Source organism: Trichoplax adhaerens, genomic scaffold, assembly GCF_000150275.1.
Source record: "Trichoplax adhaerens TRIADscaffold_33 genomic scaffold, whole genome shotgun sequence".
Lineage (NCBI taxonomy): Eukaryota > Metazoa > Placozoa > Uniplacotomia > Trichoplacea > Trichoplacidae > Trichoplax > Trichoplax adhaerens.
This window is the reverse complement of record NW_002060973.1, coordinates 250,913-323,001: the sequence shown is the minus strand read 5'-3', so window position 1 is coordinate 323,001 and position 72,089 is coordinate 250,913. Positions and strand designations below refer to the sequence as shown.

Sequence of the window (72,089 nt, the reverse complement as noted above, 5' to 3'; positions counted from 1 at the left end):
ATTTCAGACTACTGTATCAATCTTTTAAAATAAGAAAATAAGCATAATTAGAAATCACTTTTCGTAAAAAATTGAAAATTGAAATCAATCTTATTCCATTCTATCACGTGCTATTCTCGAAAATTGGTCAAATAATTAATTCTTATTAATATATAACGCTGTGTCCAAAGTGTACAAGATCTGATTCTTTGTTATACATTGATTGATTTTAATATATTCTTTTATTTTATGATGAAATTAAAATCAGATTGTCAGCATGGATCTGGATAAGAATTGGTATAAAGCAGGATTAAATGGACTGTATGGCTTTATTCCTAAAAATTATATTAAACTGAGACCCCATCCGTAAGTATAAATTGGTAGACACTTATTAGTCCTTAATTAAAGAAAGTAGAGATATCATGGAGAAATCGATGTATAAAGTAATGTAAGACAATAAATGAATCATCAAGAGCGTTATTGATAGTAGCAATCAGCGGTAGATAATGTCTACATATTTGTAGTGCTACTGTATGCGCTGCCATGCCTGTTTTTCCATGGCAATAGATAATATTTCTACAGTTAATAATAATAATGTCATCGATGACCTTCGTATTTGAAGTTAAGGATTGCAATATCACCAAGATACGATTGGTCTTTGAAAAACTGCACAATTCCAAAGTAACTGAATGTAACCTAGAATAGTTGAAATCAATCATTGGCTAAGTCCACTGCCATTTTAAATGTTGCATATTTCTACAGTTAATAATAATAATGTCATCGATGACCTTCGTATTTGAAGGTAAGGATTGCAATATCGCCAAGATACGATTGGTCTTACATAGACTGTACAATTAATTCTACAGTAAGTTGATGTAACATAGAATAATTGAAATGAATCATTGGTTAAGTTCACTGTCATTTTAAATGTAACATACTATACGTATAGCATGTCTGACTGCGTTGTTAGTAAGCAATAAAGCATTCGAGAGTTGGCATTTATTTCGTAGGTTAGTTTTTGCAATATCATTTACGACAGGATAGCCCTATTTGCTCAAATTCAATATACAGTGAACGTTGTATATACTTTTTGAGAGTCATTCTGATGGCTATGACATTCATTCCAAACGTCATATCGGTTGATGATCGACATGCCGTTATTGAACTTTAAAGTATACAACTGTAGAAAGAAAGAGTTCATGTTTTATGTACTGTACTATATGGACTGTCTTGCAAAAAGAGTTATTCTGATGGACAAACAAAAGTAGAAAATAATATGGAGACCTTGGTAGTGGTACACGTCGATATCAACGTACCAATATTATTAGACGGAAATTTACCTTTTACGCATACTTTAATACATTGGCATCACTGTATCAAATCGTTCTCATTGTCGTAGTAATGAGTAATATAAGCTATGCATTAATATCTCTTTCTCTTTCTTGCCTATCATACTCTTAGTTGGTATCACGGAAAAATAACTCGTGCCGCAGCTATACGATTGTTAAATGACCGTAACGATGGTTGTTTCCTAGTTCGGGAAAGTGAAAGCTCGCCAGGTTATTTATGAATCATGTGTAGTAGCAATTTATATTTTTCATGTATTGTGATTAGAATGAGCCAGCATGATAAGTTCATTGTGTCTTGTTATAGCTTATTAATTATTAACCTCACTAACCACAGGAGTAATAATAGAGTCATGATAAATAGGCTAAATAGATGCTATTGCATAAAAATATAGATTATACATTTTTTTGTTGTAACTATATTGCTACTATATCAAACTTTTGACACTCTATTATTTTTCTCACCAATTGTAATTGCCATTGCCAATGTGAATACTTTTAGGTGATTTTTCCCTATCTGTGAAGTAAGTATCATTTGCTTGGATTACCTATATAATCATATTATAGTATTATCGTAAAGTTAAAAGGCAACTTGCGTATTCGCTGCCTGAATGAGCCTTTCCTTGATTTAACATTGAATTTCATGTTGATAGATACAGTGAAGATGTTCAGCATTTTAAAGTCTTACGTGACGGCAGTGGAAAGTATTTCTTGTGGGTAGTAAAGTTTGATTCCTTGAATGAACTCGTTCGATATCATACGACATCTTCCATTAGTCGATCACAATCAATATTCCTTAAAGATCCACTTTCTGTATCGGATACCGGAATAGCGCAGGTAATGCTTCATAACGATATCAACAGCCATTTTCAGTAATTGAACATTTTGATAATAAGTGATGTTACTCATAATAGGTTAAAGCCTTATATGACTTTGAACCGCTAGAAAGTGGTGAGTTACCTTTTAATCGAGGTGATATCATAACTGTACTATCGAAAGATGATGAACATTGGTGGAAAGGAAAATGTAATGGGCAAGTGGGAACCTTTCCATCCAATTATATAACCACTATTTAATCCTTTTGCATTATACTGAAATGATGGTAAAGATGGGAATGGGTATCCTTTGGCGATATTTGCGTCACAATATCTGCAGTGCATGTTAATAGAATTCCAATGACGGTATTCAAGCCTTGTAAAGTATCCTTGTAGGTACAACCGATAATATTTATCTTTTACAATTTAAGATTGGGCTTCCATCTACATCAAGTCCATATTAATTTTAAATGTTGTTTTATAGACTCATTGAATAACATTTGTTACATTTAAAATTGATGCCAGTTTTGAGTCATTACTTAATTGTATTGCTAATGATCATTTTCAATTGTATCTTTAAATCGTATCAATTGATCATGATATCGATGATCTAATATAAAATTATGTACGTACTGTGCGTACGCGCATGAGAGATGGACATGGCAGGTAATTTTGATAATGATTGCATGAAAGTGTTGGCGTTGTTGTAGCGTCTCTGTTATAATGTTTTGGTGTCATCATTGCAGTAAAATTCTATTGATAGCCATTGATGATTTGATATAATTAATGGAAACTTCTCAGTGTATTGTACATTCAGTATGAACTCGGATAAGGCCGGCAGTATCGCTTTACAAATTTCTTGTCTTTAGTAACGTAAGAAAAATTGCTGTAATATTGTCGAACTAGAAAGATTCGATGCTCCATAGTGCTTTGGTATTTGTATTATATAACATAAATGTGATGCTACAACGAATATTTCCAATCGTTTTGTTGCAATAGTCTATATGCTAGAACATTATTCTATTCGTATGCATTGATATAATTGATTATCCAGTGTTTAAGCTTCGTTATACTACGTCTTATTCACAGTGTTCAAATGATAATGATTTGTACTTTATCTCCATGGCTAATGAACGCATGCTATCTAATTTTAGCCTCTTAGACTAGACTACAGTATGGATCATGGGGTAGCTATCTAAAAACTGTATAAGACTCGCTAAAATACAGAGCAACAATTCAGTCTCTATACTGCTCTTTCCCCAGACAGACATTTTTCTTTAATTGAATTTGCTTCAAAAATGAAGTGTGTTATGTGCATTTACATTAGTGGATAGTACATCATACATGTCGTTGTAGCTAGCTACTCTTTAGAACACTTAACCCGTATCTCAGTAAACTGATAATTTGGAAATAAAGAAATTTTGATATCCTCTTGTAACTTGACGCTAGGGAAGAGACGTTTTCTATTTTACAGCCTGCTGTACGCCAATATCATAGCTGATCCAGTATGTTGAAGAGTGTACAGGTACTCGTACAGAATGTATTTGTGATTAAGTGCCTAGTGACAGATAATTTTCTCTAGTTTATACATGCTGATGTCCTACACTAGGTATTGTACTCGTATAACGTAAAAACCTGCCCCCTTCTATGTACTTATCCATGGAGTAGTTTTCATGGATTGACTCTGTGATAACATTTGTTATTACCGGTTATAAAAGTGAGCATGGCCATCGGTTGGTCTACTCCTATTGCAATTGTACAGTAGTATCAATGCCTGATGATGTCGATCTGCTTTAGAATTGATCAAGCTTTAAAGGTTCCCTATTCAATTTCTGAAAGTGTCCCAATATGAGAATGAAATTGGATCATCGATCGATATTTTTTGTCTACTCCTCTTGCAATTGCAGTATACAGTATCCATGCACGATGATGTCTATCTACTTTAGAATGGAGCAAGAAAGATCCAATATTCCATTTCTGAAAGTGTTTCAGTATGAGAGTGAAATTGGATCATCGATCGATGTTTTTTTTGTCTACTCCTGTTGTAATTGTAGTATCCATGCCTGATGATGTCTATCTACTTTAGAATTAATCAAGAAAGATCCAATATTCAGTTTCTGAAAGTGTTTCGGTATGAGAATGAAATTGGATCAGAGATCGATGCTTTTAGTCTATTCCTCATGCAGTTACAGTATCAGTATACAGGGTGATGCCTATCTACTTTAGAAGTCATCAAGAAAGATTCAACATCCAATTTCTGAAAGTGTACCGGTATGAGAATGAAATTGGATGAGTGATCGATGCTTTGGCTTACTATTTTTGTAGTTATAGTATCAATACAGGCTGATTTCTATCTACTTCGCAATGGATCAAGGAAGGTCCATTCATTATCTGAAATTGTACGTACTCGTCTACGCAATACTGCATGTATATCAATGCGGACAGGATACTAGATTTTGGGCATTGCACGAGGGAATCGACGCGTCTATAGACGTACAGACTAACATGTATTCCGTTCAATGAATCATGTTTGAATGTTATTTGAAAGTAGGCCAGTGGTGCTCCCATCGAAGCTTGAATGTTGTATATGTGGTGTATTTCAATATGGACAAAATATTCGCGTATGTATAATACAGTAAAGGCGTTGAGTAATGAAACTGCGATCATTCAAAACCATCAGGATGGTGTTGCAAGAGATTGGCTCATCGAGGTCAGAGAGAAAGCCTCGACGGTATGGAGGTAAATAAGAGTATTTTTAACCTGTACGATAGAAGATGGCGATCATTCTAATCCATTAGTATGGTATTGTAGGAGATTTGCCGATGAAGGTAAGAGAGAAAGCCTGGAGGGATTCGTCTACCCGGTAGACGCGTATGCGTTGCATGCTGAAACTGCATCTCGACTGGCGTCAATTCTTGTGCATTATGCGTATGCATTCCATGCCACTGCAAGGCCGCATACAGTTAAAAAAGAGAGTATTTTTTACCTGTATGATGGAAAATGGCAATCATTCTAATCCATCATCCCTCTCTACTAGTAGCATAAGCTAATGTGCTATGTCCTGAAACTTCAACCTCGACAGGTCTCAATTGATGTGCAATATTCTATGCCACTGTAAGGCATAAAGGTAAAAGAAGTGTATTTTGACCTCGATCATGGAAATTACTCATCCTTGTAATCCATCAGCATGTTGTTGCAAGAGATAAGCCGCATGAAGGTAAGTAAGAAAGCCTGGACGAATTCGTCTACCTCAGGGTCTCTCTTCGCGTATAAGCTCATGTGTTCCATGCCACTGCAAGGCATAGAGGTAAAAAGAAGTGTATTTTGACCTCGCTAATTGATGGAAGTTGCTCATCCTTGTAACCCATCACTATGCTGTTACAAGAGATTAGCCCCATGCAGTTAAGAAAGAAAGCCTGGACGGATTTGTCTTTCCCGTAGCCCCTCTCTTCGCCTATCAGTTGATGTGTTGTGCACTGAAAGTGCAACCTCGATAGGACCTGGTGTCCATTCCTGTCCACGATTCCATGCCACTGTAAGGCATAGAGTTGAAAGAAGCTTATTTTGACCAGGATGCTGGAAGTTGCTCATCCTTGTAATCCATCAGCATGCTGTTACAAGAGATTAGCCCCATGAAGTTAAGAAGCCTGGACGGATTTGTCTGCCCCGTAGCCCCTCTCTTCGCCTATCAGCTCATGTGTTGTGTACAGAAAGTGCAACCTCAACAGGACCTGGTGTCCATTCCTGTCCACTATTCCACGCCACTGTAAGGTATAGAGTTGAAAGAAGCCTATTTTGACCTGGATGATGGCAGCTGCTCATGCTTGTAATCCATCAGCATGCTGTTACAAGAGATTAGCCCCACGAAGTTCAAAAAGAAAGCCTGAACGGATTTGTCTACCCGTAGCCCCTCTCTTCGTCCATCAGCTCATGTGTTGTGTACAGAAAGTGCAACCTCGATAGGACCTGGTGTCCATTCATGTCCACTATTCCATGCCACTGTAAGGCATAGAGTTGAAAGAAGCTTATTTTGACCAGGATGCTGGAAGTTGCTCTTGCTTGTAATCCATCAGCATGCTGTTACAAGAGATTAGCCCCACGAAGTTAAAAAAGAAAGCCTGAACGGATTTGTCTACCCCGTAGCCCCTCTCTTCGTCCATCAGCTCATGTGTTGTGTACAGAAAGTGCAACCTCGACAGGACCTGGTGTCCATTCATGTCCACTATTCCGAGTTGAAAGAAGCCTATTTTGACCTGGATGATGGCAGCTGCTCATGCTTGTAATCCATCAGCATGCTGTTACAAGAGATTAGCCCCACGAAGTTAAAAAAGAAAGCCTGAACGGATTTGTCTACCCTGTAGCCCCTCTCTTCGTCCATCAGCTCATGTGTTGTGTACAGAAAGTGCAACCTCGACAGGACCTGGTGTCCATTCATGTCCACTATTCCGAGTTGAAAGAAGCCTATTTTGACCTGGATGATGGCAGCTGCTCATCCTTGTAATCCATCAGCATGCTGATTAAAAGAGATTAGACCATCGAGGAGAGGAGAGAGAGAGAGAGAAAGAGAGCTTGGATGGATCATCGACAATGCTGGAGGTACCTCGACGACGACAACCAGTCGTGGACAGTCCATGGCGACGTGGGGTAATCACGGACGGAAAGGACATTATGGACGTGACGAAACATCGCCTAGCATTACGTTATACTGACTGTCCTATTGATCGACACGCTTCCTGTGACTGCGTTTCAAGTACACCACCATAGTGATACCACGCCTATCCCTGTCTGGTGATTGATTCATGTGCTAGCAGCATACGACTGTATATACGTTCCCCTCATCAGGCGTCAAACACACTGCAATCCGTCAACCATCAGGGTTGTCATCGCTGCCTCTTGGACCCGCACCGCTCGTCGCCACACCGGTGAGTGCTACCATACACAACAACACCCTACTGCTTGGTGGGCCAGTGGTGGTACCGTACTGGACCAAGACCAAACTGACCTGGTCAAGCACCCCCATTGGTGCCCCCACCTTTAACCCCCCCCCCCTCTCCACCGGTCATATCTTGACCCACTGGCGTCTAGGTGTCAGTACTGTTCTTCAAGGGCCGCAAATCTTGTGGCTGCTTGCTTGCCTGGTTGAGAAAAAAATTTCTTTGCTAGCGCCATCCATTAGTCGTGAAATTGCAGCCATTAGCGTTATTGATCGTTGAAAATTGGCGATTGAGGAAAGTGGAATTGAACAAGTGGATAATTAGTGCCATTTCAGTGATTGAATCCAAGTGTTGAGAGCGACGAGAGGAAAAAGCAAGTAGGCAAGATGAAAAGCTCTGCCAAGGAATTGAAGCATCTTGTTGTGGAAAAAAGAGCATTTATCGATCCTGCCGTCCAAGCGCAATGGATGGCCAAAAAGTATGTATGGATCCCTGATGATAATCATGGTTTTACGGCAGCCAGTATTAAGAGTGAACGTGGTGATGAAGCGACTGTGCAATTAAATGATGGCCGTACAACGACGATTAATCGTGAAGACATTCAAAAGATGAATCCACCCAAATTCGACAAGGTGGAAGACATGGCGGATTTAACTTATTTGAACGAAGCTTCGGTCTTGCATAATTTACGCGATCGCTATTTTTCCGGATTAATTTATGTAAGTCAAGAAGGGTGGAGTATATTTTTGTCTGCTTTTTCCTTCTCTTTTCCCCTTCCTTCCTTCTTTTTTTCCCACCCCTTTCAAGACGTTTCTTTTCTTGCTCTTGTTTTCCATAAATCGCCTTTTCCTTTCTATCCACTTTAAACGAATCCTTGCAGTGCCATCATTTTCAACATGGCTCCTTTTCACGATCGAGTCCAACATGTCGCGAAAGGATTGTCAACACGATCGTGTATTCCCTTGATAGTCTACACTTGCTTAACGCTTCTCTTCTCCTTGCCAGTCTCTCTCTCTCTTTCTACACTTTTTCAACGCACTTAGTGCTTGCCAACATCTTGTTGCCCATTCAGCGCCTTGGACTTTTCCAAGCGCTGGAATACCATTCTTTGTTTTGTCTGCCGCTTTCTTTTTCTTCATGCATTCAATCTTGGAGTAGATGATCTCTCCAATCTTGATGCTTTAGCTCCAACTTGCCATGCTTTTCCATTCTTTTCCCCTTCTATCAACGATATGGATCATTCTACGCTACGTGTGGCTGCCCAACTTTACTCCATCGCCATAGGCAGTCGATAGTCTATTAATTTTGCATCTTGACTTGCTTTGATGATGAGAAAGGATCATTCGTGCTGCCTCTCTTCGTCCTTTTCCATTATAGCTCTTACAGACAGTCATGATGAGGAAAGGAAATTGCTTAAGCTAACTGCAACAAGGAATTTCCCTTCTTCTCATCCCTACACCATCATGACTGCAACGACAACAGCGCCAGGCACGACTTGACAGTCGTACACAACTCCAAAGGATACTCTTCCCTCGGCTACTTCTCGACCATTGACTCAACAACAACGCCATCTTCTCGCTCACCTTTCATTTCTCTTATCCTCTCTTTCATTTCGTTAGCCAATAGCATTGACCATATCGCCTGATGGCGATTGTTGAAATGGCTTTGAATCATGCATGTAGAAAGCAACATGAAAATAGATGCCTGGAGTCCCTTCATCGATAGTCAAAATGGTCGCTTACCGACTGTATTTTCCCATCACTGGGAATGGCAACATTTTTCCAACCTTCATTAGGCAAACCGCCAGTAGCAGTGCAAAACCATTTCCCTTGAATTTGTCCCATTCAAGTCATGGAGCCATCATAACGATACTGCCTTGTTGTTGGCTATTCTTCGTATATGGATAGAGTCATCTTTCGACCATGTTGTTGGGCTTGTACACTGGATGATCTTGAAAGCCTCTTTTCCATGATCAAAATGCTGCTTGTTTAGACTAGCAATGTTGAAGTGTTGTGCCTTTTTCTAGCCATCATCGTTCATAATCAAGCTTAAACTTTGACTGCCCTAACTTTGATGATAGCCTATTGATTCTGTGGCAATCCTATTACAGAATTATTATCGAGATTGAATGCTATCCATCATAGGGATAAAGTAGAACTTTTCATTTCCTCCCTCCCCCATTCTCCATGACTTTTCCTCCATGTTATTTTTAAAGGGTAAAGAAAATACTGTTATTGACCTTGTTTGGATGCCACAGACAAGGCCACCTTATTTGCAATGTTGATGGATAGGTCAAGAAATTGTTTTTTTGCTTACGGATGACTTTTAGTGCTGATGCAGTTGACATGAGGGAAAGAGGGAGAGTCGACAATCGAAATGACAAACCTTGGATACCAAGGTAGATTGGTTTACTGTGAGCTATTCCAAAGCTCTCAAAGCCAATCGATTCGATATCATAGCCAGAATGATCCAGCATTCCTTTTATCTTAGACCTGTATTTTATCCATCATGGATTCGCTTGAAAAGTGGCCTTGACTTTACTCATCGCTGCCGCTTCCGCTATGGCTGTTCTTGTCACTCAATAAACTGAAAGCGACTATACAACAGGATATCCACACTTTTCTAGTTGCATTTCCCTGACAGGATTGAGATTCATTAGTTAGCGAGTATTAGCCGCACAATTCTTGTTCTCCGCGTTCGAAAATAGAATTGCAGTGTGGATCTATCCATTCCATTGGATTCTTGACCATCATCATTGCTGGTAAAATCAACTCAATGAATGTTATATTAATCAAGGAAGGAATTGAACAAGAAAGAGGTAAAATAGAGGCCTAGAAGCAAGGGGAAAGAGACTGACTGGAACAAATGTGCAGACCAATTCAACTACACTTGTGCTCAATAATTTCGTGAAAGATGGATGGCTGAGCAGCCCATTCTTGGCCGCTGATTTAGAAACAGTTTTCCCACTAATTAATTGAATACAGTAGCACCATACGTTATTGTCTGTAGTAGGTCGCCAAGTTAAAAAGTTGAATAGGAAGCCATCATGGGGCACTAGAATATAAGGGGTTGGATAAGGACCGCCATCATTGATTCACTTAGTGCTATCGTGAATACTTTGAACAGTCCCAATCGGCATCGGAAATACAGTTTGCCGCCATTGGACATGGCGACAAAATGATTGGCTTGGACACGAAGAAGATTAGCACACCAATCAATCCTTGATATCGTCAACAGCATTCGATGTTGTTGGTTTTTATGCAAAGGATGATGGAGCAAACTGATTGTCCATCGAGGCATATCATGCTGAGCAAAATAATCGTTTCAGGCACCTATTAATAGACATCAAATCGTTCCGTTCCAGCATAACCCTATCATGAAACTTGATCATGCGAGAAAATCAATTCTCGCTCGTATAGTAAGCGAGGACATCCCATTCAGTCAAATGCAATCATGAGCATGCCATGGACCTCTAGAACGACTCGTTGTAGAGATCCATGATTATGATGAGCAAAGTGATCGTTTCACGCACTCTTCGAATAGACATCAAATTGATAGGGATAGAATACCGATTGGATTGGAGCAAATGATGATGAAGGAAAGCGATTGCTGTATGGATGAAAGGAGGACATAGGAGATTCTCCTAGTCCCTACCCCTGTAGACACCGATTTGAAAAATAATCTTTTTACAGACAATTTCGTCATCACTTGACTAGGATAACGATGAGCAAAATCTACCAAGAGTGTCTACCTAGGGTAGTTTGTCATTTGTAGGATTTTAAATGATTGCCATCCTTGAGGGATGGCGATATTGTTCCAGACATAGGATTGTTGATGAGGACAAAGTGATTGCTGAAAAATGATCCATTCAAGCCATTCTTTGAACAACCTACCGCGAGCAGCAGGCTCTCTTTTTCATCGCGTTAACGTTGAATAGGATTTCGCAATCTCTTTATTGATCATCCACCAGTTACAAAATTGTTAAATGGGATAGGATCAAATAGTGTATGGCTTCAAAATGATTTGGTAGGCAATATCCTCATTGGTCATCGACATTAGTAGTGTTATCCTAGACTCATCCAGTCGATACAAAGTCATTGGATTGTTGGTTGTATCATCTCTTCTTGACCATCGATATCAGCAAAGCATGTTATCATCCTGCTCATCTAGTAGCTACAAAGTTATTGAAATGCGGTATGATCAAATGCTTCAAAATAATTTGGCAAAATCCTCATGGGCCATCGACGTTAGCGATGTTATTTCTAGTACCCAAAGTACAAACTAATTGAATTGTTGTCTCATCTCCTATTAATCATCGATATCGGCAAAGCATGTTGTCGTTCTACTCGTCAAATGGATACAAATCATTGTTAAAGCGATTGAATTGCTGTAGGATAAAATAGACGTTGAACATGATTTAGCGCCCTCTTGATTGACCATCGACATCAGTCAATGTTATCCTAATACTCATCAAGCCGAAACAAAGTAATTCAATTGTTGGAGGATAAAACATGCGTTCAATATGATTTGGCGATCTCTTAATTTGACCATCGACGTCAGCAAATATTATCCTAATGCTCATCAAACTCATCCAAAGTAATTCAATTATTATACGATAAAATATGCGTTAAGAATGAATTGGCGCTCTCTTGATTGACCATCGCCGTCACTAAGGCTATCCGACTACTCGTCAAAATGTAAAAGTAACTGAATTGAGATAGGATAAAATATGCGTTTAAAATCATTTTAGTCCACCTTCTCGATGGACCATCGACATCAGCATATTTATCCTAATACTCATCAAACTGATACAAAGTAATCTAATTGCAGTAGGATATAACATGCGTTAAGAATGATTGATACTTTTCAAATCGACACCAAGTAATTGAATTGTTGTATGATTAAACATACGTTAACAATGATTTGGTAATATCCTCATTTGCCATCGACATCAGCAATGTTATCCTAGTACTAGTACATCAACAGATACACAAAATAATTCAATTGTTGTATGAGAAAACATACGTTTCATTAGTAACACAACAAGTCCAGAGATGGTTGTGATCATTTTAGTCGTTTAAGCGATCTGATCGCTTTGCCGAGATGACAGCTAGAAAGTATAGTTGTAAGCAATGCAAAGGATCGTTTTCTTCTGTCTTGATGGGAAGAAAGGAAAATCAAGTCAAGAGATGTCGAGGATGATCACCATTAGCTCGTAAGAAACCCTCGCCAATACGATCCTGATAATCCTTTTGAGTCGTTGAAGCCAAACAGTATTGATTACTTGTTAACGTCTCCCTTTCTCCTAAGAAGAAAATTGGGGGAATCGGATTTCAGAGTGAGACATGGCCATTTCACAGACCTTGACTGTGCAGGATTAAAAACAGTCGCTAACAGCGGTCTATTTTCCTGCTTCTTTCTTCTCTATAATAGCTTGTATTATTCCACTTTAGAATGTGTTGATTCTTTTTGTTCACGCAAGGAAAATAACTTTCTCTATGATTGCTTATTGATTGCTGTTGGATTGCTCTTCTCCAATACCATGCTAATTTGTGTATTGTCTTTTTACCTTGCTATCATTAGACATATTCCGGTTTATTTTGTGTTGTGGTCAATCCGTATAAACGCTATCCCATTTATACCGATGAAGTCGTCGAATTGTATAAAAGTAAAAAACGACATGAAGTGCCGCCACATATTTATGCCATTACCGATCAAGCTTATAGGTGTATGCTTTTGGGTAAGTGTAAATTAAGGTTTTCTAGGCGATTGAAATGCAAGATGACCACTGCTACCAATAGCCATCGGTAATAGACAAGCAAGCGATCGATGTCAATATTAGTCATCCTTGATGATCATGATATCGACGCTGTTGGCAGAACTTACTGTCTGTAAACTGTGTTCACTTGTCATCCTTGATGGCTATCGATGGCATATGCCTTAATAGTAGTCGCTATAGACAGTATAGTCATTGCCTTGACTGTTGTAGGACATTGTCGTTCATGTAGAGTTAAAACTTAAGTCTATCCTTGCATCATGACGCGTACTTTCATTTATTAATGTCGGCTTTCTTTTCATTTTGTAATCAACATCAGAACGCGAAGATCAATCCATCCTATGCACGTAAGGAACATCAAATAGATTGATTTCAGAAATGGAGATCATCAACCAACTCTCAATCTCATCTAATCTTATATAAACGTCATCTTTACTTCCATTTCCTAGGGGTGAATCTGGTGCTGGAAAAACTGAAAATACCAAGAAAGTCATTCAATATTTAGCTGCAGTCGCTGGTGCTGCAAAAGGTTAGGTTCTGAAATAACAATCCTTTTGACTGCACTCGTATATTATGATGTGCAATACCGGTGTAGTTAATGTGTTGTGCAAGAACTAACTTAACTTACTATTTTTAAACGACAATATAAAAGGTGTTAATAAAAGTAGTTCAACAGGCGGAAAGCGAATGTCCATTTCAAGCTTTTCTGCTGGGCCTGTTCAGGTAATGGACGGAATAGTGTATCATCAATGCAATAGCATACTTTCCTAATGTTAATCATGCTAGTACAGTAGACCATCCTCCTAGCAAAGAAATGAAAGATGGCAATGATGGTGTAGCGTAGTCCATTTCTTATACAAATAGAATAATTCATATATTAATAATCCTATTAAACAGGGAGAATTGGAAGCTCAATTACTTGAAGCCAATCCGATCTTGGAAGCATTTGGTAATGCAAAGACCATCAGGAATGACAATTCGTCACGATTTGTAAGTAGCTCAAAAATAAAACCAGTTTATCCCTACTTGGATAGTGTGTTATTAAGCGATAGATAATGACTTTTACTGATTGATCTAATCTGTCTTTGTACATATGTAATAGGGAAAATTTATTCGGATCAATTTCGATGCTGCTGGCTTTATTGTTGGAGCTAATATTGAAACTTGTACGTCAAATCGCTTCTGTTAGGCGTAATGATGTTAATTTCGAGTTGCATAGATTATAACTATTGTACTAAAACTTGCATTAGATTTATTGGAGAAATCTCGAGCCATTCGACAAGCACCGGATGAAAGAAACTTTCATATATTTTATCAAATGCTGCTAGGAGCTACACCTGAGATGAAAGGTTAATGATACATCATTCATTTCGTCTGTGGCCTACAAATCATTGATTAAAGTAGTTTGATCGATATTTATAGATGATCTTTTATTGGAAAAAATCGACAAGTACAACTATATGAGCAATCAATTAGTGGTTGTTCCTGGAGTTGACGATGCTGAAGAGTTTCAAAACACTCTGGTGAGCTGGTGGATTTATACTTGAATCGCTATTATAATACCTCGAATTTTAATCTTGTTATTAAAATGATGACTCTTTACAGAACGCAATAGCCGTTATGGGAATTTCAAATGAAGACACTAATTGTACGAAAACTTACGTTCTTGCTTTATCAGCCATAGACTAGAGTTGTAATGATGGACTGTGCCTTTTTTTTCCCCCCATTGATATAGCTAGCCTAAAGATCCTATCATCGCTCCTCCATATGGGCAATTTGAAATTTGATGAAGATAAAAGTTCTGACCAAGCCACTCTTCCCGACAACACTGGTAGGTATCCCATACTAATTGGCAATTTACCTACTGAGTTGCGTTATAACAGGATATCCTTTGCATTCTTAAACAGTCGCACAAAAGGTTTGCTTCTTACTTGGTGTATCCGTAACGGACTTTACTCGTGCATTGTTAAAGCCCAGAGTTAAAGTTGGACGAGACTATGTTGTTAAAGCGCAAAATAAAGATCAGGTAACTTCATTTCTTACTCTGTATTAATTAACAACATAATATCAATCTTTGAGTTCATGCATTCGTAGGCTTCCTTTGCTGTTCAAGCTTTATCCAAAGCCCTATACAAGCGCCTTTTTAAATGGTTGGTGTCAAGGGTAAATCGAACTTTAGATCGTACAAAAAGGCAAGGGGCCTCCTTCATCGGAATACTAGATATTGCTGGTTTCGAAATTTTCAAGGTCAGACAGTCAATGATTGAAAATTGAAGTAGTTGAATTCTTTCTGTAATATTGTTTTTATTCATTCTTTTACAGCTTAATTCCTTTGAGCAACTTTGCATCAACTTCACAAATGAAAAATTACAACAATTGTTTAACCATACAATGTTTATCCTGGAACAGGTTAGATTGTTGTCATAAAGATAGTGTGTCGTAAATGTAAGCTAATAAAAATATTCATCTTTTTATAGGAAGAATATCGTAAAGAAAATATTGACTGGAAATTTATTGACTTTGGACTGGATCTACAACCAACGATTGACCTCATCGAAAAGGTAAATAAGTATCGTTTAATAATACTGTACAACTGTACAATTATCGATATCTGCAATAATAACTCACAATTATTGGAAATAACGTACAGCCTTTAGGTATTTTGGCCTTATTAGATGAGGAGTGTTGGTTTCCTAAAGCTACCGATAAGACATTTTCTGACAAAGTGGAGAAACAACATAAAAATCATCCTAAATATCACAAGCCCGACTTTAGAGAAAATGCCGATTTCTGCCTAATTCATTACGCTGGAAAGGTAACGTCAACTATTAAAGTCAATGCTCTACGTTATTAACTCATTCATAAAGATACTATATGAAGTAAAATGGTATAAACTTTCTTTGTTTAGGTTAGTTATTGCACCAATCAATGGCTCATGAAGAATATGGACCCCCTAAATGATAACGTTATTACATTATTACAACAATCCAGTGATGGATTCGTTGCTGGATTATGGAAAGATTCTAGTAAGTATTAGTATATACGTAAAGAGTAAATGTATGTCTTAAAAATCTCATCGTCTGTGGTATGATTACAATAGGTAATGTTGTCGGCATGAATGCAACCAATACTGATACCACCTTCGGAAGCTCTAGAACACGAAAAGGAATGTTTAGAACTGTTGGACAATTATACAAGGAGCAACTAGCAAGACTTATGACGGTGCTAAACAATACCAGTCCAAACTTTGTTAGATGCATTATTCCTAATCATGATAAAAAGGTAACTCACCAATCTCCAATCTGATGTAGTATGTAACTATGCTAGAGAGTGTTGTACATGGAGACTTATTTGAGATACGATTCGTTTCATGTCGCCTTTTGAAATAGCCGGGTAAAATTGAAGCCAATCTCGTTCTTGAACAATTACGTTGTAATGGTGTATTAGAGGGCATAAGAATTTGCCGACAAGGTTTCCCCAATAGAATTGCTTTCCAAGAATTTAAACAAAGGTTAAAATACAAATTAGATAGATGTGTATTGCAAGTATACCTTTATCTAAATCAAATTTCGACCTTTTTATTCCCTTAGATACGAAATCTTAACCCCTGGAGCTATCCCAAAAGGTTTCATGGATGCTCGCAAGGCCGTTCAGAAAATGGTATGATGTAGTATTGCAAAATACGTTATTGTCATTAAACCACTCACTACTGTACTTAAAAATATCGATTGTCGTGTCATTTATTTTTTATCATAGACTGAAGTCCTGGAGTTAGAAAGCAATTCCTACCGTATCGGTCTGTCTAAGCTATTCTTTCGTGCGGGTACGCTTGCTCGCCTAGAGGAAGAGCGTGATTTGAAATTATCTTCTATTATAACGGGATTTCAAGCATATTGCCGTGGTAACTTGGCTAGAAAGTAAGACTATTATTCATAGATAGTTAAAACCTTTATTCGTTATATTGAATATTCATTGAATTGATGATTACTTATTTGTACTTTAGAATGTACCTTAGGAGAGTACAGCAGACAAACGCTATTAGGGTCATTCAGAGAAATGTTCAAGCATATCTGAAACTCCGCGATTGGCAGTGGTGGCGATTGTATACCAAGGTAAAAATTGCATAGCTAATTATAGAAATAACGTTCTACAGCAGTAAATTACTCACAGCAATATCTTGATTATTTCCAGGTAAGACCGTTATTAAATGTTACCCGTCAAGATGACGAAAAGAGACAAGTTGAAGATGAGCTTAAACGTGTGAGAGAAAAATCTGAAAAAGCCCAACACGATCTCCAAATTCTTGAAATCGATTACAACAAGGTTAGACATAAAAACATGTAAAAGAAATTGATTGAAATAGGATTTGTTTATCATGGTACAAAATGATATGTAGGTATTGGAAGAAAAATCCATTCTGGCTGAGCAGCTACAAACAGAAACTGAACTGTGTGCAGAAGCTGAAGAAGTAAGACCGAGAAGCAAAACGCATCCTTTAAGTCAACAGTATACTGACGTGTATTAAATTTAATCTAACGCCTCTAGATGCGAATTAGATTATCAATAAAGAAAAACGAATTAGAAGAACTGTTGCATGATGCTGAGGTGAAAGCTGCTGAGGAAGAAGAAAACGTTAACGTCTTGACAAAGGAGAAAAAAAAGTTATTACAATCCATTTCAGATTTGGAGACTAGGTATTATAAGTGTTTAAGGTAGACATTAGCATTTCAACTCTATTCGACTAATGCTTATCACGTAAATCCGTTGATAGCTTAGAAGAGGAGGAAGCGCAACGTCAAAAATTACAAATGGAAAAGGCTTCCCTTGATTCTAAGATTGTTGCTTTTGAAAACGATTTAATGAAAGAAGCTGACACTAACTCTAAGGTTTCGATCATTGAGGTGATATACTCGTATTAATATGTGTTTAATAAAATGCAAATTGTTCAATTGTAGCTAAGCAAAGATAAAAAGTTCCTTGAAGATAAGGTTGCAGAGTTAACAAGTTCATTTGGAACGCTGGAGGATAAACACAAGCATCTTAACCGTCAAAAAGCGAAAGTAGATTCACAGCTTCAGGAAACTGAAGATACATTACGCAAGGAACAAGAAGTAGGATCACTAAATTGTTAGCAAATTTGTAAGAATCAAATCTCTTACTCGTTGTTCCTTCTATAGCTGCGCACAGATTTGGAGAAGATTAAGAGAAAACTTGAAGCTGATCTCAGAGATACGAATGATCAATTAAGTGATGCGACAGCTCAGGTAACAACTTTCGAATACGATCGGATTTTCACAATGAATTAAAATTAGGTTATGTCTTCATAATAGGTCACTGAATTGCAAAATACACTTGAAAGACATTCAAATGATTTAAATCAAGCAAATGCCAAGTACGTCTGTCATATTGCGTAAAAGTAGATAACACAATCGATGGAATGACCATTTCTTTTAAACAATAATCTGATAGAATTGATCAAGAAGTAAACGCTAGAAATAAAGCGGAGAAAAAGTGCCGTGACTTGGAATCACAGTTACAGGAAATAACGGAAGATTTAGATGCAGAAAGAGATACTAGAAGCAAGATCGATAAACAGAAACGGCAGTTAAATGAGGTTAGCAATGGCAACAAAAATACTTGCAAGTAAAATGCATCAGGAAATGTTCATAAGTTAAAAAGTGGCTTTTTTTTATAATAACTTCTTCATTTTATTAGGAATTGGAAAGTTTAAAGAATGAATTATTAGATTCACTTGATACCACTGCTGCACAGCAAGATCTACGCAATAAGCGCGAAGAAGAATTGAAACATTTGAAAAAAGTACTGGAAGAAGACACTATTGCTCATGCTGAAGCAGTTTCTCTTTCCAAGAAAAAGCATAATGAAACTATTGAAGAAATGAATAATCAGATTGAAACATTAAAGAAGGTGAGCACAATAATATCAGTTTGGATTGTTAAGATAGTGTTGCTTATATGCATACATTATTTTGGTATGCTTACACAGGCGAAAGCGTCACTGGAAAAATATAAATTACAAGCCGATTCTAGTTTAGCTGATGTAAAAGCAGAATGCAGTGATCTACACGCTTCTAAAACAGAATTAGAAAAAAAAAAGAAAGCGCTGGAATCTCAAGTTTCAGATTTAAATGGACGTAATACAACACTACAAAGAAAAACTGAAGATTTAGAGCAGACCAATTCTAAATTGCAGGTTAATATCGACATCAATTTATTAGAATATGGTTTTACCTCTATTGCATATCTTTCTGGTGGAAATAATTCCGTTTCTTCTTACAGTCTCAATTAGATACTACAGTCGCTCAATTAGTCCAAGCAGAGACTCAGATTAGCTCATTGGAACGAACATCCAAGTCACTAGAGTTACAAATTGCTGAGCTACAAGTAAGTGATATTGATCAGTTAGTAGCATGTTTGCGTGGATATTTTTATTAATAGACTTTATATATGTAGGAATTGTATGAAGATGAAACAAAGCAAAAGCAAAATATTAGCATGCAACACAGAGAATTGGAAAACAAATTATCTCATCATAGCGAGTTGATTGAAGAGCTTGAAAGTGACAAAGAGAACTTAGCTCGTCAAATTAATACTCAATCTACACAAGTATGTATTTCAACTGCGTGCGTTGTCAGCAAATACTAATTTTTTGTTTGTCAAATCCGAATTTCAGCTTATGTAATCATTTTTCTTACAATGTTATAGCTCGCAGATGCACGTAAGAGTCTGCAACAAAGTGAAATTGCATTAGAAGACGCAGAGAATGCTAAAAGAAAATTAGCTAAAGATCTAGATTTATGCCAGAATACACTGGATGATCTCAAAAATACAAATACAAAGTTAGAAAAGGCAAAAACCAGGTTACAGTGCGAGGTTGGTATTAATGATGCTGTATATCGCAGAATTTGTCGTTTATTAAGATAATCCTTTCTTTAATCTGGACGTCTTTTGTTAGGTGGATGATTTGAATGTCGATTTAGAAAAAGGCAAATCGACCATTTCTAATCTTGAAAAGAGACAGCGAAAGTTTGATCAGGTAAACCTACGAGTTATTTATAACTTTACAATAAGCCTCTTACTAATCTTGCCAATGATACTTAATAGCAATTAGCCGAAGAGAGAAGTAAATCTGAAATGATTGCTAACGATAGAGATACAGCGGAAAAAACTGTTCGAAGTAACGAAACTACAATTATTTCACTTAAACGTGAGTTGGAAGAATTAAGAGATCAGCATGAAGATAGCGAAAGAATTAGACGTCAACAACAAGTGAGTAATCAATTGCAAAAAAAGTTAATTTGTTACGATTATAGTCATAGTCATGTTGTTTTTCGTTTTGGTTAGGCTGAAATCAATGATCTCATGGAATCCAAAGATGACGCTGGAAAAAATGTAAGTCTATACCATAAAATGATATTTATGGAGTGAAACTTTGTAGCGTAATTTTCGTAACTTGAATAACATTACAGGTACACGAATTAGAAAAAGCCAAGCAAACTTTAGCGGCTCATGTAGAAGATTTAAAAGCTCAATTAGAAGAGCTTGAAGATGAATTACAACTGGCAGAGGACGGAAAGTTACGCTTAGAGGTATTGAAGTGATTTTCTTGAAGCAGTCATGTTCTTGTGTAAGAAATGTACTTAATGAGCTAAACTGTTATCAATTATACAGGTTAATTTACAAGCGGCCAAATCAAACCTAGATAGAGAGGTCTCACAAAGGGATGAACAAATTGAAGAAGCTCGTCGATCACTTTTAAAACAGGTATTGAAGAATGTTGTACTATTTGATCTGATAATGATCAATATTTATGGTCATGGTGTGATATATTAGGTCAGGGAATTAGAAACTGAAGTAGAAGACGAACGTAGTCAACGCTCGCAGGCGGTTAGCGCTAAGAAGAAGTTGGAAATGGATGTAAAGGAATTGGAATCACAAGTAGAATTGGCAAACAAGTCTAGAGATGATGATGTACGCCAAAACAAGAAGCTTCAGGTAATATATAAATACCATGGCAGTACTGTAATTGTTTTCGTTCGTCAGTAGCGAATTTCTAACGACTTTATTATGTTATAGGGTCAGGTGAAGGAGATGCAAAATGAGTTGGATGAATTAAGAGTATCCAGAGAGGAATTATATGATCAGTCTCGAGATTTGGATAGAAAATTTCGAACAGCTGAGGGTGACTTACGACAAGCGCAAGAAGTAAGTTTGCATCATGTATGTAATATGCATTATTGAATTATTCAAGGTGTATTACATTTATGCTCACAGGAACTTGCTAACTCTGAGAGAGCACGACGAAATGCAGAAGCCGAAAGAGATGAACTAATCGAAGATTCAGCTAGTGCCTCATCCTTGAGGTACGTTGATCTAAATCTAGAGTATGAATAGATGATTTCTCTATTACTTACCTAATCTACTTTTAACGCTCCTCCATGTAGGCAAAGTTGGACTGATGAAAAGAAACGACTAGAAAGTCGTATTAGTGAATTAGAAGACGAACTAGAGGATGAGCAGACTGAAAACTCTTCACAGCAAGATAAATATAGGAAAATGCAAATGCAGGTATAAGGGAAAATCTTAGCCAAATTAACTTTTGTTTTGGTGTTCATTTATTAATGCTGAAGGGTTTCTTTTAGATGGAGCAACTCAATTCTGATCTAGCAGTAGAAAAGTCTGTATCTCAGAAATTAGAAGCTGGCAAGACACAACTAGAACGCCAAGTTAGGAAATATCTGACTTAAAATATGCAATAGTACCGGTAGATGATGTAAACTTAAATCTGATACGATTGTTGAACTATTTTAGAATAAAGATCTACAAGCTAAAGTTTCAGAGTTGGAAACAAGTAGCAGGGCAAAGAGTAAAGCGTTAACACAAACATGGGAGAGTAGAATTAATAATTTAGAAGAACAGCTCGAATCGGAAGCGAGGTAAGGTTATCATGGCTACCATCCCTATAGTCAGATAATCATTTCTAACGGCATGATGACTACTCGTTACTTTAGAGAGAGAACGTCATTGCAAAAGAATAATCGCCGTGCTGAGAAGCGATTGAAAGAATTAACGATTCAAGTGGAAGAGGAAAGGAGGCATGCTGATGAATACAAAGAGCAGGTGAATAGGTGTTATGACTGTAGTATGCAATAGGGCATTATAGTAATCGATTTGACGTAAACTAGGCTGACAAGGCGTCATCACGCTTAAGAAATATGAAGAGACAATTGGATGAAGCGGTAGGTAGAATGACGACAATAACTTTAACTTTAATGATGGTATTGAGGTTACTAGATTTGATGGTGAAATTATTTTGCTGTAGGAGGAGGAGACCAGTCGACAAACAGCTCTGAAGCGTAAAATGCAGCGCGATTTAGATGAGCAAATGGAAGTGAGTGAAGCGCTAACGAGAGAAATTAATGCTTTGAAAACTCGTATGAGGTTAGTAAACTATTTTATCGCATTCTTTTTGCTGCGTTTTGGGTATATTATATCGTCTGATGTACATATTTATGAAATTTAGGCGAGAGAGAGGAGGTCGACGTCGTGGCCAGTTAGCAGCTGATGGCGATGATGATGATAAAGATGATTTAGATAGTAATAATTGAACACCAAAAAATCAGAAATTGGAATTTGCAGTTAAATCTTGCTTTGAAAATATATATTATTATAGAACAAGTGATGATTTACAGAGGAAGATTATAGGAAAGCCGTTCAATGTTCAGTGATAGTAAATGCATATTTTATACACTTTGCGTTAATAGATAGTTTTTTGAATGTTTGATTGCTTATCAAAATTTTTACTGTTACGAATTGCTTTGTCTACTGTACTTGCTATTACTACTTTGGTGTGAAAAACAAAAGGAGATGATTCTCTCTATGCAGTAAATGGACACATTACGCCATGGAATTGCTCTAATGATATTCTTTTTAATTTTACTACAGTACACTAGTTTATACTAACTTATCTAGTACTGTAGTCAAGGTACTATTCAATAGTTTTTGGTACTAAGTTAATTGTTTATTTAGCACAATATTAATGCACTATGCATTTCTAGTTATTGTTTCGGCAAATATTCAAATCTATGGTAATAAGCCTTTCTAAGGAGGTCGTCCTATTTTGTCACTTTTGACTAAATGATTCTTTTCAATTATATATTGTCATTTCTAATGTGAATCAAGTCAAAAGAACAATAAATTAAAGAACTATTAATAAAATCAATCTTGATTGAATAACACGCCAGACCTATACGTCGTCCTATTTGGATATTACATATTTTTAATTTTTTTAGTCGATTATATTTATTGGCAATTTTGGATGGATGATTAAGGTGGATTTCCCTTTTTACTTCGTAAGGTGCAAAGTCTTATCATGGATGAATCGGTGTTATCGTAAAATTTACTTTTGTGAACTGTATATCATGGTCTACGCCTACAGGGCTTAGACGGTGGCATCATTCTGCTACAGATGCCAAGCATAGTAAGAAACTGAAGGTTATAGCATAGTAGATTTTGTTTCTATACGAGTCAGCAATAGCTGTGATTGAAAAGTAGTCTCACTGAGTAACGTCTAGTTTTGCAAAGTCGACTCGCCTGCATTAATCATGTCCATGGATACTGCCTGTTAAATGATTAGCCAAGCAAGTACTGTACACTGTGTACAGCACATAAGAGACCCTCTCCAAGAGTACAGTAGAGTCTCTAGTTTATAGAAAGCTTCCATTGCTGCAATGTAGCCCTAATAAGTAGCATGTGAAACCATTATAAATTACGAGTCGAACCTATGATCCATACTAGTCCTCTATATGCAAAATGGCTTGTCATGGTGAAGGTTAGAGGATGAACGCTATTACACTGTCCGCGTATACAGTATACCGTATATGGAAAGAGAGTGTAGGGACAACAGTTATTTTGTAGTAAACATATACTGGTAATTAGTGTGAAAAATGATCTGCGCAGCCTAGATCGATCGATGATGAGTAGTACGAGAGAGTTAGATAACTGTTTACAGTATCTTGCTCCAATGGATCTACTAGGACTTTGCTACACATCTCAGCTATTCATGCATAAATATTCTGTCATGGCTGCATTAAATTATGAGGTGCACACTGTTCAGATGCATCTAAATTAATAGTAAGCGAAATGATATTGCATGATCTTTCAATTAGATCTCCTTTGCACTCGAAGAAAAGGATGACCATTTGAGCATAAAGCCTACAGTGTATTCCACTAGAGGGTGCTAAGCCTAAATGGATCAGTACAGTCATGGACTCTATCATTAAGCGAATCATATTAGCCATATTGAATAGGGGGTTGTGGCCATGACAACTCATTTTGCACATAGCTCCCACAGAATAAAAGGCATCCTGGTGTGTAAATGGCCTATCCTAACCCTCGTTTTGACCTATTTCCAGCTTGATGCAATGTAGCCCTAATAAAGTAGCATGTGAAACTATTCTAAATTACGAGCCGAACCTATGATCCATACTAGTCCTCTATGTGCAAAATGGCTTGTCATGGTGAAGGTTCGAGGATGAACGCTATTAGATTGTCTACGCACTGTACAGTATATACCGTATATACGAGAAGGAGAGTGTAGCCTAGATCGATCGATGATGAGTAGTACGAGAGAGTTAGATAACTGTTTACAGTATCTTGCTCCAATAGATCTACTAGGACTTTGCTACACATCTTAGCCATTCATGCATAAAATATTCTGTCATGGCTGCATTAAATTATGAGGTGCACACTGCACAGGTGTGTCTAAATTAATAGTAAGCGAAATGATATTGCGCGATCTTTCAATTAGATCTCCTTTGTACTCGAAGAAAAGGATGACCATTTGAGCATGAAGCCTTCAGTGTATTCCACTAGATTCCACTAGAGGGTGCTAAGCCTAAATGGACCAGCATGCAAGCACAGTCATGGACTCCATCATCAAGCGAATGATATTAGCCATATTGGAAAGGGGTTGTGGCCATGACAACTCATTTTGCACATAGCTCCCACAGAATAAAAGGCATCCTGGTGTGTAAATGGCCTATCCTAACCCTCGTTTTGACCCATCTCTAGCTCGATGATGCAGCTGTTGGATGACACCTATTTTGCACAACGAAATCGACGGAGAGAGCGTAAAGGTCTCTATCTGTCTGTCTGTTATCGCCTCCGGTTCCTGGGCTCTGGCCCTCCTAAACGCATGCGTCCTGCAATCCTCCACCTTGCAGCAGGCAGCGTGGATTTGCTGCTGGCATCCACCGCGCGTCCTGCCAAATCTATACTGGAGCTCAGTTGGAAGAAGGCAAATTAGCCCATTGACAGCGTTGATTTTTGCCATTGCATTGCAATTTTCCACTCCATCAGACTTCTCATTTGGTTAACATTAGCTTTAAAATCGATACAAGGAAATTTGATCATGGTGAGTCATGGATAGAGTTGATTAGATTGTGTTTAGCATGATGTAATGCTCGGTTTTAGGCTGTTGTTGTAGCATGACAGCTTGCCTGTTTGATTTTAATCTTCTTTGCATGGTGTTTGTCATTTTTTCATCATGGTCCATAGGCGGATGATAAAGTTAATCCTAAAGCTTATCCTTTAGCGGATCAGCAATTGACCATCAAGATTTTAGATCTTGTACAACAAGCTGTCAATTACAAGCAACTGAAAAAAGGAGCCAATGAAGGTAAAAATGCTTGATAGTCAACAGACACGGCGATATGATTTCATGCAGGAAATCAACTGCGACTGTTGCCATCATGTATTTCTAGGTGCCTATACCTGTAGTCCCGTCAAGAGAATGTAGTCAATATATTCAATAAAATCAATATGATCGATTGTAGATGGAGTAGAACAGCAAAGACGTACAAATAGATGCTTGCATGACTGATTAGCAGATTAGTGTAGAAGCGTTGAAACTGGTTGTTTCACTGATAAATTTCCACCTTCCATGAATCTATTAATGCATGCATGATTGTAGTCAATAGGATCATGTCAAAGTAATCGATTACGGATTAGTAGATTGGTATAGAAGTAGAGATACTTGCTGTTTCATAGATGAATGATCACACTCCGTTTATTGATAGATGCATCATGACTATAGTAAGTAGGATCATGTTAAAATCATGGATTACAGATATCTCGATTGGTGTAGAAAGCGCAGAGACTCAATGTATCATGGATCAATCCCTCAGTTAGTATACTAGGAAAAGACATTGCAAGAAATCAATTTTAGATCTCATTGAGTGTGAGAAATGACTTTCTCATCATCGCATTCAATTTACTATTGTACGACAATACTGTTGTAACATCAAGTAGTGAACGTTGCATAATCCCAATAGTCCTAGCGAGTGATGAGAGATTATCGTTTGCGTTTTCCATCCCGATCAATTTACTACTTTAAGTATGCATCATTTTAGAAAGATCAAGTTGATAGACTGTATAATCGGATAAATTGCTAGTAGTGGATTTTGAATATAAGAAAGCACGAGAAATTTGGTTCACTTAGGAGAAATCCACGCTGACGACATTTGCCATCGCATTTAATGGACTACTACAGTATGTACAGATGCATAAATGTAGTCATGGTAGTAAGTGCAAGTAGGGGACTGTACGCAGTCTAAATAGCTCGAGCAAGTTTAACAAGGTATCAGCTACTTGTTTTCTATTGAAAGAAATCAGTACTGATAGTTGCTATCGTAAATGAATTAATCACGACTTGCATGTCTGGCTTTAGTGATATCAAGTTGATGGACTATATAGAATAGGAGAAATTGCTTGTAATTGATTTTAGATAGAATCAAGGATATAAAATTGCTTCACTAGGGACAAAACACCATCGACAGTGGGCGTCGCATTCAATTTACTCGTATATGGTTAGGCAAAGTCAGGAGATTCAATATTATCTAGAGCATTATTCGATTACGACTAAAAGAGAAACTTAAGCTTGCTATGGGAAGAAAATTACCTCTAGTAGTATCGATCGAATCTATTTACTAGTGCAGGCTAATAGATACATTACTATAGCATCATGACGGCTTAGTATCTGGTACAGATTTAAGATTAAAAATGATTAATTTTACATTTCATAATGCACTGGTGTCCTTGTTAACGGTAGATTATAATTTATCTTTCTATACTAGCAACCAAAGCCTTAAATCGTGGTATCTCGGAATTTATCGTTATGGCTGCCGATACAGAGCCACTGGAGATTTTATTACATCTACCCTTGCTATGTGAAGATAAGGTTGGTTCGGTAGACAATATAATCATAAAAGGAAATATCTAAACGTAGTTAAACCTAAGCTATGCGAACCAAATTTTAAAAAAAACGGAAAAGATATTAAACTTTAGGAGGTCGAAAGTATCCTACAATGTAAATTATTTGATTATTGCAAGTTTCTTCAATAAATCATATCTTTCATTTTGCCTTTAGAATGTGCCCTACGTATTTGTTAAATCCAAACATGGTAAGTGATTATTTAGAACTTAAGCTATTCATCATCAATACAAACATCAAGTTCTTGTTGACATTCTTAACACTGTTCTATTTTGTAATAAGTAAGTAAAGTATCGAAATATAAAGTAGTCAATTTATCTCTGACAAGTACTCTGCATGGCAATTGGGAAGGCGCTACATTAATGTTTATGTACATTAGAAACCCTACTACGTGTACTGCAAACACATTTAGATTGGCTATCGACAATGCAATCTTGAATTAGATTGATAGTGTTATTATTGACCAGCTCGAATTGGAGTTACTTATATTTCTTTTACCTGTATAAATACAGACTTGTGCGAAATGGTTACATTCTCGATTTAATTTTTATAACTTGAAGCTATAATGATGTAATTTTAATATAGTCACTTTATAGCTAACCTTTCTAGCATGCAACACCAATACCTAATGTAGATATTATTGTATTCAACAAGATGTGGATAAATTCTTCCATTTTGTATATTGACCAGAAATAGGCCATAAAAGAATGTCTTTAAATACTCTATCGTTGTTGAAGCAGTTGTTGTACCTTTATAATCATGCATTACCATTAATCTTTATCATTATAGCCATTTTGATTAGAATCTAAACATAGAAAATAACCAGTTAATTATGCAGTAGTTGTATTCTAGTTTTAAAAATGTAGGTGATCTCTTGTAATCGTCATTGGCAGTATTTTGCTAGTGCTCTTTAGCTACTGTAAACGATGTTGAAATAGAGCACTAGTGCAATATAGCTATACTACAATGATAGGTCATAGTGATTAGCAGTTGTATTCAACAACTATGAGTTATGAAAATGAATGGATTGTGCGAGTGCTTTCCTTAACCAGATCTAATCCGATTCAACATGAAATATTTATTTTAAAAGCTGTAGGTCATACAGTTTTGAGCTCAGGTTATAAGAGTTATGTACAGTATTACTTGATTGCATGATGGGGCTGCAAGTTATTCAACGTTTCTACTATTTATAGATATTAAAAAAACTTTGTTATTTGTTTGTGTTTCAATGCTAAGATACTTTAGAGGCTGATCTATCATGGAATGTCTTACAGCAACATTATATCTGTATTAATAATTAAGTAATTACACCACTATAGATGTTCAAATTTATTGATCATTGTCATCCAATTCTGAAAATCAATGCAGAGATTATCATTTCATCTTGCCATTGATATAAATTAAAAAATAGGCTGGCAAGATGCCCATTTTTTTACAATAAACGATTTCGGTTGCTGTATTTGGTATATTTAATAATTTATTGGATAGCAAATGAATAGCCTTTACAGTCTTTTTAATACAGTACAAGAATCACCTTGTTGATCTATTAAGATTATGCAATTTCTTATTACATCATTTCTTGGATATTTCAAATCATGTTACAATTGTGTACTTATGATAGAATCAGTGCCAACATAGATCATGATCTGAAACTAATGTCCATAATTCAATTTTTGGTTATTGTTATTTAAGTATTTTCTTTCATTCTATAGCTTTAGGTAGAGCGTGCAACGTTACTCGTCCGGTAATTGCTTGTGCAGTAACGGCCAATGAAGGATCGCAATTAAAGCCTCAAATCTTGTCGATACAACAAGAAATCGAAAGATTATTAATTTAGTTGAAAAGCTGCTATTATACAAATTTCCACACTATTTCGACTTTTGATATATCCATCCATAGACGATATTATTTGATATTGACAAGTTTATCATATCACTGTCATATGCTATCGTTGAATAACGTTGTACGGATTTTATGATCATCACAAATGGTATTCCTATACGATAACTGTATAGGTTGTATGCAATACTTTGTTGTTTAACTATCTTTCTTATTTCTCCCTCTTGTATACAGTAATAATGTTGGCTATGTCTAACGTTGTAGACATGTTATAAAATTCGAAAATAAAGACTAGTTAGCAAGTCAACGGACTACATTATTCAACAATATTTCGTCGATTGTCGTAGCGATTTGATCGATATTGTAGACCTTGATATCAACTGCTACAAGTGTCCATGTCATCCAAATTAGATTGACTATCCCTATGTGTTGCAATACCTTTACAATAAAGCAATTTAGACCAACAAGCTCGACAAATATCGATTAGTTTGTAGTCACTACAAAGAGGGTTAGAAGTAGCAAACCGATATTGCTGACGTATGATGCGTTCAGCTCGAGTGAAACGACGTTGTTGCATTAAACTCAAGGCTAGATACAACTTACTCTTGCTTATTAAAGTAGGATCACCAAGTGCTTTTGCAACATACAGCTGTCTTAAGCTAATTCTTTGAGCTTTAAGGCTCTATTAGGGATGAGAAAAGGATAAAAAGAATCATTAGCGTCAGCAAATGGAGAGTATAGTAATGTCGATATGATATTCAATCGTACAAGTAGTGTTGTCCAGTCGATTAATTATATCACTACGGTCGTGATTTTAATCTTGCCCGTCTGTACTGCTACTACTGTACATACATCAAAAGCTACTTGTCTTCATTGAGCTAATCTGTACTGTTATTGATGTCGACAGTAGACTACACACATGGATGAAAATCACCAAGTATAAGTTGATACAAGATGGATTGCACAGGACAGAGGAGATACTGTCGTCTTGACTGTCAATATACTTCAATATCTTGTAAAGTGGACGGAAAGAGTGTGTCTAAAAACTAGCAAGTATTCTATCGCTACCAGTAGAATGAATGATTGTCGACTAACAGTATCAAGAAGCGCCCTAGGAGAGTCAAGCGATCAAAAGGATTAGCCAATCTATCTTTACTTACGAAATGATCTAATTGATCTCCTAAAGCCGAATAAGCACCACCTAATGTGGATAAGATAGCCATAGCATCATTTAATCGTTCAGTCGTATTCAAATGAGGTAATAAACGTTTACTCCATTGGATTAAAAGCCATGGGCAATCGATCAACTGATCGATTAAATTCATCTTGATTTTACAATGTTGATCTTGCCTTAAGTAATCCAATAATTCTTGAAAATGATCGTTGCTATTCTTGCCACGTCTATCTTGATGATCGTCTGGATACTGTGCAATCATTTGATGGACGAATAATTGAGTACAATCACAACATCGCCATTGCATCATTCGATCCATCCACTCATTTAAACTCCAAATACAAATCTCTTGATAATAAGAATCATTCTTAGCCATAAGTGTATGCCAATAATGATAATGATAGCGATCTAATTTTAAAATAATATCCACCGATTTCAATCGCATAGCTATCATGATCAACAGCTATGGTTAGGAATGACAGGATAGTCGATGGAAATGATCATTTTCCATGAATTAGAATACTAATGAGCTACAGCAAAGCCAAGATGGCTGCAACCCACGTTGATGAGTTGATCGATTGCTCGCTAGTCTTTTCTATTGCTTCTCCAGTACAGCACGGAACAGTGGGCTGCGATCGCTGATGACCTCATTGCAACCAGAATGAGCTCAAGACTCCACTACGCAATGGTAGATCATTTACGGTCAGACTACAGGGTACTGTCTCTCGTGGTCGCTAGTAGACAGTGATTTCTATAGCGTTGTTCCGACAGCGGCAATGGACGGTGGAGTAACCAACTACTCAATAACTCGAGGCAGCCCAACCAAGAAGGATCCAATTTTTGATCGTCTTCTACACTCATAATGATCATTTATAAATGATACAATTCTAGTCTTCTACTACAAGAATAACTGTATAATGTGCATCAATAGTAGCTGCAATGCCACCACGCGATATCATACCCTTTTGGCAAGAAATGTCATGAGAGCAGAGACCATTTTTGAACGCTTTCCTGCGTCATCTTGTGGGTATACGCACTTCAGTCGATACCGAGTGTCGTTTCTCATTGATAACAAACAAAAGGTATAATCGCGACACTATCAGCTGATTGAAACGTTATACTAACTCCGTAATAAGAGTTTGCTACAGTAGACTACGACTATTTCATAACGGATGACGCTTTCAATCTTTAAAAATAAATAGGTTAAATATCGTCTAATTTTAATTTGATAACTTGAAATAAAATCCATACAAGTAAGTGTAATACTATATGTTTGAATTTTGAGTACAAACGCTACAAACGCTTCAAATATTCAAGAATAAAAATAAAAAATTGAGTGGCATTACTATAAGGACTTATTCAGAAGATAGGTCTGCCGGCCTGTAAAATATCTTCGAATAGTAGTCATAGTTTATTCAAGATACAATTCCAGTCTTCTACTACAAGAAAAACTGTATATTGTATATATAAATAGTAGCTCGAATGGCAACTCGTTATAATACCCCTATCACGAGAGTCTGCTACAGTAAACGGCGGTAATTTTAGAACGGATGACGCTTTCAATCCTTAAAATAAATAAATAAGTTCAATATCGTCTAATTTTAATTTGATAACTTGAAATAAAATCCATACAAGTAGGTATAATATTAAATGTTTGAATTTTTAGTAAGTACGATTTGAATATTCAAGAATAAAATAAATAATTGAGTGGCATTACAATAGCGATTTATTTAGAAGATAGGTCTGCCGGTAAATGTCTCCTTATAGTAGTTATAATTCATCCATGACACAATTCTAAGTAAGTAGTATAAACAGTAGCTCGACTAGCAACTCGCTATAATACCCCTTTCACCAGAGTTTGCTGCAGTAGACTAAGGCAATTTTAAAAACTAATGGCGCTTTAAATTTTAAAAATAAATACGTTGAACATCATCTCATTTTAATGAGGTAACTGAACCAAAAAAATCCATACAAGTAGGTCTTATATTATATGCTTAAATTTTTAGCAAATAAGGTTTGGGTATTCAAAAAAAAATTTGAGTAAGGACTTGTTCAGGAGACATATCTGCCTGCCGGTAAATACCTCCTTATAGTGGTTATAATTCATTCCATATAGTATAATTCTAGTCATAAGAAAAACTGTGTATTGTATATAAATAGTAGTTCGAATGGCAAGTCTATAGAGTGTGTGAGCTTGTTGTAGTCTATTCAGATAGGATTTTTGCAAATTTGCAGTTGCCTAAAGTACTGTCTCTAGCTGTAGCCAATAGCTATTATAGTGTGCTCAGAAATAGATCCATAGACGACTAGATCTAGCTAGCAGTCCATGTTAGGTCTAAAGGCTAATAGTAGAATGGCTTCCACGGCCGCACAACCAAAGAGATACTAGAAAATAGCTCCATATTGTGCAGCATTGTTACAGCAAGTCTTACAGAGTAGCTTCTACAGCCGCCATCATACGGAAATCAGAAAATATCTCTATGTTATGCAATATTTTGGTAGGTCTGTGACCCACAGTAAAAGTGCTAGTTTTAAGAAGGTTTAATTAGAGCTGCATGTGCGGTCACGTAACCTTAGAAATACAAGAAAATATCTCCGTGTTGTGCAGCATTTTGACAGGTCTCTGATCTAGAGTACTGTAGAAGTGCTATTTTGAAGAAGATCTAGAGCTGCATCTGCGATCACCTATTTTGATAGGTCTCTGACCTACAGTATAAGTGCTAGTTTTAAGAAGGTCTAATTAGAGTTGCATTCGCGGTCATGTAACCATAGAGATACAAGAAAAGGTCTCTGATCTAGAGTACTGTAGAAGGTGCTATTTTGAAGAAGATCTAGAGCTGCATCTGCGGTCACCCAACCATAGAGATAGAAGAAAATACCTCCGCGTTGTGCGCCATTTTGATGGATATTGTGACTGCCACTAGGACTATTTCACTAAGTATAGTTATAATATTTAACATATATAACAACCATTTCGATCTTGCTCTTGTAAACCTAATAATTGCTTCCATATTTATTCAGTATTGTTTGAACCTAACACAACTCTGGCCATAAAAGAAAGTATATTAACATACATGACATTATAAAGTGGATTGTCCGTTACTTGCTATAGACGTGGAGAATCAAAATGAATGCCACAGGGAAAATCGATCATCTATTAACAACACAATAACAAGGACAGTAAAAAGTACAATTACATCAACGCAAAGTATCGTAATCGGAGATTCCATTAGGTACTATAAATGATCACTATCCACTCTTGACAGTGACAACGATATGAACGATAGCTATCAGTGTACTACATTACGATATAGCCGTGGATTGAAATCATCCAGGAATCTGATTTTGATAAACTTCGATGACATCATCATCTTCCATTCCCAACTAAGCCATCCATTCAACCAAGAAGAATCAGCAAGACCACATGGCCGAAAGAAAAAAAGGCAAAATAAAAAACCAAGTTAAACCATACCAAATCGAATCTACCAGATCATGGACTAGACAGTAAAGTATGCTGTACCTTCTTGGGAGTCGTGGTATCTAGAATGCGCTGGCCGTTGAACAAAAATCGTAAAGAATGAATGGAGACGCCCTTCACAGTTGAGGAAAGGAAGTAAAATCGTTAATGTACCATAAAATGAATCAATACAGTAATTATTATTATAGCAATAATGATAGTAGTAATGGAAATAATGATCAACATGTAATGCTATATCATTAGAACGGGAATAAATTTACCATGCGATCGGCATACGCTTGTTTGAGCCGTTTGAGTTGTGTGGTAATTTTAATTTTGAAATGCACTTCCGAATTATCCTGTAACAGGCATCAATATCATATTTAAGATGAGTGCTGTTAATAATGCTCCATTTGAGATCCATATTTCGTAGCAATAGTATCAACAAAATGAGAAATGATCAAGACTTGATGATCACGGGGATTTATTCATCGAAATGATGGCAAAATCCTCGAGTCATAAAGTTAGCATAAAATTATAGTGCTGCTCATTCATACCACTCCCATAACTTTGAGGTTAATAAAGTTATTCATTAATTTCACTGTCCTAGCATTAGCCTATACAAGAACGAAAAGAGAGATTGGATCAATTAATATCGTATATTTTAACATCATGGTCGTTCTCCACGATACTTCATGAAATGTGTCTCCATGTTTAGAGCTGCGAAATGACTATCATTTTACTTTCAATCGAATTCATTAAATGGCAGTACAGAGCTTTAGCAAAATTATTGCAAGGTATCCTGTATTGGCTGATATTCAGTCTTGGTTTAACTATCACGCAACTGCTGCTTTGAATTCATAATACAAATTGGCAATAGTGCATTCAATTTACCAAGTTTATGATGCACGGCATAAGTTAAAAATAATGTGCTTATTGCGCCATGATAACTTGCAATAATATGACGAAACATTAGAATATCGTCCAGATACAATCCTTTTCAATGTAACCAAGCTATTTTTGTGAGATATAAGAAAACAATAAAATGGTAATCTTCAAGTATTGATAGATTTCTTTTAGTATGGTAAAATAAATGACCAGGGTCTAGATTGCATTCAACAAATAGAGTGACGAGTAAAAATGCATATCTGACATAATTCCATTGGACTAAAGTATGTGTGGTAAGCTTGTACATCATTTGAGGAATGATAACGAGGAGGCATATTTGTATATATTGACATTATACTAGTATATCGTGCTGTATCTGTATTCGCCAACAAAAACTAAAATGATTATTGAATTCTATATTGATATTATTTGATTTACTACAACGAGCTGACAATATGGCCTACTATCTTAGCGGTCTTCCATACTTGCACAACACAGCAATAATATGAATTATAAATTATTATATCTGTTAACAAGATTCAAGCAAAATGGATTACATTTCGTTATAAATTGGATAAAAATTTCAGGTTTATCAATCAATGAATGATAACATAGTTATTCAAACTTGCCAGCCATTCCTCTTCTTCATCATTATTTTCATCATCTCTATCTTGTACCTCATACAAATACCTCAGCAATTCTAATCTACGACCATCTCGTGAAAAATCAGTTTTGGCCAATGCAGCAGTGAATAATAGGGCAGCAACCAACAGAATCTTTGTATTCATGGTTAATAGAGGATCTAGAATAATTTAGTAATCAATTAGTAAATGGAGGTAATCGCTTCAATGTTATAATTACCTATCGTATCTACATCTGTACAGTCCTTGCTATAGATTTAGATTACAAATGATAATCTATCATGGAAGATGTATATTGAATAAAGCAACGAATTTGATCGCCCTCCTTGATTTATAGTGATGACAGACTAATTCTGATCTTCAGTCTGTGGGTGCATGTTGTAATTAGCCACTGCAAGAGAGGATATCCAAGCTACAATATTTACTGGAACTACTGAACCCGGATACACACTTAACACAATCTTGAGATTCCAGTTCATCTACAATCTAATATATACTCATACAGTGTCAATCTCACACTTTTGCAAATCAATATCATTATCCAATAGTCTCGAAAGAGTTCCTTGACCGATTTTTCACCCTTATTTATAAGCTACGTTTCGTTAAAGTTAGATACGACGCCTTAGCTAGTTAGCAATCCCCAACGGACCCCCAACGTGATCCTTACCATTTGCAATCAACGTCATAAAACATGCCAAATTTAAAGGCAAGCAGATTTCATTGTTGAGAAAAATAATCATTACTATCCAATGGAGGAACATTATAGATTGCAGATATAATACAAGGTTAATTCTCTTCTACTTGTTGTATTCAATCAAACTGTTGTTAGGAAATTGTCGATTTTCGGTAATGTTTTTTGAATTAACCGAAATGGCATCTTGTAATTTTCAGTAGCGTTGAACATCAGTAGAGCTTCTGCAAGTAGCAATTGTTTGCTCTATAAGCCAAAAAATAGGCGATTTTTCGTGCCCTATTTCATCTTGCTATCGCTCATTTCGCTTACTTTACAGTATACTATCGGGAAAAGCATAATCACTTGCTTATCCATTGCCTGTTGTGCAAACAATCTCAATCTCCAAAATCAATAAGAATAATTCATTTACGTTTGAAGGCGTTTTAGAACGACAGTGCCAATGGGTAGCTGTACGAGAGACTGTTGTTGAACTTGAAATGAATAAGAATTTACATAAGTATGTCATTCTAATTAGCCATTTTGGCTAGCATTGGACGGGGAATACTTGAAACGATTCGATGATTCATCTGTGATCAATGGTACTCAATTATTTTCAAACGCAAATGATATTTAAAAAGTGCTTGAATAATATACATCAATATAGGTTTAATGTGTTGTAGTGTAGTATTAGTGCCGTATTGATTAGTCCATGGCTGCAATCGCATATCATACTAATCTTTCCACATATTTGTATAATCAGAACCGACAAGAATCGCCAATGCAAATGCGCTACTTCATTCAACGGCTAAGCAATCGGTCATTGCAGGCTTGTATTGATTATACTATATCATTAAATTAATTATCAAACACCCCATCTTCAATAGTTTCTTAGCTCATTACTTGGTATCTTTTCCTTGCATATCCTTTAAATCTAATTGTAACGTACTACAGCAGCGGGGCATATAAAATAGGATATAACATTAAATCAAGAAGAGCATCTAATTTGTGATGAGAATATCGAAAAAGAATGCAACATGTCGTTGCTATAAAATTCATTCAAGTGTCCGCAACCATCGGCGCAGGCAACTGGTAGAATCCGGCCGTTTCTTGGTTTCTATCAAGAATTAAATTATTGAAATGGATTCATTATGTTATCAAGGCCGATATTGATATCCTGATATTAAAAGATATTGATATCGATATCTTTCAAATATCTTTCTATCTTTCGAAAGATATTTCCATCATAGCAACTTTAGTCTGCTGTACTGACGAGAAAGAGTATACATGGCAGTTGAAATGGCCAGCAAAATGATCGGCTTCTCCATTTTAATCAATACACTAGCTCTTATTCATTCTTTCGATGATGGTAGTCTAATGATGAGGGTTTTACACATGTCTACAGCTAGGAGATTAAGAGGAGAAAGCGAGATCGAGCTGCTCCAGCCATTTTGCCATCCGTCCCTTCTGCCATAGCGCTGAAGGAATAGTTTAACTACGAGTAGAATGACATGTTTAAGTTGCAGTATAGCAAACAGTATACAGTATCTCTCTGACCTACTATGACTATATAGAGTCGTAAAACATGATCCTTTTGCAAGGAGATAGAGGCAAATCTCGACCACTTAATTAAACGACGAGCTGGCTAGTAACACCTTATTGGCATCTAGCGATCAACGCCATCGAGCCTATATCCGATCTTGAATTACGATCAAGACGATCATTAGCGGAAAGGAAGACACCATTGGAGACGATCAACTCGAGATTGAAAGTGGATTGCATACATAGAAAGCTACTGTAGAGATAATTGTGTCGTAGAAATCAGACTTCGCTACAAGATAGCCAACCTCGACAAGCTGCTTTTACTCCATCGTTCATTCTCAATTGTGCAAGATGCAGGTAGAGGATTGAGGATCATCGTCTCCAAAGGTTATTATTATAATTATTAGAGAAAAAGCTGTCCTCTATTTTCTTACCTATAGTATCCATTCCCTAGCTCCATGGCACTTTCTTCAATCTTAACCCCTATCCACCCCGTGCATAGCTGTTGTTCATCCCATTAGCACGATCGGATAGAAAGGCTCACGGATTTATTCCATGCATCGATTCGCTCCTGTGACGTCTGCAAGCGGCAAAGCATGTCGCTTTCTATCAAAGTTGGCCTTCATCAACGGCAATATCGCGTCCAAAAGTGTCCTCATGGATCGAATTAACACCACTCTTTTCGTCATCCAATGCCGTCATCATTCAGTGGGTGTCTACATCCATTGGCCATATTGTAAAAAGCATTGCCATTATTGCAATTTCAACAAGGTTGTTCAACAACTGGTCGATCATGATCGTATGACTGAATGCATGATACGAGCCGTGAAAGGATTACTCCAGTTAGGCCATGTTAAAACGGTGAAATCGATCTATTTTGGTGGAGGTACTGTTCTAACTGCGAAAAATCATCTTCAACTCTATCAATTAACTCGCGTATTTGTTGTAAAACCTTGATGATCATATTGTCATGTGATAGGTACTCCTAGCTTATGTAAGCCTGACAATATCCAAAGAATGATATCAGCAATCAGCCAATGTGCAACACTAGGAGATGATATTGAAATTACTATGGAAGCCAATCCTACTTCAACAGAAATGGAAAAAATGGGACATTTTAAGCAAGCAGGCATTAATCGATTATCCCTTGGCATACAAGTATGTGCAAGAACAATAATATTCCTTAGCCTTAAGCGTATAATTTAGATACTGAAATGTGCTAAAGTACATGTATGTCCTAATGTATGCACACCATTGAAGGTCGTACATTAAAAGATCTATTTTACTGCGACGTTGGATTGTGACAAATTAATTAGAACTATTCTTATTCCTTATGCTATGCTATCGAGGATTAGCCACAGCTGGGTTTTAATCAGGATAGCAGATCATGATACTGTCTTCCCCACCTCTAAGCACACGATGATAAAGATTTACAGAATAAAATATAGTTATTCTTATTCTTTATGCTACACTATAAAGGATTAGCCTCAGCTGGTTTCAATCAGGATAGCATGTCATGATACTTTCTCTCCCATCTATAGGCATACAGTGATAAAGATTTACAAAATAAAGTACAGCTATTCTTATTCTTTATGCTATACTGTACTGGATTAGCCTCGGCTTATTTCGATTAAGATAGCCTGGAAGGATACTTTCTTTCCCTTCTTTAGGCATACAATGATAAAGATTGACCAAATAAATTACATCTATAAGAATAATTCTTGTTCCTTATGCTACACTATGGAGGATTTGCCTCAATTTGTTTCCATCAGGTTAGCATATAATAATACTTCCTCTCCCTTTTCTAGGCACTCAATGATAAAGATTTACAAATTTTAGGTCGGGATCACGACGCTGCACAAGCTAAACAAGCTATCGATATCGCTAAAGCTCATTTTCCAAAGAGGACATCCATCGATTTAATTTTTGCAAGACCAAATCAGACAATTCCGGAATGGTCTACAGAGCTGGAAAAGGTTATAGACTATAGTTAATAGTCTTGATTTGTGATAGCGTATTGTCGCAGTCTGCATACGTGTCAAATAAACGAGAGAAATAGCTTCGCTCGCCATATCCTAGTTTCACTTTCATGGATGATTTATAATAATTATTCATTAATACCTTAAAATTAAACACCTCACTTAGGCCATTAGCATGTGTGACAATCATGTATCACTGTATCAGTTAACACTTGAACGCGGAACAAAGTTACACAAGCAAGTACAGCAGCAAAGCTTACACCTACCTGACGAAGATATAATTGCACAAATGTATGAAAATGCAATCAACACTATGCGCCGCTATGGATATCAACGTTACGAAGTTTCCAATTTTGCAAAACAGGTGCGATTCTACAGAACTCGAACTGAATCGAGTGCAAATTGTGTTAACTGTTGAATAAAATAAAAACTAGAGTCGTAATTTAATCTGTTACATTGATGACTTAATTGATCTCAAGGGTGCAATTAGTCAACATAATTTATCCTACTGGACATCGAATGATTACATTGGCGTTGGTCCAGGAGCGCATGGTCGTCTTATTATTCCATCACTTGAATATCAACGTTATGCTATGATTCAATGTTTATCGCCAAATCATTGGATGACGATGGTAATGAAGCATACAACAGTAGCTACGCAATTTCTAATAGTGACTTTGTTAGTAATTAATTTTAATCACTCTTAATACGAGTTACGTAGCTATAGTAATCACTAGCAAACTTATGTATGATCATGAGTAGTATATTGACTCCTTTATTGAAATTTTAAAGGTAGAACAAGGCAAATTAGGAATACAAAAAATGCAAAAACAATCTGAAATGGAACGATTAACTGAACTTATACTATTAGGCATGAGAACACCTGCTGGAATCTCAAGAAAGCGCTGGGATAGCATCGCATCTCCAAAACTAGAATTCAATAAGGTTTTTCAATTGCTTTATCGGTGCCAATCTGAGTTTAACCCTGATACTTTACTGCATCACCTAATACTGGATGAATTTATTACTATTGATACCGAGTAAGTAGCTCGTATAATTCCATTTACTATTAACCAATACCATCAGTTGTGTACATGTAACGCGAATGACTTCATTTTTACAGTGCCATACGTCCTACTTTTCAAGGCATATCCATTTTAGATCGGATTATTCCTAATATTGTAATACATTTGGAAGATTATTTTGCTCAACAGCAAATGTAATAGGCTATCATACTAAATAGGAATATAAATCTGCTAGAGTTCGAAGAAAGTAATACAGCTTTAGTTGAAGATGAAGGAATTAAAATTATCAAAGGACATTTCTTAATTGACGTAAAATGACGAAATTGATATATAACTTTGCAAGCATGGATATTTCGAAAGTCGGCAGGTAAAGCACGCAACTTGAAAATATAGATACTGTAAATGCTATACTGTTTGCAAGAATCAATAAAGAATGTAAGTATCGAAAAAATTGCTGTTTCCCGATGCCTTTTTTGCCTACCGATCGAAGAATTTATCATCGCTTTCTCTACTGCCATCATGATAATCATGAATTATCTAACTATTCTAACGTTTACAGCTGCGTTCGATATTGTAATCGGTTGAGCTCTAAAGCTCTACTCTTACCTAATATCTCCATCAAATTCGAGCAAGAATTCTCAATGTATTACAGAAATATTTGTAAGGGTTAATGAAGGAATAATCTCTGTATCTTACCCCCCCCCCCCCTCCAACTCACGATGGTCAGTATGAGTCTTCGATTGAAATGGTATATCCATATTTCTATCGCCAAGTCGTAAAAGAAACAGCAATGCAAACATTTAATAGTACTATACGACCTTGATAAGATAGGATAACTGTACATACCCGCATACGAGTACGCATATAATTAAAGCCAATAATTCGGTAATTGATAATTTAACTATTGTTGCATTGAAATATTGTATTTGCAACACTTTGAAATATTAGCATACAATGAAATAACATGGTCATCTTTAGAAACAATCCACTACCAGCAGGGGAGAGACTTACAAACTATCCATACGAAATCTTTATTCTTCTGCTTTTTATAAATCTACGCCTGCACTGTATGCAGGCTAGTTTTGAGAGTTTAGCGTCCACGAAGCAACAAGGCGTTGCTCTTCTTATTAGCCACATTATTGGGTTCAAGATTGCCATAGAAAAATGTTATACGTTGCACTGTTCACCATTTATTTGCTAACACAGCCATTATCGGATTGCTTTCCGTCGATGCAATTAACCCGTCAACAAGTAAGATATTTGAAATCGCGTGGCATATTGGACTATCACTTGGTGATCCCACGCCATGTTTGAAAGGGAGAAATTGAATGGCCAGTGGTAACCAAAAAATCTTCGATCATGTTGGAAATCGTATTATTCTGGACTTGGAACGTAATGATCATCTAGTCAGTCAACAATTTCGTCATAGTTATCAAGTACCCGGGGCAAACTTAATCGATGAATTTAGGGACGATGATTCTCCTCATATACCTTGTTACTATCATGGTCAGGTTCGTCAGAATAGACAATTGCATGATTATGTGGCAATTTCTGCTTGCAAAGGCCTGGAAGGAACTTTTCAGCTAGATCGGCAACGTTATGAAATAGAGCCATTAGACGATTTGATTCACGTTGTCTACAAAGCTTCTATCAATGATGAAATCAAGGAGGAAATATTCAGTAGCAAACTTGATTCAATACCGAATGGATTGATGGATAGGAGAAAAATAGCATTGAAGAACGACATGATTCCAGCACTGAACCCGCTTGCAAATAAAAAACTGCTTTCTCAGGCTGAGAAATCGCAATTGGAAGTCTTAGTGATATCGGACCTAGATGTGTACAAAAATCAATATCGCCGAAAGTTTGGCAAGATACGTCCAGAAGTGCTAAGTACCATGAATAGAGTTGCATTGGAATACAAGCCTCTGAATTTGGTAGTCATCGTTGGTAAGATCATTTCGTGGACCAAAAAAGATTGGATTAGCAAGAAAGATTCATTTAAATTGCAAAGTATAAAGTTGAATCGTCGTTTGCGCCGCAAGTACAAAACGACAGACATTCCTTTCGATGCGATAATAGTCTTGTCAACAACAGCACGCTTTCAAGCTAATTCCCCCGGTTCCAGTGTTGCTGGAAAATCCTTGTTTAAAATATGCGGTTTTCCCTATTCTATCCGTGCGGTGGAATATATAGAGTTTAAGCGAAATCCTTTAGAAGATGCGTTTATCATCACCCATGAACTCGGCCACTCGCTTAACTTAACTCATCAACTATCCACTCGTGAGTGTGATCATCCACCATGTATCATGGCATCCCGATACGACCCAAATGAACCTTATCCTACTCATTTCTCGAAAGCTAATCAACGCAATTTTATACAGTATAATATTAAGTCTATGATTTCTATTCATTTTTTACACGAGCAATGTCCACAGTGTTTTTGTTTGCGTTATTCCTATAAGAGTTACGAAAAGCCATCCAAAGGATAGTGGAAAATACCTTGCACTGTCATGGATCTTGAGAGTTTGCGTCCATTCGCAACCCATAAGTACTGTAGGAATAAGACAAATCGGCTTTACGAAATAAGGTTTGTCAGTCTTTAGCCTGTATACTGGTAATAATTTCAATAAACTGTACTCCAAATTGAGGAAATTTTTCATATATCCTGTACTTTGTCAATACAATTATACAATTATATCCTGTACTTTGTCAAATGCAATCAGCTGATAAAGTATAGATTGCTATTTTTTACTCTTTTACTGGGATATCTACAATAGTATTCTCATTTTAGATTGGAATATGTATCATCAGCATTCTGCAATACCATCATAAAAAGATCATGTTTGTATTGCAACTTGCAAGCATATTTGAGTGTTGTATGGTGAAATAAGAGTAATGAGTAAAGGCGTAAGCGAATGCACTGACTGGGTTGATTGGATATGCTATGCTTGAGGCTAAAATGTTATACAATGTCGGGAGATCTACTCTAAGAAGATAAATTTATTTTAATCTTGTCGCCAAGGCTACTCAAACGCAAGGCATGATGCTTTAGTAGTAGAACAGGCCTGCTATCTGTCGGGAATACTTTGCTTCATGATCAGGTAGTGGATTGAAAATTGATCCTAGAATATGGCTAGAAATAAAGAGCCCAGTTTCGGAGCATATTGCATAATCAAGTTGTTGGACTTGAGGATGCACCATGCGTAGACATTAGACACTAAAATTGTCAGTAACAATTATTTTTTCGGAGGACCTAGCATAGGCTAGTATTGAGATCGTGGACCCCCCCCCCCCTACTTGCTACTATTTGTACGTTAGAAAAGAATTTGCTGATGTTTTAGACGTTGGCTATAGAAGCCATTAAAGAATTATCAATCATCTTTGCTTTTGATGTCCATTTATTCCCTTTTGTCGTCTTTGATTCTATTCATGGCAGCCTATAGTACTTGATTAAAAATGTCCAACCTACGGTACATCATTATAAACAATTTGAAATAAAGTTGAAATATGCGTAAATGAAATTCAAATCGTCCGTCAAAATAGCTTCTTCTGCTAGTTGCCTCTTTACACTTTCGTAGTTCAGATATAAAAGGCAGAGTTGAGATGCAGAAGAGTTTTTCCACGGCTAGTTTGAACCTGCTAATATTGAGGAAGTGAAATTGAATCTCTTTTCCCACAAAAATCAACACTATAAGGACTACCTATTTGGTTAATAAAACTTTACTTCACCATTGATTTATCTTTAAAATAGCGAAGTTGGAGGCTACTGTACACATTTGGCTAATCAAGCCTATTACTTCGCCATTCGTTTATCTTTAAAATGACGACTTTAGTGCAAGCTTTAAAAGGCGATTACGGGAAAATGCTCCGCGTTGCACTATTAGCAATATATTGCAACCGTAGTGACAATTATAATTATCGAATTACCATCCGTCAGTTGACTGACAGAGGAAGATGCAAGATAGTTGTAATCCGGTGGCAAATTCAACAATGATTTGACGATTCTACGCCTTATTGGAAAGCTAGAAATGATATATCGAACAACGACAAAGTCTTTATTGATGATCGACATTGCAAGGCGTCGTATCATTGTGGTTTTACAACGCAATAACGATATAGAGCCGTTAAATAACCAATTCATGCTGTCTACAAATCGGCTACAATATAATACTCTAGACTAAAATGAAATTCTACCGGACAGCTGAAATGACAACCTCATTCGAGCTTGAAGAGCAATTAAAGCAATTTCCAATCTTCCAAAATTGGAAGAAGCATCGCACCTATCTAGAAAGTAGGAACCTATATTAGGATCATCTAGCTATGGGTTTTCTTTTACTATATTATTTTGGACAGATTATATTGCCGTCCATTTAAACGGATAATTTGCTAGTAGATAGAATTAGCAAAGTCATACCGTGCATCTATGATGATGCCATTCTCCAGTTAGTCTCCAGTAGTTTATCTTTTTTCGGCTTTAAAGCCTTAATCCATTGCTATAGAATGGTCATTGCTATCTTCTGACAGTTGCAATACGTAGTATGCCAAACTATTCAGTAAAAATTAGAGTCATCATTTAATCTACAGTATTTTAACACCATGACTTAAAAATTGATCTCAAGGGTACAATTAGTTAGCATATTGATCCTACTGGACATTGATGACATTGGCGTTGATCCAGGAGCGCGTGGTTATTTAATCTTTCCATAACTTGAATATCAGCGTTACGTTATGATTTCAAAATTGATCACCTAATCATCGGATGGCGATGGTAATGAAGTAAGTATAAGCAACAGTAACTACATCATTTCTAATAGTGACCTAGACAGTAATGATTGATTTTGATTAACTATTCCTTAATACGAGTTATGTATCTACGAGTACAATAAAGATTGGCAACGCACGCTTAATCATCAGTAATTGAGTGACTCCTTTATTAAAATCCTAAAGGTGGAATAAGGCAAATTGGGAATATAAAGAATGCAAAACAAACAGAAATAAACGATCAACTGAACTTATATTATTAGGGATAAGAACACATGCGGGAATCTCAAGAGAGCGATGGGATAGCATCGCCTCAACCAAACTACAATTTAATAAGGTCTGTCAACAATTTTTTCACTGCTGATCCGAATTAAACCATGATACTTTGTTACATCACTTTATACAGGATAATATTATTACAGTGAATGCCGAGTGAGTAGTTCGTATAATTTTATAGGTCCATTAACAAATTACCGTTAGTAGCATATAACCAACACAAATGACTAATGACTTTTTACAGTGCAATACGTCCAATTTTTTCAAGGCATTTCCATCGCGGATCAGATAACTCTCAATATTGTAATACACTTGGAAGATTATTTTCTCAACTGCAGGACTAATAAGCTATGGTAATAACATAAAAAACTAAAGTCTATCAGTATTTATTTCGGAAAGCAAGTAAGACTCAATTCACAACGAATAACAATGAAAGTATTGAGTGATACTGCCAAAGCTTGATAATTTACATAGAATTGTAAATTTGATGTATGTTTTTGAAAACCTGCAGCTAATGCAAAGATAGTTTTTACCATATTGTCAAGGTTGAAATTGGTATAATGCATTGTAATTACTGTATATGCGAATAATATTAAAAATAATAATTACCAAACTGTACACAGGTATTCATATTTTATAATCAAGCACACGACTTGAAAATGTTGATACTGTAATGCTATACTATATACATAAATCAAATAAAAATAAAAGTCCATCAAAATAGTAAAGGCAGCTTGCTATGCCTTCTTTGCTCTCCAATCAAAAAATTCGTCTTCACTTTCCTCACTGTCATCATCGCTATCATTATCCAATTTTTTCCTAGCGTTTGCCGCTGCCAGTTGCTTGGCTTTCATCATCTCACGAGCTTTTCTTAGAGTATCAATTTTCTCTTCACAGACTCTAAAAATATTATGCTTAAGTGTGAGTATTCTAAACAATAGCAAGTTACCAACCAAGAAATGACTATATTTACAATTGTTCCACAACTTCCAGAGTATCACGAGCCAGTTGCGCCTCTACGTCGTCAACTTCAACAATAGCATCTGATTTCTTTACAGATCAATGCAAGAATAAGGTAGGTTACGATATACATATTTTCAATCTGGTAATGATAAAATGAATACCTGCTCTTCCTTAGCAATCTCCTTTTGAAATTTTTCGTATTCCACGTCAATCTTTGGTTTATATTCAACATGCCGAACCTACAAGTAAAGGTACATCAGCGATATTAACGAATTGATATATTATTGGAAGTTTTAACACCCAGTTATTACATTTGCATCGACGACAGGATCATCGAAAAACCCTTCGGGCAAAGTTCCTTTCACACTTTTCAAGAGAGATTAAAAAATATTGCATTAAAAATTTATGAATTAATGTATAAGTTTAAGGTTCATAAAAACAATTAAAACTGTGCTTAAAGTTTATATAATATATAATCTCACGGTTGTTGCTCGTTTGCAGTTTCATTCTTTCCAGAATCATTTTCTTCATCTTCATCCTCACTGTCTTCCTCATCATCATCATATTTTCCAACTACCATGAAGATAACAACCTCGATAAATTTCAATAATAAAAGAAACAGCAACACTTTCATCCGTAAAATTTATCTATACCAAGTGAGTTTGCAGTAAGTTTAGCTTCTTCCGTAGTATTGGTACTTGTACTAGACGCTGATCCACTGTCAAAGAAATCGGAAGGCAAGCTGTTGTGATATAATATCTCCATCAGTTAAGTTGTATTACCCGAATTTAAATCAAATCCAATACAAAAACTTAAATGTTTTTTTATTTATAGATTATCAATTTGTACCTATTTCCTTCAGATTTATTAACTGATTCCTCATCAACTGTAATAATGGAACATATAAGTAATACGTCAACATGAGAAAATATGGACCAATCAACTTTTACAAAGTACGAAAGCCTTAACTAGCAGTTGTATATGGTATTACCTTTTAACTTTTTTGCAGCTAGCTCAGATTGTTCATCATCGCCGACAGATTGCTGTAAACAATAAGAAAATCAGAGTCAGGTTAAACTTGTTTTATAATACAACGCGTAATATTTCCATGAATTAAATGTTCTTCCAACCTTTCTTTTGCTATCGGGTAAAGTGGGTTTTGCAAAAGTGGAAGAATCGTCATTCTGGGATACCTTGGTACAGTATTAGATCAGAAAGAATAATCAAATGTTAGTAAATTCATTTGTTCAGTAGCTAATTTGACTTTCACATGACAAAGTTTTCCTCGTGGACAAAGCAAAATAATTGATGATAATATGTTTTATCCTCGACAGAACAGTTTGTACAGGAAAAACAAAACAATTTATTTTTTCGTATTGGACTACCAAAATGGAAGGAAGAGCATTAAGCTGTTAAGAGTCAGCCTCGGATATTTATCACTGCTATTGCTACTTACTGCGAAGCGAAATATAGATGTATAAAATGTAGTATTATTAAATTCTGTACATTTTCTTTTCGCGACAGAAATACAAGCCTAAATCATGACTCATCCAGCACACAGTATCAAGTAAAGCCGTGATTGAGCCGCATTCAATTGAGGTAGTAATATAGAATATGCGATTCTTACCACTTTCTTATTGACTGCATAATGTTTGGTTTCCACTTTATTAGATTGTGCTTTAAGGTTTAAGACGCTCTAAATCGATTCAATTAGGATAGTCAGTAGAGCAGTCGTTGTCATACACGATGATGCTTGTAAGTATGACTTTCATTAACATATAAAATGTGATATCGTAACGCAATCCTTTGATTTACTAACCTCTTTATGTTTTTTACTTTGAATATGAGCATTCCAAAGTAATTCATTTTTCACATTACAATTACATATTGCACAGGATAGCTGGCCAGTATTACTACATTTTGTTTTATATTAAGGTATAACAAGATGATAGCCTGCTAATGTTAGAGTAGTCGATAGAAGCTAAAATTTTTCTAATTATTATCAATAATTGTCTCTCTCCAGATGCAATGGAGATTAGTAGTAGAGATTCGCAACTATCATTACACCATATTTAATATGTCATATTGTCATGCAGATCGTAAAACTTTCAGTTCATGTTAATCATTTAATGTGGAAGATTATTATCATACAAAATATGCCAATATATAGCTGTACAGAAGCATTATCAATTTGTTAATATACAGTAGGGTATGCAGGTCTAGTCTGGTTTAGGATATTATTTTGCAGTTATTCAAATCGTGAACTATGGCAAAGTGAAGAACAGACCGTATTTTCACAGCATAATTTTCAAATTTTTTACCACCTTTAGTCAAAGGTAATTATCACTTCAGTTATACGGTAAGTAAAGTCTAAGTTAGCTATAATATTGAGGTACTCTATAAAGCGCTGTCAGGTAAAAAAATATCTAAAACGAAAGATTGCTTTGTTGGACGTCAAAAATATATCGATTGATCAAATGTGCAGTTAATAATTGTAATCCAACATTACTAGCTTTAGATGATGGAAACGAAAAGTGGGCATGATACACAAGTAGAGAAAAAACAGCTAGGATATTCAAGTACACCCTTCGAAGTCTTTAGTTAATAAACACTGTCAGGTAGAGAAAATGTTTAATATGAATGATTATTTGTACTAGCATTCAAACGTCTATTGCTAGATTAAATTTATTACCAAATATTGTACGGTAATCCAACCATTGAAAACGGAAATGAAATTCATCATACTACACAAGTAGGAAATCTAATTTAAAGATTCTAGAACTAGTACTGAGGTCTTCCATTAAGCGTTGTACGAGAATCGCGGTGAAAATTACGTATACATATCAGCAATCCTATTGGCTTAAGTCCTCTAGCGAAAACCATCTAGGTGCCCTATAGATGGATCAAATCTGTTATAAGGAATCTAATACAATCCTGTTGCCCTTGAACGATAAAAATTAAAGTCATTATGACAGACAAATTGTACATGCAGTTTGAGTTATTTTAGTACTACCATTGGCGTCTTCCATTAAGCATCGTCAGGTAAACAAAAATAAAGTGCATAGTAAGAATGAGTTTTCACTTCTGGCCTATGTTGATGAAAATTAAATTAAGGCACACAAATAGCGAATATAACCTAACTATCTAGTATAAATTATTCTACTAGTGCATGGGGGTATAAAATAATGTTACCATAACGTTTTAAACTAACTAAGCACAAGGCTCCTTCTAAACACTCTGCCATGTACGAGTATTATCACTCAACCTGACACATTGCACAGAAATTTTAATTTTGAATTAATCCAAAGTGCAAGGATACGAATATCTTGCTAAAGGCGAATTAATTTTCTTTTGAGATGCTTTTCCTTTGATTAATTTACGAAAACTGGACATTTTTCTTGGCCTGAAAGAACTACCTAGAATATCATAAAGACGAATCTAAGCAGAAAATAGTTGATTTCATATACTCTCTGTCATCACCCTCAGCTGCAGCTAATGGCTACTATTTGCAGTCCATTCATTTACGAAAAGTAAGCAAGATCAGATCCAAAATTATACGAATATTGTAATGTAATGAATTAAAATAAACCTGTGAAATGGGTCTAAAGCTGCTAACTTCTAGCACTTAATACTGGCTAGCAGAATTCAAAGGATGCAAATACTAGTTGCCAAGATTGGACCTGCAAGAGTTGGATTGACAATTTAATACTGCAAGATTTCAGCCTCAAATTTAACTCCTAGAACAAATTAGACGATCATTCTGCAATTCGTTATCATCTCCTACATGACTAAAACCTCATTCAGCTCAAGCTACTCTTGAAATTACTCTATCCACGTCGGATAATCAAACTTTTACCTGCAAGAGACGACCTAGACTGGAAATGGCTGGAGAGAAATTGCCAAGCTTCGAATTGACAAAGGCCTGCAGCTTTCTCTATAGTAACGAGGTTGGTACGATGCAGTCCCGATATAGTCCGATACTGTAGTGCTCCAAACTATAGCTCACAACATGTGGTGCAGTATGTCAAATAATGCCATACAGGAATGCTATATTCTGTGACCGCTACAGAACACTGGACTACGGACATAACAAGCGGAAGCATGCGCAGATTATCTGCTCTAAGCCTGGGGATTCGTTGCCGCCATTTCTCTGCGTTTCCATCATGCCCTGCTCTAAGTCTACCTTCTAACAGAGCTTAGGAGAACGGCTATTTGGACCATTTGTTCCTACATAATGTTCCCTTAAGAGTAGTCTAAGCAATTTTATTTTTAATCATTTTCTAGATGTGCCTTTAAAGCATGAATAATAGCTTTTATTTATAATATTAGTCAACTCCTCAGAAATCGACCAGGTCGGATCTCAAATCGATGCAGAAGGATTCATAAAAACTGTTTTTTATGAATATTATTTCCATACAATGTGTTTTGTAGAGTACTAGAATAGCTCTGTTATTCATTATATTATTCTAATTAACTAATAGCTGCCTCATTTGTCAACTCTATGGAATTAATCGGATCGGATCTCAAATCGATGCATCTGAGCCAGCCACTTTATTAATAACTCCATGGAAACCAGCTCACAACTGCTCAACTGTCCACTTCTTGACAAAGCCCATAGAGCTCTCCCTTTAGCAGTTAATACTATAAAGTAGAGGTTTGTATTTTGATGTCTGATGGAAATCGACTAAGTAGATGTGCTAGAACTTACTGCTGTATGGATAATTGGATATGTTAGGTTCTATATTGAATACTGTATATTAAAGTTATAATGAATTAATCGATTGTTTTATCAATATATTAAAAGAAGACCATAGCAAGACATATACGGTGGTTAGAGAACCTATAGTGGTTGTGACAATTATTGATATGCAGTTAGCCATGTGCTTTCGAAATTAATGTGAAAACTTTGCAATGACTGATACTTTGTAGCATTCGAGGGATAGAATATGGTGTTATTCATTTCTGAGTAAGATTCATTCAATGATAGGGAGATATGTACAGTTAAAAACTAAGGTGAAAGAAGAGATTTGAACGAGTGTTAGTCTGACAGGTCTATCAAATGGTAATACTATCTGTTAAATGAGCACATTATCGTAAACCGTCAGCAAAGCGACGGGAGTTTGCACTAGTAACTGTAAAAGAATTACTTCTACGCTAGTGATAAAATTTCACGTACTCTACAGTCATAAATATCATTCCACATTAGGCTAACCTAGCCAAAATATTAATTAGACAAGCTAACACTTGCGTAATCTCAGTAAAGTGTGACAAAAGCATATTGAGACATGGACGCAGATAGTCGAGGTGATATAGTACAGTATTTTAACATCTACGTAATTAAGTTGAACAGAAGACTGGAAGAGAGTATATAAGGCAGAACGCCGCATAGGGGTGATGGAGGGGGTTGTGGATGGAAGTAGGGGTTAGGGTTAGGGGTTGTGGATGGAAGTAGGAAAATGATTTTCAGAAGTTTGCTGTTTTAGTAGGAAATGATTTTTAGAAATTTACCGTTTTCTGAACCAGATACCGACAGCATCAAACTGTTTCAATGTTTTTATTTCTACAATATAATTTAAGAGTCATCAATTTCAACCGTGAAGATATTTAGAAACTCTTTATTTTCGATATTTTATAAATTGATTTAGAAATCTGCATGGATCATGGATATCCTATTGCCAAACGTGGCCCCTAGTCCAACCACACGATATATCATACCTTTCCTGCTACCACCAACATATTTATGCAGTTTAGTATCATTTAATTTTACATCTGTTATTGCGGTATGTATGTTACGCTTAATTTAGCCATAACATACATAGCATATAGTATATTTATAATTCGCAGATGTTGTAACCTCACTCGACATATACTGTACAGTAATCAAATTTCGTAAGCCTTTGGCATTACTAAAAATGAAGATAGAGATGATAGTCCATCTCGTCGGATTTGCAATTATTGCCTAGCGTTTATGGGCACAAACTAGACTATTTTGCACCATCAATTCCAAGGTGCAATATTGAAAATGTAGCTTTTCTGATTTGGAATATATCGCAAATATCGCTGTAGTCGGCGTAAAGATTGGCTTCTAATTACTATAAAACCTTATCGACCATTACAGTAACGTGTAAGATCAAATTCTACTCGTGCACTAGTTAAGTCTCTCAATTACACTTTCATCAATTTCAAACTTTTGAGCACTGCTGTATCGGGAATTGTAATGTTAAACTAAAATGACTTAAGTATCCATTATAAATTTTTCATCTTGATAAGCAGCACGAAAAGAAAGAGTAACGGCATTGCTATATAAAATATCCAATCGAAATTTCATCAATTCGTAAAATAAAATTATAGGCAAATGACCATAGACACATGCACACACCAGGGAAGGAGCAAAGTATTGTTAAGTTGTACAATAAATTTTACACCATCAGAAATGTACGACAAATTTAGCATAAATTAGATTCGCAATTTGAAATCAGAATAATTATTTTCTCTATATTTATAAATAACACAAACATATAGGGTATCGAAGAAACACTTTTCTACGAAACCGATTCTGATATACAATAACGCACGAGAGAAAAAATATTCTAAAACGAGTTCTTGACTTGATTTCTCTCTGTATACAGTATAAAATTTTCATTACTACCACCACAATCCCTCTACCACTCGTTGGGTATCTGTTGATCCCTTCTTAATTACCTTTCACAAGAACTGCATATGTTTCCAATCCTAAACAGTTTCAAATAAGAATATAGCGCAGCCTCGATTTTTATAAATAGAATAAATATTGAGTATCGGAATGATAAAATCCTACGAAGCAGATTATGGCACACAAATATAATAGGCCATTCTAAACGAGGCCTTAACCTTACCTTTCAGCTTTTAAAATTATAAATACTAGAAACATATCTCGTAAGGTCCACTGCTTATGTGTTTATCCACTTTCAGTTTCCTTTGATAGTCATTTAGTAATTTCCGACCCTATGGAAAATAAGATCTTCCTTATACTTCAACAGTATCTTAACCATCATTATTGATAAAATAATATCAACGTGTAATTATTATTTCTCTCATAGCTGCCCATTAAGTATATACAGGATTTTACCGGGTGATTATGATGGCAATAAAATTATCTAATGCGATTATTAACTTAAACAACGAATTCTATTAAAATAAAATATAACAGTACACTCTCCGATCAAAACAGTAGCTAGCTACATGCCACTCAATGCCACAGGATGGACGTGTTTTTCAGGAGTGATGGTGGGTAACCTGCCGTAAGATAGATTTTGTACCATTTATTCAGTTGAGTGAAATGGAACTTTTCTGAAATACGATCAGACCGTATCTGATCCATCCAATATAATCCGATGTTCTTTTTTGTTGTACTAATTTACACTATTCCATCTGAGCTTTCGCTTTTTTTGGTAATTACAGTGTTCTAGCTGTAATCATAAAAGATTTTTATTGGAAAGGAATCTGACCGTATTTAGATCTAAGTTACTTTCTCTTATCAAATACTTTTGGGAACTTGCGTTTACTGCTAAATAACTTTCGAAAAAAAAGTTGGATCATAGAATGTGATTTCCATGATATTATCACGTAAAAATTAGACAAATTAAGTTATAATTTACTTTGGAATTATTCTAAATCAATACTACCAACGCATTAGTCCTAATGGCAACTTTCCACCTCTTCGACTTATACAAAGATTCTTTGCGAAGTCTTGGTACGGCCAGTATAGAATTTGAAATGATCAGACGGCAGATTACCGTTTTACTTTAATGTTCACGTACAAGCGTCCATTGGCTGTCAGTAATATCGAACTGTGATTAACAATCTTTCACACCTTGTTTTTATACTGTATTTATGGATCTATAAAATCATCTTCTGCCTTTAGCCTCACGACATTGTCTACAGTACAATCCATCAAATGATCCATTAACGTTCTTCGTATTGTATTAACACTTTGATCGGATAATTCTGAGGCGTGTTACTCGGTCAATACATGTAGCTTCAACTAATTGTCAACTTTGATCCTCCCATATTAGTGAATATTTTCGACGTGATTAAAGTATAATGATGATATTTGTAAATATCCAATGTAGTCCTATTCTCTTCGCATCCCTGACTACGCTATACAATCCAGTCGTTTAATTAACAACCTCCATCCTTATCCGATCATTTCAGCTGAAAATTACATGTGTGCGCTAATCTTTCTTACGACGTTATATATCGGTTATTCATTGAAACAGTTCCATCAGAGCCATAGTCTGATAATATCTCATAGCCTAAATATTTGGAGTATTGTCGTTTTTATCAGCAACGGTTACATTCCAATATCTCATATCTAGCAAGTATTTCAATTTCTAGGTATAGCATAGAATAGAGTATTCCGATAAAATACGACTGTTTCTCCGTTGTATGGTTCAAAACTCTCAAATTTGTATTCGCTGTCGTTTTAACCATGGGTTGCTGTCTACTAACTGTAATTCCCTGAGATTTTCCTCTGACGATATTTACCTTAAGTTAGACTCAATTGAGTCCCGTCTATAAGACAGAATATACGATGTAGGCAACTGAAAAATTAGGTTAATAAATGAAATATTAGGTCATCCACAAATTTCGAACGATAAAGTAATCAAGTATTAAGGCTAGTATGTTCCGCTACGTCCTAACTCATTCTATAATGTGAAAATTCAGATAACTAGTTTTGGCTGTCCCGTGGATCATGAATAGATGTTTATATTTACTTGGGCTTATTTCAGAGCTTTTAGTAAGATAAAGTGGCATCAAAGTATATCAAAATAAAACGGTCTAAAATTAAATGTCGATAGCCTTGTAAGCAAGATATACGCGTACAGTAATTCTAAGACTACCGCTCCAAAGGTATTATAAGTCTATGTTTCCTTATATAATCCACTGCTACAAACTAGCCTTTAGTCTTATTTTAAATGGAGGCAATAGTAAACTAGACATATAATATTTACGTTCAAATCGATCCCATCTACCACATAAAAGACAAATATCATTGATATTATATCGAGGAATAAAAGATTCCAAATTTGATCGTACTTGCATTTTACAGATCTCGCGTGACTGATACTTATAAAGACTGGCTTAAATTTTTACCAGTTATAATTATAAGACGTTCATTAATTATGGAAATCAGAAATAGCATAAAGATTACTGCCTGTACGCTATATCATAAGCCAGTTTCTTTATTGCAGGATGCAAAAAATTAGCGTGGAGTCTCATTGTAAAGGGAGTTCCTGACGAAGTAGTACACAATATTTACTTTTCATGTGATAGATACTATATTCAATCCACGCGGAAGTAAAATAATGGAGGTTATCATAAGGCACGTAAAGTGTTTCAAACTGGCTGTATCCTGCTGATTTAATAAATTAGTAAAGCCTAGCATTTTTTTATTGACTAGTGGCTGGTTAGTGTTTACTTAGGGTCAACTGAGCTGATACAAATTGCGGAATAAAATAGAGCATCTCTTTAACCCGTTAGTCAAAGAATTAGGTATAAATGCCAGATTATTACGCTCTATCACGAATCTATTCTTCTTTGCATGAGTCAAAAACTAGCAACTACTCGTATTTTTTAATGATGGCAAGGATAAACTCGTTAGACAATATTTACTTTCCATGTGTTCGATGTTTACGCTTAATCTGATCTCAAACATCACATGAAATTAAAACATACTGAATGTATTGATTATGTGGTAGTAGATGTCCTAAAAAATTCAAAATCTACTCTATTAGATTGCCTAATACTTGTACAGACCAGCTGTTATTTTTATGGAGTTGAGGGAGCGTTAACCTAGCGCCAATGAAGCTTGATACTATTACATTTCTAGTATACAATGAAAAATCAAAGATATGATGGACTACAGGCAATTCCTGAGGGAGTCATTCTTAAAACCGGTAAAATAAAGCAATTTAGTAAAAGGAAACACTACGCTGCTATTTTACGAATCAGTTCATGATTGTCTCTATTCTTATTCTACAACCTTATTCACGTAATGATTGCCATTAATTAACCGCAAAATTTTAAACAATTGCTGTATTTACATGCCATCTACAAGATCGTTATTGTAAAAATAGAAATAATGTGTCATAGTGGGCTGGTACAAGATTGCCTTGACTGCCCATTCCAATTGATAGCCTAAGGGCAAGTTGAACTTGACTGGCCACCCAGTAGTGAAATTATTGCTGCCTAGTTCCTATCCAATATTTTAACTATTCATTTCATTTCTATTAAAATAGCCTAATGAATCCATCCAATGGAATTCATTCCATATCGATTACTATTCGCTAATATTATTCAAAATATTTATCACGGAAGAACAAAGTTGCAGTGTCTTCTGGATGTCATCAATGACATGAAGCAAAACTTACTTCGACGTCTAATGGCGTAGGACTGTTTAATTTTAATTCTATTATGACAGTCTTACTGTACATGCAGGAGTTACTGGAGTGAATATAATCAACATTATCGACTCCCTATCCTAAAATAGAGAAGATACAGTGCATGGATTTATATTAGTAAAGATCAAACTCAAACTTTGAAATATTTTTTAGGAGAAAAATCCATTTCTCCTTCTAAATGTTTTACCATGACGTAATGATCTGCTACATAGTCTTGAGAATCAATGAGTTCAGTAATATTTATATGCCCGCATGCTATTAAATCTTTATGCCTATTGAATCTCTATTATAAGGTTACAGCAATTCTCCTATCAGAAACTATATAACCATTACATACTAAACTTGTTATGTAGATATCCGAGTCACTAGTTTTAACGTTTTAAAGACTCATTTTATATTTCTGTTTCCCGGGACAAAATTATGATAGTATACTACAGTGATAGTATGCATACCATTGAGTTATTCATTAAGAATCCGCTAGAGGCCCACCTAACTAACGCTGTGGATGTTGCATACCGATAATTATAATCGTCTTTTTAGTAGACGACTTTTCCATCAATGTTAATAGAATTTACTCGCATCTCAATAAGACATCAGGCATCTTGATCCCATATGCTGTCACAAAATAACAAAGATTAATAATATGGATGCTTACAGTTAATCTCTCCGATTAAAATACTACTAATTTGTTTCATTCTACGTTCGCATTCCTATTTGCCGATAGCCTTCCTTTCTTATTCACCACTTTTGGCTTTAACTGATGTCGCATAAAATAGCTGTTGAAATTTTCCCATGATCTTACAGGATATCTGCCTATTCCTAATTTAGAATAATAATAATGCAAGTATCAATTTGTCACAGCTAGACTAGTTACGGCAAAATAAAGAAAATTGACAAGTTAGCACTGACTTTTAATCTACAACGGCAAAGATAATTTATACTTCACTAATATTAATACAATCCATGCTTGAATTGAAATAAATAATAGGGTAAACATATCCAATAGAAGGACATGCAACCTTTATTGGTTAGTCACATAATCTATAAGAATATTATGTCAATAATATTCTGTCCGAGACAAATTCTATGATAAAATAAATATCATGTTGATTAAAGGTAAATAGTCTACCTCAGAGTATTTCACCGAATTTTTTCTGTAGCTCAAGTAGTATGATAATCATTTGGTCTAGTTTTGGTCATGAAACAGACTAAAGTTTACCGAAAGTCTAAAAGGATCGGGCCCATCAAGAAACGCTTGTCTATAGAATTGTATTTATAGTCAATAGAATTTCCGTACTGGATCAGAGTCGAGATTCAAATTAAATGAAGGATATTACTTGCCATCAATTAATAAAATCTCTTCGAAACTGTTACCAAATATCATAGTTAGGAAAGGGTCCTAGATAAGAGTTATTTATCGTAAAAGTAACCTATATGGTTGAATATTTAGTCTGCAGTTTGCTAACACCGCCATGACTGATGATCGAACCTTAGCTCTCAGCGTTATTTATAATTGAAGTGCAATTCATTAAAACGGCATAATTAATTAATCAAGCAATTAATTAATTAGTAGCAATATTGCTACTCATCATTTCATGCGGACCAATAGGCTGATTACGTGATGATATTGCTCACTTATCTCTTCAGTCAGTACCGGAAACTCATAGTTTATTTCCGCCGTATTTAAAATCGTTGCTATATCTAGAGCTGATTTCGTCCAATTTCTATGAATATAAATATCACTTCGTACCACTAGAAAACTGATGAAGTAACTAACAAAAAATACAACTTTTGATTAATTAGTACTTGCATTAGCGGGCTATAACAGCTTCTCCATTTTGTCATTGTAATTATCTATCGGCAAAAAACAGTAATAAGAATGACAAGGTAGGATGACAAAATATTGATTGGCTAGCAATTTAGCATCCTGATCATTTTGATAACTCTACGTTAGCCCACTGTCTTTCATTTAAAATGGACAGCTGTCTGTCGGCTACAGGATATTTCTATTGAAATAAGCTGGTGTTATAATTTACAACCAGCCATGAAAGTGGATCAGAGTATTGATCGATCCAATGTTATCCGCATGGAGTTAACCCGATCTAGATAAAATTGCGCTCATCTATAAAATAAACATTCGAAGAACTTAAGATTGTAGATTATTCCTGAGATCCTGGGTTTCGAATAGAGCACATCAGTGCTGCTATCACTCTTATTTGAGTGAGACGATATAATTTGCAGCCTATGTATGGATCCGACTTACCCATGTGAAAAGTAAAGCGCTTATCTCTTGCCTATACAATAAATTGAATCAAACTAGATGCTGTATGTGCGGTCAACCTTTCTAGTCAAATTCAAGTCAACGGTAAATGTGCCCTTAAAATCTGTAGATCTCAAATTCAGTTCCAACTTACTACTGTATTACAATACTGTTCTCATCTTCTAAACTAATGATAAATTCTAATTGAAATGATGGTAATAGTATCGTTATCAAAATGATAACAGGCCAAATCAATCACAAGCTGAAAACGAACTGAGCTAAAAAATACTTAAATTTGCTCTTAATTAATATCCTTTGATAATGTTACCGACCTCAGGTTCAATAGATCATAGTCATGCCAGTATCTATTTAATATGAACACAGACGTTATTTAAATCAACTAAATTCCATTAAGATCAATATCACTGCACTGCTTGCCAGTTAGTAAAGTTAAATAATATCCTTCTCGCCCTTTAGAAACAATTGTTAACTCCTATCGGCCGTATAAGATGACCGGATTCTCATTTTTTAGACACTGAATCATTGTTAATTCAATTTGATCCGGTAAAACTGTAATTTTTGGACCTTTCCCTAATAGATTGGAGGCTAACGTCGTCCACTACCTTACATATTGACTATGTATTCATGTGGACCACATTAAAGTGACAAAACTTTCATCGTTTTAACGTCTATTCGAGTCGACCCAGGACAAATTGCATATTGATGACCTCATTTCAATAGATTTCGAGACTGTAAATTCGATCGTGTCGTCATTGATTGCTTAGCCAACAGACATGGTCAATTTATCGTTTGTCTATGTTGTCATTTCTTATTAACAGTTTCTTTCTAACCTTTTGATCGACGGCAATATATACGTCAGTAATGCTTGACGTTAACGGTCTAAGTCCAGTACTTGATATTTTCTCTTGTCACGTAAATGCGTTCAACCATACGTCAATGATGAGTAAATCGACAGCCTACAATTGATTTACATGATAATGCCATTTCAGCTATTGAAATTTAACATCTCCGTGCCATCCTGTGGTAATGTATATGCAGCGTCGAGAAGAAACAATAGACATTGTTAACAATGAATGCACTAATGTCGATACTCTATTCTCTGCAAATAATCTATTAACCACATCAAAAGTAGACAGTAGCAAACACACTATGTAAACAGGCCTGTCATGGATTGTATTCATGGGCTATTTTCCCCCTTTATCTATTAGCCAACATGAAAAAATCGATTTAATCAAGTCTGAAGGTTGAAAAAGTGTTAAATTGCAAATTACACATAAAATGATTTTTCTTCTTCTTCTCCGGCTACGACGATGATGATGATAAAAATTTGATATTTGTACAATCTTCAATCCATTACCATTACTCATTGCCTAGATATTTCTTGTATCACCTGCCGCACTGAAAAGTTGAAGATAATACATCTTTTTATATAGCAATTTTAAATGAAATGTATTGATGATGACAAAAAATTACTATGGAGCTATTTTGTTGTTGTCAAACAATAAATAATCATTCTTATTGATTAATTACTATCAATCAAGCTAAAACTGCCTTTGAATGTGTTATTGGCAACGTTACTCTCGTTACTGGGCTTGGGCTAGTGTTGAAAACGCGTCTCGACATTATTTTTAACCATCGTTGTTTTCATCACATCCTATTCTACTCTCCAACTGCTCATCACTGGCATCCTTGCTGGTCAAGCACTTTTTGAAATTGATCGATTCCATCTAGACTAATTAATTAATTATAATTATACCTAATCAAAAACAGATATTGGCTTTCATATTACTATCATCCTCTCTCTTCATAAAAAATCATTCAAGAATACAACCTTTTCCATTTTTCCTGTAACAAGGAAATCCAGGTAGGAAACAATTCGACGTAACAATTTCAACGGTTGTTTTGAACTCCATTTCTTTCCAATTAGGCACGCGACATCATCGTGCAAAGCAGTCACAAGTACTGGTGATTAGTAATTCTCTTTTTCACCGTCGACTTAAAGACATCAACAACCAGTCAAATTTTGATCGTTAAGGTAAGAATCCCTCGCTTTTTCACTTAAATTTTAGCCATCTTTCTACGCTTCATACTGTATATACGGTTAGTTTAGTCCTTCTCGCTTTTGCGCCGATAGATGCTAAACGCGGTAAACAGATCTTAAGCAGTTTATTTTACAGTCAAGCTTAACTTTTATTTCTCTTTTCCTTTCTCTCTGATAACTGTGGTAGGTACGCATATCACTCTGCTGGTGGTCTTGAACGCTTCAAACGGAAAAGTAGGAAAAATTGAAAAGTTTCATTAATTTGAAAAACAAATTACAATCCGTTGTTAATATTGTCTTCCTGCCATCACTGGATACATTTTTCTTTCATTAATCAATCCTTCCAACTAGGTATAAATTATTGACATCGATTCTTATAATTTTTTCAGACTCTGTCCTTAGTAATGGATTGATCACTTATTTTTGCATTTCAAAATAATATTACCAGTGTCAGGAGTTGCTAACCTATGATAACGATCCTTTTCTTCTTTTTTTATCCTGCAGCTTAAGTTGAGCCTATTGGTAGTCCCATTCGTAACGATTTTAAAGTTGAATCAATTCCTACCATCACCAAACCGAAAACGACTTCTTCTTTTCTCCAATCAAATTGATGAAGATATTTGAAATAATTTAGAACTTTTTTCCATTTGTAACTGACTCGTACAAACGGATAAATACCATCCATATTTATCAAACAAAGTCTTTACAAATTCTTAATCCATACTAGATAGTCAACAATTAAAACTTTCTGTCTAAACAGTTCAAGCGCTACTATTACAATCTCAATTATCTTGATCGGCCTTTTCAACTAATTCCATTCTTGAAGTACAGTAATATATATTGTCTTATTGAGCAGTACATTCTTCTCTGTCACAAAATAATCCAAAAATTGGCAATACAGTTATCTCTGCTTACAAACCTTTCTAGATTTCCATAAGCAGTTTTTTTTAACCCGATATTGATTGGTTTCTTTCTCATTGCTTTATCGGGCATCTAAATTAACAATATGAAATTAATAACAACCATCTCCCTCTTGTTTTTAACAACTACGGTCATCAATGCAATCACTGCTCCTACTATAATCATACAGCCGGTCGATTTCATCAATGAAAACGCAATATCTCGTACGGGTAGCGATAATCTTGTCGTCCCCTGCGAAGCTACCGGAACTGGAACTATTTCTTATGTATGGCAACATAACGGTAAAAATATCCAATACGATGCTCGAATTAAGCTTAGCGGTGGTAATTTAACATTTACCGGTATCATTCCAGCGGATGCTGGCAAATATACCTGCTTAGCTAGTAATCTCTATGGTACAAGTATTAGCCGTGAAGCAACACTTCAAGTACGTATATTAGAAAAGCTTGGTGTTGCCGCCGAAGTATTCACTATAGATATTAACGGTAACGCTCGATTGCGATGCCAAATCTCGGAAAAAAACTTACCACGACCTAATGTAATTTATTGGACTGATGCCAACAACGTTAGAGTGACTGAAACGAATAGTATAGCTCAGACGGTCTACGCTGGCGATTTGATCTTCATTGCTGGTTGGCCAAATAATACTGGATCCTATCAATGTACTGTTAAATGGACTTCAAATAACCCTAATACAGGATCTTCAGAAGAAACCAAATATGTAGGAACATTTCAATATGTCAATTTTACAACAAACACAGCGACAACGGTAACTCCTAAAATTGCAGTCGCACCTAATGCACCTGTCGCTCTTCTTGGTCAAGCTCGAGTTGTTTTGGAGTGTATAGCAACGGGTTATCCGGTACCTAATATTCGATGGCAAAAAAAATCAGGTACATTGCCTATTAATCGCTATGCTATCGAAAAATTTGGTCGCCATCTTGTAATTAAAAATATTCAAACAGTCGATGCGGGTGATTATCAATGTACGGCCATTTCAGGGAGTAGCCAAGTTACAGCTACCACGACACTCAAAGTTACAATCGATTCACGATGGATAACGCCAATCACTGATACTAATCAACCTGTCGAATCAGATTTCGTTTGGCCTTGCTCAGTTAGCGGATCGAATATCAAATATAGATGGTATATGAATGGTCAACAAATCGTCGCAAGCTCTAAATATGTTCTAAATTCTAATGGATCGTTAACCATACGTAATCTCGCTAGGGAAGATACAAAGGTCTATACTTGTGTCGGCTATAATGACCATTCAAACGTTGCTTCATCTGGTTATCTTAATGTCACAGTTGCAGCACCAGTTTTCACCGAAAAACCTTATACACAAACCACATTGTTTCGAGGACAAACTTCCACTATACGTTGCACAGTTACTGGCGGCCCTCGACCGGTAATGACCTATACAAGAAATGGAGGATTTGTGGATACATTATTATATAACAAATATACAGTCTTGCTAAATGGTAATTTAATTATTCACAACGTAGACGATAACGATGCCGGAACTTACATGTGCACTGCAAGAAATCGATATGGAAGTAGTAATGTATCCGGCATTGCCATCGTGGTCAGTGCTACAGTCTTTTCGAAACCATTAGTTAAGACTTCTGTCCGACGACCCCAAAATTTCAGCATATCTTGTGCAGTTACGAAAGCGGTAAACTATAATGTCGCTCTGTATTGGCAAAGAAACAATGTCAATATTACTACAAGTCGAGCTACCATTACAACGTCTGGTTTAACCACAACATTAACTTATGTTAATACAACATTAACTGATACAGGTACATTTTCATGTGTAGCTGCGACTTTTGTACCATTTGTTGGTTATGTGCCTCAATCTTCATCAGCCTTGTTGACGGTTAATGATGCACCAGATCCTCCATTTAGTTTTACTTACAGTCAGCTAATATCCTCGGCTGTGGTATTATCATGGTTACCTGGCAGTCCGAACAACAGCCCATTATTGAGATTTACAATTTTATATCGGGTCAATAGTGTCGATGCGTGGAGAATCGCCCAAGATTATATCCCAGTATCAACCACATTCCGTCGAGTTACTTTATCACCTTTTAATACTTATCGCTTTAAAGTAGTAGCCGTCAATGCAGTTGGCACAAGTAAAGATAGCGCACATTTAGTATTTTCGACATCTGGAGCTAGACCTTCTTATGCTCCTGGCGAATTTCGAGCTAATGGAGTAGCATCTGATCCAACTGCGATCGATATTAGTTTCAAGCCATTATCACGCGAAGAGCAAAATGATGCTGGTATTGGTTATAAGCTATATTATCGAACATCAGTGTCGACATCGACTTGGGTAACTCTGGATATAAATACTGGAGGTTCATATCGATTAACTGGCCTCCTTCAAAGCACTACTTACGAATTACAGTTGCAACCATTCAATAACGCTGGATTAGGAATAGCATCAACTCCTGTCATTAAGGCTACTACTGGTAGTTCACCACCTACTGCAGCACCTACAAGCATTAAAGCTTACGTTATCAGTACTAGTACAGTCAAAATAACGTGGAATAAGATTTCTAGCGTTGCAACAACAAGAGCAACGGCAGTTGGATATAGGGTAAGTTGATTGATCAACAGAGAAGTCTTTGTAATGATATTTGCAAGAAAAATAGAGTGTATAATTACTTCAGTTAAGATATAAGCAACATTCATTTCAACTAGACAATAACCCGTTCTATTGAACGAAATGCTTGAGTTTACTGCATGCGATAGTAAATAACTAGATAACATATCTTAGGGTACAATATATATTATATAATCACCCTAAATCAGTGCTTCGCTGTAGATCGTGATATCGATACTTGAGGCATCGATTTAAAATTCAATTTTTTTCTAACAATATCATCATCTACTGTCATTGAATCATTCATTATTAAATTCACTGCTTAATACTGTAAATACAGTAGCATCGACAAGATATAACACAAAGTCAATTCTATTAATAAAATCTTCTCTTCTGTTACCAACAGATCTCATATTGGATATATGATAACTCAATTGCTAACACTAGCACATTTGGGGATATTAATACGGCTACTATCGAAGGATTATCAGCGTATTTTACTTACAGTTTTAGAATTAACGCATATACTTCAGGTGGAGATGGACCTTTCTCTTCTACTATTACCGCCTATACCAATAATCCTGTACCAGGTAAAATTCTAAATAGATAAACAAGATCAATTTGCATCTTATCTAAGTAATATGCAATAAAGAAAAATCTTAACGAAGGAGAAAGAGACGAATGCAATGGATATTCAATTCAAATATTGTTGCTTATCATGAATAGTTAATATTAAAATAATCTACGATATCTAGGACTTTACGGTACTATAGATATCGGTCATGTATAAAGTTATCCAATCGTAGCTACAAAGATTTTATTGAATTACTAACCTGCATTACAACTTATTCTTTTAGATGCAGTTACGGGCCTAAAAGTTACGGAATCAGTTAAAAGTCAGGTTGTTGTTCAATGGGTTGCACCAGCAATAGCTAACGGAATTACTCAATATCAAATTCAATATGCGGTTTTAAATGCTTCAGGCATTGCAGGCCCATATTCAACCTATAATACTGTCAATGCTGAAACTACATTTACTTTCAATAATATGGCAGCAGGCAATTACATCTTTACTGTAACACCTAAAAATGCCAACGGTTATGGTGTACCTAGCGATATTCGCAGTCCGGTAAATGGCTTAGGACCTGCTGCACCAACCCTATTCAAAGTTGTTAGCATTGAACAAACTGCCATTGATTTTGAATGGGTAGCAAGTGAAAATCCAACGAACGGATTTATTATTCAGTATAGAGTTGCAACATCACAAGGTGCTTTTGTCAATGCTAGCACTACCATGATAGCAATATCAGTACGTCGGTATAAAGTGACTGGGTTACTTGCAGCGACTTCCTACATCTGCCATGTTATCGCTATTAGTAACAATATTCTCAGCTTACCTAGTAATCAAGTTAACGCTACTACAGCTGCGATACCAGGAGCACAAACGCCGTTCTATCAAGAAGTTTGGTTTATAGCTTTAGTTAGCGCGTCAGGAATTTTGTTGGTCTTTTTAGTTCTAGTCTGCTTTATTCGATCTGATAGAAAGAAAAAAAATGGCGGTCGCTACTTTACCCCTTCAGATAATGAAAAGAAACCTGATGTACCACCACTACCTACTGATGAACCAGAAGAAGAAGTTAAGAGGCCTCCCTTACCAGAAGATAATCACCATACCGAAGACAACTTTAGACACAGTGATGTTGAAGTAGATAGCGTTGATAGCATGGATCAATATGCTGATTTACCCCATTTATCCAAATTCAACGAAGATGGTTCATTTATCAACGCATATGGTGGATTAAGCAAAAGAAATAGTACTACCGACACAACATCGTTTATGGGCAACTACAGTGAAGCCAGATTTGATGGAAATGCTTCATTCCATGGCGGTAGTTATGCCCCAACATTACGCAGTAGTTATCCAGGAAGTCCAGCCAATACCATTAATCCCAATCAATCAGCATTTTCCACTTTTGTATAGACATCATCAGGAATATTTACAAATGATGCTATACGATTATTTACCTTAATTATTAATAATAATCATACATTGAAAACTTTATACCTTCCTTCGTCTACTAATATAACAACAAGACCTACAGTAGTTTAATCAATGACTTGCCAAAAGCTAGTCCCAACGCACTGGACCCTAATTTAAGTTATTGAACACCTGGTAGACTTGAAAAGAAACTACTTTTCTGCTTGAGCACGTATGAACCATGAAATGCATACGCGTACATTGCTATTATCTTTATAGTAGCTTCGATATTTTCTTTCCCTACTATTTCAAATTGATATGTGTATAATAACTTATCTTTCTTAACTTGCATATTAAATATTGATAAAATGTGATAATAATAACTTTATATGAGCTGCGACACAATTCATTTCTAATGCTATATGATCTCATCCTTGAAGGTGGGACTTTCTTAATTATTTCTGAATTGAGCTATTCAAGAACAATTTTTCTATGGTTCATTGCAATTTGAACAATCTCTTCAATGTGTCTTTACTATTATTCATACGTCACTGTGATTCAAACTGATGGTAACGTTTAAGGTGGACATTGTTGCATTAATTAATGTCTTATGTTGTTTTTAACTGGACATACATTATTATTTAAGTTACTAATGATAATTTACTTACGCCTAGAACTTGATTCATTAAGATAGCATAACGCGTACAGAATGTTTAGGTTACTTAAATCGCTTATTGATGAAGAACTATGTTACCTTTCATATTATCCTTTCTACGATAATTTAGATTAACGTGTGTCATGATTCTTGTACTCCTTTGCCCTCGTCTCAGATATTGTCATTTTCTTATATTTCTTAGTAGCTTCTTGATATGTATACTTGCAACAATGCTATCATTGTTAATTTATTTATGTACATCACTTGTATTAGTGTTGGTATTTTTACATTGCAACTATTTAGCATTGGCATATTTTATTATTGCTTGCCCTATCGCAAATCAATACGATCTACGATAGCGATTTGTATTTGCCGTCAATGTATGTCCAATTTGTGAAGTCTTATCAAAATAAACTAAATTTTTCCTACCTTGCAAATATCATGTTTCTATTCGCTTACTTGGTATCTTCTTCAATCAAAGACTTCTACTTTGCATAAAGAGCTGTCTACCTTCTTAGCCTATACTGTTTCATTTGTGCAATCTACTTTGTGAATTCAATATTACGAGTATATTCTCATAATTTCCGTCCTTTTCATATTCTATTCTACAGCGCATCTATAGAGTAGAAAATTCACTTTTTGTGCAAATAGCCGTCTAACTTATTAATACATTATTATATATGTACAGTCTATTTTTTTAATGTTATATTCTCTTATCCTTCATCTTCTTCTTATTTTATTCTACTGGGTATCCATTGACTAGGAAAGATTTAGTAATCTATAGTACATCTATGCTCTCGGACAGTACAGTCGATATACACTATTGCACTCCTAGAGACTAATTTTGGAATGGTACAACCAAAAATTGGGCTGTACTCTCCAATATAGAATTTAATGTTAATAATTTAATTAATACCAACCCATCAGTAACGCGAGGAGTTTTTGGGGACTAGTACATAATAAGAAAGTAGACAGCCATACGCGCAAAAGGCACTTATCCGAGAACATAGATGACCATAGATTATGAAATCCAACCAAATCGATGAGGCGTTGCAGTAAAAACGAAAGGGACTGACTAAAAATTGAAGAATATAGCATTTAAATATGAGATATTATAAAGTGTAATAGTTTATACCAACGATACATTACCAAATCCTATCAAGTCCATGGCTACTAATAGAAAGTGAAAGGGCAGAAAAATAGGAGAATGAAAGATTCAATAACTAGACTGTACAAATACAACAATGTCTGCTTTGATTTGCAAATTGTCGTTAACAGGTAAACATGCAAAAGCAAATGTCCGAGAGTGTTGATATAGCATAGATTACTAAATCCTACCGAGTACTTGGACGCTCTGTAGAATTGAATATGAAGAGAACAGGAAATAGGAGATAATGCTAGTGTATTCTACGTCTTTCTTCCTCTTCATTTCGATTCTACAAGGCATTCGCAGACTATCGCAGACTATAGAGTTTAATATAAAATCGTTGAATCTTATTTCTTCCGACTTTCCGCTTTATAAGACCTGTCCTAGCTGAAGCCTACCAGTGATTAGTATTCATCATTAGCTTTATAATCGATATCTCTCCATACTTTGACCATTTAATCTTTAATGGTCAACTATTAACTACTTCGCACGCACTTCTACTCTAATATCTATCTATGCTTTGACCATTTTTTTTTACCAGTATAACTCTCTACTTTGTTGGATGGAGTTCAATCGCTTACAAGGAATATTAAATTTTATTTTTGAAACTACTAACCTAAAAGATAGCGCTGACTAGCCCTCTATAGTGAAATTACATACCTCCCTTCAATTTGAATACTATCGACGAAGATAGGCAGCCGATCGATGTTGAATTTAATAGTTTAAATTACTACTTGGCCACCGATTGATATCATTTCTAACAGTCTGAAATTTCTTACACAGTTAAGAGAGGCTTCTTCCCATTTTTCAAGCTTTGGTTTTACCGAGCGCGATGAAGTTTGCAAAGGCAGGCCACTGATTGATATTATTTCTAGCAGTCTAAGCAGTCTGAATTTTTTAACACAGCTAAGAAAGGCTCTTTCCCATTTTTTTAGTTGTTGGTTTTACCGAACGCGATAAAGTTTGCAAAGGCAGGCAACTGATTGATATCATTTCTAGCAGTTTGAATTTTTCACACCGTTAAAAAAGGCTATTCTCATTTTTTTCCAGCCTTTGGTTTTACCGTACGCCACAAAGTTTCCAAGACGAATTGATCCATCATTTCTATCAGTCTTAATTCTTTCACACAGTTAAGAAAGGCTCTTTCCCATTCTTTTAGTCATCAGTTTTACCGTATGCGATAAAAGTTCCATATGAAATTGATCCATCATTTCTAGCAGTCTCAATTTTTTCACACGGTGAAGAAAGGCTCTTTCCCGTTTTTTTAGTCTTTTGGTTTTACCGTGCGCGATAAAGTTTGCAAAGGCAGACAAAATCAAGTCTCTAGTCTCTCTACCCGTATACTCTACATGGAACAGTAGATTGTACACAGTATACCAGCAAGTCTAGCATCCACAAACAGCTTGCGTCCAACATTTCCAATAGGCGCCAAAGCGAAAATACTCGAAAAGCATGAGAAAATGATATCAATCCTTGGCAATTTTTCCAAATTGTACAGTCAATATATCTTAATCCACTAGCTAGGATTTAATTTCGCTACAACTTACCTTTATTTTGCAAGATTTCATAGGCAACTGTTGCCTCTCTCTGTCATTTAATGAGGATTTTAAAAATCCTCCATTATATATCGTCTCTTCCACTTGCAATTGCGACATCTTTAGACGATAGCGCAGGTGATGGATGCATCCTCAGTCTCGTTAGCCATGAAGGCGCACAATCTGCTTTGGGCGATATGTGGAGAGGGTGTTGTCGTGGTAACCACGGTCACAATCTAAAGCTCCCTAACAACATCAACTAACTACTACTTAACACTTGCTTAAGGCACAGTTACAACGCTTTCAACATCCATGCTATTATTACTGCTTGCATCGTAGCCTAGAACTAAACTCATGACGGCATCGATACTCCACATTGCACTAACGGTCTACTATACTTGCGATCATTGTACCTCTATATCTATATGTTACGGCCATTCCTAAGATTGATTTTGTCTGTAAGACGGGGGACAAAAGCAGTCTTGGGAATGGCCTTAACATATAGAACTTCCCCATAATCTTTCCAACGTATCGGGGTAAGCACCGCCCCGTCGAAGCATTTTTGTTTCTAGTGGGGATTTCCCACTTTCCCACTGTTGTGCGATTCTATGCTGCCCTTCTTCGAATGCTTTTCCATTGGGTTCCTCGCTTGCCAAACTTGTTTCTTTCTCGATTCTTTTCAATACCTTTCACTGAAATAAAATATCAATGTGAAAAATTGTTTAGCAATATTCAATTAGAATGCAGAGATTAGTCTGCAAAAATGGCTACTAAAAATGCGGAAGGGAGAATGTTACTCTATGGTAAAACGTTTCGATTTTTTCTTCTCAAGATATTTCAAGCTTGCTATTGGCATCATCATGTAAACAGCTCGGCTGGACCTTATGAGTTATTTGCTTAACGTAGATTAGTTTGCATTGTGCAATCGCATAGGACATAACAAGTATTTCCATTGAGTAGATGGAAGATGCAATAGTCCATAATTAGCATTTTATATGTCGATTTGAATGGCTATCGACGAATAGATAGCTTTTTCTACCTTTAAATGTATTTAGAATCATACTTAATGTTACTATCGAGCAAGAAGGCATAAAGCACCATACCTTTCAAGGACGCCAGGAAGACATTTCGCGCAGCATAGTGATGAGTGCAGCTAGTATAAGTGCTTACTGTACATAAATTCGAGATTTTTTATACGGCTTAGTATGCTAGAATAGCGAGTGTACTATAGTTTTTAGTATTCACTTTATATGAAGACTTTTAGCATACCATAACGTGTGGAAATCTAGCCAATATATCAATTATTCTACGAGTGTTGACAATATACACAAAAACCCATTGTATGGCATAATGGGACGTGCAGCCAGAATTATTAGTGCATATAGCATTATCAATTAAGATTTTTAGCTCAGCATGGAATGCGAGTGCCGCTAGTTCAATGAATAATATAATTAATAAAATTATATACGTGCAATGCATACATAAAGACCTTTCGCATAACATAGTGTAAGCCTATTTACGGTATAGCTACTAATATATTCATCATTCTAGGTGTACTGAACATCAATACTTTTCGCACAGCATATCTTCACCGCGCATCAAGATTTTTCACGTAGCATGCTGTTCGTGTATAGCTAATATAATCCTAAATGTATGTTACATATGAAAAATTTTCGTACATCAAGATACGCAAGTAAATATAGTCTGTGATCAAAAGGCAAGGTTGAGAGGAACAGGTTTTATCCGATAAAGCAAAGCATGGGTTATTATTTCATCGCCAATATTCTGTTTTTAGTTTAGCCTATAGTAACCTATTAGCTAAGTCAGCTTAAAACTTTATCGTTTTCATGATATCTCTGCTGTAATACAGTAATCTATAGAGTGCATAATGGAATTAAAGTATCGACTTCTACAAAGTTAATGCTGTTTGAACTCTTCCAAGCATATTTATTGTACCGACATTCTTCTAATTTAAACTTATCATTGATATCAGCAAGTAAACAACTTAACTAGACCGCTGTGTTAATTATCTGAAACTACCACAGCAATATTCGATCATTAGCATGTTATACGTCGATTTGAATGATAATTTGCGAATGTTACTTACAGCAATTT

At 35.8% G+C, this 72,089-nt stretch overlaps 8 protein-coding genes across 8 annotated transcripts in view; 5 read left to right on the top strand and 3 right to left on the bottom strand.

Moving 5' to 3' along the window:
- Positions 1–16,966, top strand: part of TRIADDRAFT_51158 (uncharacterized protein) — a gene marked incomplete at both ends in the record, with an annotated part of 19,087 nt that extends 2,121 nt beyond the window's left edge. Inside the window, 18 exons of the mRNA XM_002117956.1 lie at positions 1,913–2,029; positions 7,594–7,793; positions 12,658–12,814; positions 13,170–13,197; positions 13,300–13,379; positions 13,503–13,504; positions 13,748–13,840; positions 13,953–14,016; positions 14,101–14,199; positions 14,273–14,373; positions 14,456–14,498; positions 14,586–14,681; positions 14,758–14,876; positions 14,945–15,097; positions 15,173–15,259; positions 15,328–15,411; positions 15,501–15,532; positions 16,942–16,966. Of these exons, the coding sequence (XP_002117992.1) occupies positions 1,913–2,029; positions 7,594–7,793; positions 12,658–12,814; positions 13,170–13,197; positions 13,300–13,379; positions 13,503–13,504; positions 13,748–13,840; positions 13,953–14,016; positions 14,101–14,199; positions 14,273–14,373; positions 14,456–14,498; positions 14,586–14,681; positions 14,758–14,876; positions 14,945–15,097; positions 15,173–15,259; positions 15,328–15,411; positions 15,501–15,532; positions 16,942–16,966 (1,580 nt within the window). The remainder of the gene's footprint in view (positions 1–1,912; positions 2,030–7,593; positions 7,794–12,657; positions 12,815–13,169; positions 13,198–13,299; positions 13,380–13,502; positions 13,505–13,747; positions 13,841–13,952; positions 14,017–14,100; positions 14,200–14,272; positions 14,374–14,455; positions 14,499–14,585; positions 14,682–14,757; positions 14,877–14,944; positions 15,098–15,172; positions 15,260–15,327; positions 15,412–15,500; positions 15,533–16,941) is intronic.
- Positions 16,967–21,817: 4,851 nt separating this feature from the next.
- TRIADDRAFT_51156 (hoip-prov protein) lies at positions 21,818–28,979 on the top strand (the record flags this gene model as incomplete). Its single annotated transcript, XM_002117955.1, has 5 exons — positions 21,818–21,835; positions 25,429–25,549; positions 27,006–27,109; positions 27,299–27,332; positions 28,855–28,979. 5 exons carry the CDS (start codon positions 21,818–21,820, stop codon positions 28,977–28,979), a joined length of 402 nt encoding a protein of 133 aa, XP_002117991.1.
- Positions 28,980–29,357: 378 nt separating this feature from the next.
- TRIADDRAFT_62014 (uncharacterized protein) lies at positions 29,358–30,531 on the bottom strand (the record flags this gene model as incomplete). The annotated part of the gene is made up of 2 exons (XM_002117931.1): positions 29,358–29,663; positions 30,142–30,531. The coding sequence occupies 2 exons, from the start codon at positions 30,529–30,531 to the stop codon at positions 29,358–29,360; spliced, it is 696 nt and encodes a 231-aa protein (XP_002117967.1).
- Positions 30,532–33,482: 2,951 nt separating this feature from the next.
- Positions 33,483–33,974, bottom strand: TRIADDRAFT_33331 (uncharacterized protein; the record flags this gene model as incomplete). Its single annotated transcript, XM_002117930.1, has 3 exons — positions 33,483–33,539; positions 33,676–33,747; positions 33,894–33,974. Coding segments are annotated over 3 exons (210 nt in total), but the record flags the coding sequence as incomplete, so codon positions are not given.
- Positions 33,975–38,067: 4,093 nt separating this feature from the next.
- On the top strand, positions 38,068–40,283 carry TRIADDRAFT_13916 (uncharacterized protein; the record flags this gene model as incomplete). Its single annotated transcript, XM_002117954.1, has 6 exons — positions 38,068–38,239; positions 38,333–38,511; positions 39,162–39,329; positions 39,499–39,696; positions 39,812–39,964; positions 40,125–40,283. Coding segments are annotated over 6 exons (1,029 nt in total), but the record flags the coding sequence as incomplete, so codon positions are not given.
- A 1,402-nt stretch (positions 40,284–41,685) lies between these two features.
- On the top strand, positions 41,686–42,849 carry TRIADDRAFT_62011 (uncharacterized protein; the record flags this gene model as incomplete). The annotated part of the gene is made up of 1 exon (XM_002117953.1): positions 41,686–42,849. The coding sequence occupies one exon, from the start codon at positions 41,686–41,688 to the stop codon at positions 42,847–42,849; it is 1,164 nt and encodes a 387-aa protein (XP_002117989.1).
- A 3,285-nt stretch (positions 42,850–46,134) lies between these two features.
- TRIADDRAFT_62010 (uncharacterized protein) lies at positions 46,135–50,581 on the bottom strand (the record flags this gene model as incomplete). The annotated part of the gene is made up of 12 exons (XM_002117929.1): positions 46,135–46,297; positions 46,371–46,447; positions 46,522–46,599; positions 46,672–46,726; positions 46,843–46,933; positions 47,014–47,102; positions 47,210–47,246; positions 47,352–47,403; positions 47,491–47,553; positions 47,988–48,056; positions 48,180–48,273; positions 50,544–50,581. The coding sequence occupies 12 exons, from the start codon at positions 50,579–50,581 to the stop codon at positions 46,135–46,137; spliced, it is 906 nt and encodes a 301-aa protein (XP_002117965.1).
- Positions 50,582–62,259: 11,678 nt separating this feature from the next.
- TRIADDRAFT_4136 (uncharacterized protein) lies at positions 62,260–64,203 on the top strand (the record flags this gene model as incomplete). The annotated part of the gene is made up of 2 exons (XM_002117952.1): positions 62,260–62,476; positions 63,356–64,203. Coding segments are annotated over 2 exons (1,065 nt in total), but the record flags the coding sequence as incomplete, so codon positions are not given.
- Between the last annotated feature and the right edge of the window lie 7,886 nt (positions 64,204–72,089).